Source organism: Salvia miltiorrhiza, chromosome 2 (genome assembly GCF_028751815.1).
Source record: "Salvia miltiorrhiza cultivar Shanhuang (shh) chromosome 2, IMPLAD_Smil_shh, whole genome shotgun sequence".
In the NCBI taxonomy this organism is placed as follows: domain Eukaryota; kingdom Viridiplantae; phylum Streptophyta; class Magnoliopsida; order Lamiales; family Lamiaceae; genus Salvia; species Salvia miltiorrhiza.
In genome coordinates this window covers 44,520,932-44,593,020 of record NC_080388.1, presented here as the reverse complement: position 1 = coordinate 44,593,020, position 72,089 = coordinate 44,520,932, and the positions used below count along the sequence as shown (strand labels likewise).

Genomic DNA, 72,089 nt, shown 5'->3' with positions numbered 1-72,089 from the left:
ACTAAGCACTTGATTTATAAACGCATAGATAGTGTCCAGAATTACTTAGCTTTTTTATCCATATATTGGGGGTGTGGAGTGGAAGCTTGAAGCTTGAATAAGCAATGTAGAGGAGTTCATGAGTGGTAATGGTAGTCTCTACAGATGTAAGAAAAGAGCCCCAATCTCAGGATTAGAAATGATATTCTAGATTTTTGGAAAAAGAAGAATCATGAGATTCAAGGAACAATAAAGTCAGTTTAAAAAAAAAGGGGGGGAGCAATAAAGTCAAATACAAATCAGAAGACCAAATCAGTTATCCAATAACTAGATATAATCATTAACAAAAATAACTCACCAGATCCATAGCCAATTATCAACCAAAGAAAATATCCATTTGCTCCACTCTTCCTATGGGCTTTATCGAATCTGATGACAAAAGGGTTCCTAAGTCAAATGCAACATTGCAAAGCCACAAAAATATAGCATATGTACTTGGTGTATCTATATCTTTCTCGGTATGAAGTCTTTCCATTAAGTGTTTTTCAGTATCGTTAAACAAGCAAAAAATACTAGCATGCTCCCGCAAATGGCTTTAAGATATATGTATAAGTTAATTGAATCTTGGATCAGCAGTGGCAGTACATTGCAAGTACAATTTCATATTGTGAATAAAAGTACGCTAAATGTACCTGTGTGAGAAGGAAACCAACAAACCAGGGAATATAATGTCCCCGAAGCCTATCATGTTATAACCATAATAAGGATCGGAAAGTTTAGGAAATCTCAGAAGCATGGGGATTGATTCTCCACCGCTATTATTGCCTCGAGCAACCTAAAGAAAAAAAAAAGAATAAAGCAGGATGACAAACTGATATAAGTGAAAAAGAATTAAAAATGCAATTACTGTACAAAAGGGATCAACCCTTGTGTACAGTTTTCAGTTTATTTAGTTCTCTGTTTAAGATATTAGATTTAGCTTCTGATTATCAGTAAGTTATTGTAATTTATTCAAAAGGCCAGACAGAGGCAATGAAAAACTCATAAAAGACAACGAAATGCACACATTTTGGACGCGCTATAGATGACTCATAAAGAGTTTAAACATGCATAATTCAATCATAGAATAATGGTGGAATCAATCCTGTGAAACAATCCAAGACATCCCATTGAAATTGGTTCAATCCACGATTGAAGAACTCAACATCATATACATTTCTCTTGCATCATTCCTGATGTCTTTTGCAGCCAAACCAAAACAAAGAATCCAATACACATTATATAAAGAGTATCCGAATTAAGCCAAAGGCATCACACCAATGTACACAATCGACATCGAATAATATTTCACTAAAAATATTGAGTGAAGAAATAATTGATAACAAAACAGGGCCTTTCTAACGCAATAAACACCCACTGACCCTCACAACATCCACCGGGAAAGATCGAGACAATATCTGAAACAATTTCGTAACGCAGCTAAAGAAGCAATTTTGATCACTGGGGTTTCCCAGTTAACTGCGTTGACATATCATGAGCATCAAAATGCGGATTACAGTCTTTGGAATAAAAGTCATTTTTCTCAATAAGAGCTCTCAACTCATCAAAAGTAAACTCCGAACTGTTAGGATCACTGGTAGGCGACTCACCGGAAGAATCGAGAGTCTTGGGCTGGCGCAAGGCACAAGCAACACCATCCACCACCGCCGCCGTTGGCCCTTCTGCCCCAACCCCGTGAACTTACACAAATGCCACTCTGCTTCCGTTTCTGGTGATCAATTCATTGAGTTCAAAACTAGCAACCAGCTCAATCAGAAAACTATGCATAGTAATCCGCTAAAAGTTTGAGCAAAAATTCATCCAAGCGCTATAGTTAGAAAACTATGCTCAAAATAGAAAAATCAATAAGTTCATATGTACCTGTATATATCAAAGCTTAGCTCTCGGTAGAAAAGCTCCGGAAACTCCTCTCGGATAGTCTGAATCGCGTAACCCATATTCATATAATAATCCTGCTTTACAAAAAATAAAGAGAGTGTCGGCAGTGACCCTTAGCCGCCGTCTGACTCGGGATCAAGGAAGTCCAGGCACGGCGGCGAGGAGCTGCTATTGATGCCGGAGGTCGGAGAGGGTTGAGTCTAGATCTGGGGCCCTAAGATTTCAGACGGAGGAATTAGGGATCTAGGGTTTGGAGGAGAGAGTGGCGCCGCCGCTTGAGATACAGGCGGTAGTGGCGGCTGGAACCTTTTCAAATTGAGGCGGTGGTTAGGTGAGATTTTGAGGGAGAGTGGCGGCGGCTTCTCATTACAGTTCGCCGGAGATTGAGAAGTCGGGCGATGGTGTGAGTTTGTGAATGCACGAATTGAGTCAAAAGAAAGAGAGATAAGGCGGGCGAGGCCGGCTCTCCTCGCCGGAACTTCAGCGGCCGCGACGGCGGAGCCCTAGCTGGTCCGCTCAGCTTGAAAGAGAAGGGGGAAAGAATTTTCTGTGTAAATTTTTAGGAGAGCTCGATTGGGAGGGATTTGAGAGAAACATGAGTTTCAAATGATTTAATATAATATAAGTTATAAAAAAATTAAAAATAATTAAAAAAATTATACATAACAGTTTTCAAAGTGCTGATACATAACGGTTTAATAAACCGTTGTAAAATATGCTCATAGATAACGGTCGGCGTAACGGTTTTGCAGTACCGTTATGTATGCAACTAATAGATAACGCACAAACATAACGGATTAACATAAACCGTTATCTAAACCTAAGGATAACACTACATAGATAACGGTTTTTTGTCAAACCGTTATCTATCCCTAAAAGTGCGCTCATACATAACGGTTTTTGAAAAAAACCGTTATCTATTCACTGTTATGTATGTAAAATTTTGTAGTAGTGAATATTCAGGCAATCACAAATAAAAATGGAGTAGATAACTTAAATCAAAACAAACCAAATAAAATAGGATAGAAAACTCAATCCTAGGGTAGTAAATTCATTAACTAAATCTATGCAATTAATCTATTAATCCTATGTACCAATTTAATCCAGTTATGATGAGAGATCACTTAATTAATCAATCACTCTCGCTAGAGCAGCAACGATCGTAGATTAGTAAATTATCTATCTCCGTTAGGTCTCAAGAAAATCTACTAACTCCCAATAGCTCCTAAGAATAGCTCTCTATGATCAACCTATCTCCGCTAGTGTCACGACCGGACTTAATTAAGGATAATTAAACCGGAAACCATGACTAAGGGAGGGAGATAAGAAGCGGAAGTAGAAAAGGGAAATAAATAAATAGAGAAGGATCGTACTTTTCATTAATAACGAAGGAAAACATCTAATATATATAACGAAGGTTTAGTTGCAATGATTCGATTGAACTAGTAAGTTCGGATATTTCCGACTTAGCCAAAATAACATAAGACTTCTTTGAGTACGCAGCGGAAGTAATAAGGTTTCTGATTACATGTATGAAGACATGTACCCAAGAGTTTTTCAAAATATATATATATAATGTCAAGACAAAAGAAGTTCCTGCTCGTTACTTCATCACCATCGGCTACAGCTCAACCTGCACATTTAAAAATACATGCAGGGCTGAGTACAAAAGTACTCAGTGGGCACATATGCCTACTATGAAATATAACATGCTTCGTAAAATTGTAAATTGTCATGCCATCATAAACAGTACAGCAAGGGAGTTTTTCGCTAAAGGCCCAAGCTTACTAAATTCATTTGTGATTCTTAAAGTTCGTCTGCAGACTAAGTTCTCTTGTAATCTATCATATCTGGAACTTTGTGCCGGAGAGGTGGCCACCTCTCACGGTCACTTGACCGGCCAACCCGCTAGATGACTCACGGTCACTGGTGTACACTAGCCCTGGCAGGATAGCTATCAACTGCTCAGGACCCGAATTCGATTACATAACTGGCAAAGCCACATCAGATAGATATCATACCAAACATTGAAACATTTATGGCAAGACAACAGTTGAAATAATTTTCAGTTCAATGATTTTGCAATGAAATAACTGTTCAAACATAACATTAAACTCATTTGATATATATATATGAAAGTAACCCACCTGATAGCAAAGCTTTGCTACAGATTAGTGACTCCTTGACGAGCTCTTATTCTTGCGCTCGACCTTTAATCCGAGAAAATAACGTAAGACTTTAAATCGAGGGAAAATTCTCAATTAAATGAGAATGCGTAATTAAACTATGCATGAATCTCGTATGCATGAACTATTATTCTGAGATAATAATCAGGGAATTTCTATTGTTAATCCAGGCTATCGGATTTAAACAAAAGCTAAGTCTCGTCTCATGAAGCCGGATAATTAACAAAAATTAATCCGTTCTCTTCGGGGTGTTCTAATCCGTCAATTAAATAAATCCCGCTCCTCGTAGTCGATAGAAAATAATTAAATACTACAGCTTATTCGCTTTATAAACTCATAATTAACCGGGCTTAATAATGAGAATTTAAAATGTTATGAGTTCGAATAATTAAAAGGCTCAACATAAGGTAGCCCAATAATTAATTAAACAGAAATGGGCCTGGATATCTAAAATGAAAGGTCCAATTGAAATAATTCATTGGGCTTAGTAAATAATTCTTGGCCCAAATGATTAAATAATGAATAATTGGGCTCAAATAAATAAATCATGTAAGGCCCAACTAAATAAAATTTCAGTCCATAATTTAAAATTAGCCCAAGAATAGAATGAATTATTCTGAGCTTAAATTAAATAAAACTCGACCCAGCTGAAATATAAATGGGATTAGAATAATAGCCCATCGTAAAATAAGCATCAGCCCAATCTTTAAAATAATTCAAGCCCAATAGAAATAATGGGAATGGCCATTTAAATAAATGACTGGCCCAATTCGAATTTAAAAGTGAAGCCCAAACTTTTTCTTAAATAATTCGGCCCAGTTCGAAATTATTATATGGAAGCCCAAAACCATTAAAACAATTCACAGCCCAAAATTTTAAAAGGGAAAAAGCTCAAATTCTTTAAATAATTAAAGCCCATCAGCAAATTAAATAAAAAGGCCCAAGCTTAAAATAACTCGGCCCAAATAAAAAAAAATATAGAGGCCCAATTCTAATTTAAAAGTGAAGCCCAATAATCAAAGCCCATCCCCTCTCTCTCTCTACTCAAACTCTCGGTCCTCTCTATTTCCCTCAAAGAAATTCTCACCTTTCTCTCTCTATTCTCAAAACTCAAGAACCGATCTTCACAAAGCCGATCGGCCTCTTCTTCTCCGGCTAAAACTGGCCGGCTTCCTCTTCCTCGGCTGTTCAGCGGCCGTCAACTCCGGTCGACCTCGGTTATCGAAGCATCTATCCCCTGTCGCTTCCTTCTCTATTCTCCGTAGAGCTTCAAATCGCGTCCTGATTCTCAAGGAATCATCGTTGCTGCTGCTGTTATTCTTTCGCCCGGAATCCGGCGATTCAGTCGGCGCCGGTCGTCGTTTGGGAGCGGCGCCGTCCAACTCCCGTCTTCATATCCCTCTCCGACGTCGAGCCCTAGATCTCAGAAAAGGGGAAATCGCCCAGTTCGAGCGTTTGCTGCTCCGGCCACGACGCCGGCCGTTCTCTCTCGGCCATGGTTCCAGTCGGCCTCAGTGATTCTCCAGCTCCGACGCCCTGAATTTCTGGCTAGTCGCCGCTGCTGTCACGCCCTTGTCTCGAATCCGGCGAGTCAGCCGGCGATGGTCGTACACGCCTCTCCTCTCGTCTCAACCATGAAAGGGAAGCAAAGCCCTAACTCTTTCCCTGAAGTTCAAACTGATTTTCTCCCTTAATAATCGATCGATTCCTGCTGCTCAAAACCGGTCTGCGTCGTTGCTGCTACGTTCCTCCCGGCGGCAGGTGAAGGCCCGCTGATCCGCTGCTGTTGTCGGAGTTTAATGGAGCAGTAAATGTTTGCCGTCGCCATCTTCTTTTCCCGTTCGGCAGTAGGTGGTTCGCTGTCCCTTGGGCAGCCGGCCCTTCCCTCCTTTAAAGCTAAGTAACTCCCTCTCAATCCATTTAATCGATTCTTAATCGGACAAGCAAGGTGAAATCTTCTTGTTTTGCTTACATCTCAAATTATGCTCGTTTACTCAATTCATATGAACTGTCACTTGCTCATGATCGCATAGTTGGTGTGTTAACTAAGTTCAAGATGCTTATAAGATTGTCTATCCTTGTGAAACTACTCATGATCATGCTTGGTATAAATGCTTACTGGAATGGATATTTGAGTTTGTGAATTACCTTGAATGTTTTCGAGCTGATGGGTGGCTGTTGAAGTTCGAATAGCTTGTGAAATGACTGAAATGAATTGGTCTTCTGTTAATGCAGGTGAACTTGATGAAAAAAAATGAATATTGAGGCCAAGCCTTACCTTGAGATCTTAGCAGAATGAATTGGGACTGCTCTTCGATATTTTTCGGTGAAGTGAAGTGAGATTGAGAGCTGTTTGTTGGCTGGGTTTGATACTAATAGTTCATTGGCGCATACATGAGTGTGGTGGGGGAAAGAAAAAAAATAATGATAGTGGTGTATAGAAGTTGGGGAACAAAATTTAATGGAAAGAAAAAGAGAAGAAAAAGAAAGGAAAAAAAATGTAGAGGAGAATTATTGATGTATTTTCTCTGACTCGGTGATTCTGTAACTGTAAAGTGAATCGCGTGCTCATATTTGCTTGTACTGTTTATTTAAATAAATCTCGATTTCGACATGTGATATCTCGCTAAAATCGATAAGTTATAAAATGAATCTAAATTAAATCCGTAGATTTAATTCGTTCGTTGTTTTAATATAAAAATTAAATCCGCAGATTTAATTAACTCACGAGTCGGAAATAATCCACGACTTGAGTAAAAATAAAATTTAATTCCATCTCGCTTAAATAAATAACGTGACTTTGCTAAGTCAGTTATAACTCTGAAATAATATCATTGACTGCTTTAACAATATAAATTCAGGATCATCAGCTGAATTCATATCAGGATAATAACTGGTTTCATCTACTGATGAACAATAATAAACACGCATTACTAGATTTAAAAATATATAAAAGAGCGGGTCACTACATACTACCCCTCTTAACAAAAATTTCGTCCCGAAATTTGCATATTTCTTATAAAACAGTTCGGGGTATTTCTCCTTCATTTTGTCTTCAAGCTCCCACGTGGCTTCCTCTTGTCCGTGGTGTCTCCATAAGACTTTCACTGATGTGATTGCCTTATTCCTGAGTTGTTGTACTTTTCGATCTAGAATGACCTCTGGTCTCTCTTCATAGCTCAAGTCTGGGCAAAGGATCATCTCTTTTTGGTGGATTATGTGCTTTGGATCGAAAACGTATTTTCTGAGTTGTGATACGTGGAAAACATTGTGAACATTTCCAAAATTTGGCGGTAATGCCAACCTATAGGCTATTGGGCCTATTCTCTCCAAAATCTCATAAGATCCTACAAATCGGGGCCTAAGTTTTCCCTTGACACCAAACCTAGTTATCCCCTTGGTAGGAGATACCTTTAGGAAGACCTTGTCTCCTATTTCAAAATGTAACTCAGTTCGACGTGCATCAGCGTAAGATTTCTGTCTATCTTGTGCCTCCTTTATTCGCCCTCTGATCTGGCGGACTATCTCAACCATCTCATTGACTATGTCTGGTCCTAAAACTTTTCTCTCACCCACTTCATCCCAATAAAGTGGTGATCTACATTTTCTTCCATATAATGCCTCATATGGTGCCATATCGATAGTCGCCTGGTAACTGTTATTATAGGCAAATTCAATCAATGGCAGCACTGTTTCCCAACTTCCACCCCTGTCTAACACCACTGTTCTCAACATATCTTCGAGGGTCTGAATTGTCCTTTCAGACTGCCCATCTGTCTGCGGGTGGAAGGCGGTGCTGAAATTTAGCCTCGTGCCTAACTCCTTTTGTAAGCTCATCCAAAATCTAGAAGTAAATTTTGAGTCTCGGTCTGAAGTGATTGACACGGGTACACCGTATAAGCGTACAATCTCTCGAACATACAACTGAGCTAGCTTGTCTGACCCGTGTGTGATCGGTATTGGTATAAAATGAGCACATTTTGTGAGTCGATCCACTATTACCCAAATAGCAGTGTTTTCTCTCTTTGTTTTGGGCAAACTGGTCACAAAATCCATTGCAATGTGCTCCCACTTCCATTTTGGAATTTCCAACGGTTGTAGTTTTCCATATGGCCTTTGGTGTAAGGCCTTCACCTGTTGGCATGTCAGGCATTTCTCCACAAATGACGCTATGTCTCTCTTCATGCCTTCCCACCAAAAGTGTTTCTTTAGGTCCTGATACATCTTAGTGCTCCCTGGGTGGGCAGTATAAGGGGTATCGTGAGCCTCACTCATGATTTTATCCTTAAGCTCATCATCGTGGGGAATGCATATTCTTCCCTCAAAGATGATAGCATTATCTGCTGCTTCTTGATAATTCTTGACTTCTCCTTTCCTTACTGTTTCCCGTAGTTTCTCCATTTTCTCGTCTTTTCTTTGTGCTTCTACAATCATCTTGCTCAAGCTAGGTATTGTTGCAACAACGCTTGCTATCGTCCCTGGTGGTTTAACCACTTCTATGCTCATTTTTCCAAACTCTTTGATGAGCTCATTCTTTTGGGTGACGAGACATCCCAACCTAGATTGAGTTTTACGTCTCAATGCATCAGCTACTACATTGGCCTTACCCGGGTGGCAGTTAATACCGCAGTCATAATCCTTCACTAGTTCGAGCCACCTTCTTTGTCTCATGTTAAGGTCCTTTTGCTCGAAAAAGTACTTCAGGCTTTTGTGGTCTGTGAAAATCTCACACCTAACTCCATATAGGTGGTGTCTCCAAATCTTCAACGCATGCACCACTGCAGCTAACTCCAGATCATGAGTCGGGTAATTCAGTTCATGTGGCCTAAGCTGTCGTGACGCGTATGCTATCACTTTTCCTTCTTGCATTAGTACACAACCGAGTCCATTTTTGGACGCGTCCGTGTAGATCACATATTCCTTGTCAGCTGTTGGGACGGCTAACACTGGTGCCGTAGTAAACTTTTTCTTGAGTTCTTGGAAGCTCTTCTCGCACTCCTCTGTCCAAGAAAATTTTATTCCCTTCCTGAGTAGTTGCGTCATTGGCCTTGCAATTTTGGAAAATCCTTCCATAAACCTCCGATAGTAACCTGCCAATCCTAAGAAACTTCTTATCTCATTAGGGTTAGTAGGCGATTTCCATTCGCGCACTGCTTGCACTTTTTCAGGGTCCACTTTAATCCCTTCTGATGACACAATATGTCCTAAAAACGTGACTTCGCTGAGCCAAAACTCGCACTTGCTGAATTTGGCATAAAGGCGCTCCGTCCTCAACGTTTCTAGAACAATTCTCAGATGTTCCTCATGGTCTTTCTCGTTCTTCGAGTAGATCAGGATGTCATCTATAAACACCAAGACAAATTTATCTAAGTACGGATGAAACACTCGATTCATGAGGTCCATGAATACGGATGGCGCATTAGTTAGCCCGAATGGCACAACTACAAATTCATAGTGGCCATACCTAGTTCGAAATGCCGTCTTAGGTACGTCTTCTGGTCGAATCTTCAGCTGGTGATAACCAGACCGCAAATCAATCTTCGAGAACACGCTTACTCCCTTGAGCTGGTCGAAAAGGTCATCTATCCTTGGTAAAGGATATTTGTTCTTCAGTGTCACTTTGTTCAGTTCCCTATAGTCTATGCACATTCGCAATGTGCCATCCTTTTTCTTCACGAAAAGTACGGGTGCACCCCAAGGTGATACACTTGGCCTAATGAATCCAAGTTCCAAAAGTTCTTGCAGTTGTATCTTAAGTTCTTCCAACTCTTTAGGAGCCATTCGGTATGGTGCCTTCGAAATGGGAGCTGCCTCGGGCTCCAAATCAATGGTAAACTCAATTGGTCTGTCCGGTGGTGGCCCTGGCAGAATCTCTGGAAATACATCTGAAAAATCCCGTACAATTGCTACATCTTCTATGCTCCTTTCAGTTCCCGGTTCTCCGTGCAAGTATACGAGGTAAGCTGGGTATCCCTTCTTCATCATTCTCGTTGCTTGTAGAGCGGAGGTGATCATCTTTCTTCTTCCCATGCTAATTCCGTGGAAATGTGACGGCTCCCTTCCTGGGGTCGAAATGATATCCGTCTTTCATTACATAGGATGGTGGCGTAATTTTCAGCCAGCCAGTCCATTCCTAGAATTATGTCCACGTCTCTCATCGGTATAACATATGAGTTGTGCACCACCATCTTGAGTGATCCTATGTTCAATTCTAAGTTCAAGCACACATGTTTGACTATCGTCATCCCTCCTATAGGTGATGATATACTCAACTCCTGGTCAGCTCTTTCCATTTTAAGTTTTAAGGTGTCGACACATGTACTTGAAATGAAAGTATGCGATGCGCCCGTATCAAACAGAAGTACGACATGGGTATTAAGTAGCATGCCCATACCTGCCAGGTTTCCCTGGTTGTTCTCGGGCTGCTTCTGCCTCATAGCATAGGCTTTAGCACGACGAGGCTTTTCATGTTGTTTCTGTTGTCGCTGCTGTTGTTGGCGGGCCTGTTGCTGATACGGTTGTTGAGGTTGTGGTTGGTACGGTAGCTGTTGGTGCTGCTGTGGCTGCTGATACTGTGGTTGCTGCCTTGGGTATGGTTGGGGCAGAGCTTGAATTGCTCGCAGAGGTGGAGCCTGGATAGGTGGGTTTGGTCTTGAACCCGTTCCATGTTGCTTATTCGGGCACCGGTTTGCATAGTGCCCCTTCTGGTTACAGATATAGCAACTATCACTGCCGGCCTTACAGATTCCCACATGATTTTCGTTACATTTGGGGCAATGTGGGGCTCTCTGTTGGTTATTTCCCATCTGTTTCGGTGCACTCTGGCCTCCATAGCCCTGTGACTGGAAGACCCGTCCCTGCCATGGCCTCTTCTCGCCTTGGTTCGGTTTACTGTTGTCCCATCTCCTTTTCCCTTTAAAATTCTGATTATGATTTTGATCCTGTGGAGGTGCTGGCACAGGTACAATTGCAAGTCTTTCTCCAGGCATGGCTGCCTCAATGTCTAACGCTCGGCTGAGCGACTCAGTGTAAGACAATCCTCCGTGGCTTGCCAAAGCCATCCTAATTTCGTGCCTCAGACCGGCACAAAACTTTTCAGCCATCTTTTCATATGTGTCAACTTGTTCCGGCGCATATCTAGACATATCGCAGAACATCCTGTCGTATTGAGTTACCGACATCTTCCCTTGTTTTAGATTGTAAAATTCAGCTTCCTTCTTCTTGCGGTAGCTCTTGGGTATATACTTGTCATATATACCGGCTTTGAATTGTTCCCAAGTCAGGTTTTCTAACTGCTCTGCTGTCATCGTTTTCATCCGTATTTCCCACCAGAAATCAGCTGACCCAGTCAACTGAAAGGACATACAAGTCAGGCGCTCTTGGTCGGTGCAACGCAGGAAGTTGAAAATGCTCTCAATAGCGCGAACCCAAGTTTCAGCTTCTGCCGGGTCTCCTGTCCCGTTGAAGGTAGGTGGGTTCTGTCGCAAGAATAATTCTTCAATCCGTCGTTCTGGCTGAACAGGTGGTTGAACTATTTCTGGTTCTGGCCCTGTTTCTGGGCCTCTTCCTTCATTTCGGGGAATCCTGCCCCCTCCTCTTGGTCGTCCTTGTTTTGACGGCATTCTATTAGGTCAAAACACAAGTTGTTAATGCAACATCACAAGGCATACTATTGTTCTATCCAACTTCTCTCGGACGCCTTTGCTTTGTTGGCATTCCGATGAGTCGACATATAGTCACCAATGTAATACACAGATGCATATCATCGATTTTGTAAATTGTTTTCTTGATTCTCAAATCTCGCTCATACTCTTCCTCATGAAAGTATATAAATAACATAGCGGAAGTAACTTGCTGCAAAAGACTGATAGGGTCGCTACATAGACATGGGAAATTAGTATCAATGAGGACTATTTCATCAACAATTGAATATAGATCTGGTGATCTATCCAAGCATTATACACGATGAACTAGCTATCTAGCAAGGTCATCATGAAAGAGCTCAGTTCTGAAATGCCCTATGAACCATCATTTTCGTACTAATACTTATAAAAATAACTAAGCCAACATAGGGGCATACAAAAGCATCGAAATGATCATCGTTTTTGAAATACACAAATAACGTCCTACTAAATGCACAAGAGAATGTCTGTATGCATTACGTGCTTGACCCTTGGATTGAAGCATACGTGTTTGACTGATTTAATCTGATGAGTATCTGCTTGTCCTTGGGTCACAGAAAATCTACCAATAGCTAGTATATCGCAATGATTCAAATCACAAATGGCAATTAGGCAAAGTGTTTCAATAATTTGCCAAATAATTGAAAATGAATAACCATAGGGTAGAAATGAATTGACTGAAAGGTCGAAACGAAATGACCTAATAGTCTGAACCCGTTTGGCTTTTCAGATGAAGGTTTAAAATATATAGGTTTAAAGACCCATATATGACGACTACTGAGATTTTGGCCATGTGGACTGGCCAGGTCCGACATAACTACTTCTCTCTCACTCGGAAATACTTTTCCGAACTTGGAAACTCTTATTCCTTGGCTGCAAAAGGTATATTTGGTCTAAAATCACTACTTTCTTCTTAATATCTTGAACATGTCCTTGAGAATATTCTAGAGCTTCTCAAACTTGGAGTCTGCCTCCTAGTTTAATGCAATCCTTAACATCTTCTATAGGTGAAATAAGGTAGGCTCGACCTTACTCAACAATGTTCCTCTATATGATCTTACTGTAGTACTTCTAGTACTTAGTGTTCCTTCACATAGCTCTTGAAATGCAACCATATAATTTGAAGCACTCTTCCGTGTTATTGCAAAAGACCTTCTGAATCATCACGCATTCAATAAGGAAATAGCTTTTGCTCATCTGAGTACCTTTATAGGATATGTGTCCCCATGTGTAATTCTAAGTCATGGAATGACCTTAGTCAATGCTTGCATTCTGGCTACTAAACTGAATGTTTGGTCTAAAATGGTCTAACTGGGGAATGTCTCTGATCGACTAAGGTATGCATACTTAACCTGCTTAGTCTCTCATCATAATCTCAATCTCTTAACTTTAACATCGAACCATTGTCGATATTTCTAGCTCTTGTTAAACTCCAAACCATCTTCAGGAACTCCTCCCGTCTTACGCACTTGTATAGATTTTTCTAGTCAATCATAATGGTTGGTAACTTCTAATTACCCATGGCACCTATCCTCCTTTCGATTTGTAGCAGGTGATCGTAATCAATAGGGATTCTAAATCATGCTCACGTGTAATATAATAGGTAATTGTAATCATAAAGGTTCTGAATATCTGAAACTGTAAGCTGGCAGTTCTAATCGCGATGCTATAACATCATACACAAAGTGTTATAACTGCATATGAATCCGACTCTGAAGTTCAAACATAAATCATGAAGGTTCTCTTCATGCCATAACTGGTGATAATCGAGAGTTAGTAATGAGTCTTAGCTCATTATGCGATAGCTAGCTGATTAGATAAGTCACACTCGTCGCTACGAGCAATGACTCACGTGATCTATCATCAAATAAGGCAATAGTCGATTCGGTGTTCTGTCACGCGTGAACAACCTGAATAAAGAACTATGCCTGCTTCAGTGATTCGTGCGTGGCACTCTGCTTGCACTGCTTTCATTGGATTCTCTTCCTCTTTCTTAGCTCTTCACCATGGCTATAGTGAAATATAACTGAGTTTCTAGCTTCTATTGTTCTGCTCGTAACAGTGATCATGCATTCTTAACGCATCTAAGTTCATTGAGATATCTAATCAATCAATAAAGTATAAAACTTGAATGTAAGCATCAGTACATTCATATAAAACGTGAACTTCTCAATATTTTAAAATCATTACCACATTCTTTCTTGCTGAGCATGACGATGTGATGAAGTGATGAGCTTTGGTTGACTGACTCATATATACTAGTGATCATACTAGAAAAATGGGCTAACTCTAGGGTTCAGAGCAAATGAACTGCTCTGATACCACTCTGTCACGACCGGACTTAATTAAGGATAATTAAACCGGAAACCATGACTAAGGGAGGGAGATAAGAAGCGGAAGTAGAAAAGGGAAATAAATAAATAGAGAAGGATCGTACTTTTCATTAATAACGAAGGAAAACATCTAATATATATAACGAAGGTTTAGTTGCAATGATTCGATTGAACTAGTAAGTTCGGATATTTCCGACTTAGCCAAAATAACATAAGACTTCTTTGAGTACGCAGCGGAAGTAATAAGGTTTCTGATTACATGTATGAAGACATGTACCCAAGAGTTTTTCAAAATATATATATATAATGTCAAGACAAAAGAAGTTCCTGCTCGTTACTTCATCACCATCGGCTACAGCTCAACCTGCACATTTAAAAATACATGCAGGGCTGAGTACAAAAGTACTCAGTGGGCACATATGCCTACTATGAAATATAACATGCTTCGTAAAATTGTAAATTGTCATGCCATCATAAACAGTACAGCAAGGGAGTTTTTCGCTAAAGGCCCAAGCTTACTAAATTCATTTGTGATTCTTAAAGTTCGTCTGCAGACTAAGTTCTCTTGTAATCTATCATATCTGGAACTTTGTGCCGGAGAGGTGGCCACCTCTCACGGTCACTTGACCGGCCAACCCGCTAGATGACTCACGGTCACTGGTGTACACTAGCCCTGGCAGGATAGCTATCAACTGCTCAGGACCCGAATTCGATTACATAACTGGCAAAGCCACATCAGATAGATATCATACCAAACATTGAAACATTTATGGCAAGACAACAGTTGAAATAATTTTCAGTTCAATGATTTTGCAATGAAATAACTGTTCAAACATAACATTAAACTCATTTGATATATATATGAAAGTAACCCACCTGATAGCAAAGCTTTGCTACAGATTAGTGACTCCTTGACGAGCTCTTATTCTTGCGCTCGACCTTTAATCCGAGAAAATAACGTAAGACTTTAAATCGAGGGAAAATTCTCAATTAAATGAGAATGCGTAATTAAACTATGCATGAATCTCGTATGCATGAACTATTATTCTGAGATAATAATCAGGGAATTTCTATTGTTAATCCAGGCTATCGGATTTAAACAAAAGCTAAGTCTCGTCTCATGAAGCCGGATAATTAACAAAAATTAATCCGTTCTCTTCGGGGTGTTCTAATCCGTCAATTAAATAAATCCCGCTCCTCGTAGTCGATAGAAAATAATTAAATACTACAGCTTATTCGCTTTATAAACTCATAATTAACCGGGCTTAATAATGAGAATTTAAAATGTTATGAGTTCGAATAATTAAAAGGCTCAACATAAGGTAGCCCAATAATTAATTAAACAGAAATGGGCCTGGATATCTAAAATGAAAGGTCCAATTGAAATAATTCATTGGGCTTAGTAATTAAATAATTCTTGGCCCAAATGATTAAATAATGAATAATTGGGCTCAAATAAATAAATCATGTAAGGCCCAACTAAATAAAATTTCAGTCCATAATTTAAAATTAGCCCAAGAATAGAATGAATTATTCTGAGCTTAAATTAAATAAAACTCGACCCAGCTGAAATATAAATGGGATTAGAATAATAGCCCATCGTAAAATAAGCATCAGCCCAATCTTTAAAATAATTCAAGCCCAATAGAAATAATGGGAATGGCCATTTAAATAAATGACTGGCCCAATTCGAATTTAAAAGTGAAGCCCAAACTTTTTCTTAAATAATTCGGCCCAGTTCGAAATTATTATATGGAAGCCCAAAACCATTAAAACAATTCACAGCCCAAAATTTTAAAAAGGGAAAAAGCCCAAATTCTTTAAATAATTAAAGCCCATCAGCAAATTAAATAAAAAGGCCCAAGCTTAAAATAACTCGGCCCAAATAAAAAAAAATATAGAGGCCCAATTCTAATTTAAAAGTGAAGCCCAATAATCAAAGCCCATCCCCTCTCTCTCTTTACTCAAACTCTCGGTCCTCTCTATTTCCCTCAAAGAAATTCTCACCTTTCTCTCTCTATTCTCAAAACTCAAGAACCGATCTTCACAAAGCCGATCGGCCTCTTCTTCTCCGGCTAAAACTGGCCGGCTTCCTCTTCCTCGGCTGTTCAGCGGCCGTCAACTCCGGTCGACCTCGGTTATCGAAGCATCTATCCCCTGTCGCTTCCTTCTCTATTCTCCGTAGAGCTTCAAATCGCGTCCTGATTCTCAAGGAATCATCGTTGCTGCTGCTGTTATTCTTTCGCCCGGAATCCGGCGATTCAGTCGGCGCCGGTCGTCGTTTGGGAGCGGCGCCGTCCAACTCCCGTCTTCATATCCCTCTCCGACGTCGAGCCCTAGATCTCAGAAAAGGGGAAATCGCCCAGTTCGAGCGTTTGCTGCTCCGGCCACGACGCCGGCCGTTCTCTCTCGGCCATGGTTCCAGTCGGCCTCAGTGATTCTCCAGCTCCGACGCCCTGAATTTCTGGCTAGTCGCCGCTGCTGTCACGCCCTTGTCTCGAATCCGGCGAGTCAGCCGGCGATGGTCGTACACGCCTCTCCTCTCGTCTCAACCATGAAAGGGAAGCAAAGCCCTAACTCTTTCCCTGAAGTTCAAACTGATTTTCTCCCTTAATAATCGATCGATTCCTGCTGCTCAAAACCGGTCTGCGTCGTTGCTGCTACGTTCCTCCCGGCGGCAGGTGAAGGCCCGCTGATCCGCTGCTGTTGTCGGAGTTTAATGGAGCAGTAAATGTTTGCCGTCGCCATCTTCTTTTCCCGTTCGGCAGTAGGTGGTTCGCTGTCCCTTGGGCAGCCGGCCCTTCCCTCCTTTAAAGCTAAGTAACTCCCTCTCAATCCATTTAATCGATTCTTAATCGGACAAGCAAGGTGAAATCTTCTTGTTTTGCTTACATCTCAAATTATGCTCGTTTACTCAATTCATATGAACTGTCACTTGCTCATGATCGCATAGTTGGTGTGTTAACTAAGTTCAAGATGCTTATAAGATTGTCTATCCTTGTGAAACTACTCATGATCATGCTTGGTATAAATGCTTACTGGAATGGATATTTGAGTTTGTGAATTACCTTGAATGTTTTCGAGCTGATGGGTGGCTGTTGAAGTTCGAATAGCTTGTGAAATGACTGAAATGAATTGGTCTTCTGTTAATGCAGGTGAACTTGATGAAAAAAAATGAATATTGAGGCCAAGCCTTACCTTGAGATCTTAGCAGAATGAATTGGGACTGCTCTTCGATATTTTTCGGTGAAGTGAAGTGAGATTGAGAGCTGTTTGTTGGCTGGGTTTGATACTAATAGTTCATTGGCGCATACATGAGTGTGGTGGGGGAAAGAAAAAAAATAATGATAGTGGTGTATAGAAGTTGGGGAACAAAATTTAATGGAAAGAAAAAGAGAAGAAAAAGAAAGGAAAAAAAATGTAGAGGAGAATTATTGATGTATTTTCTCTGACTCGGTGATTCTGTAACTGTAAAGTGAATCGCGTGCTCATATTTGCTTGTACTGTTTATTTAAATAAATCTCGATTTCGACATGTGATATCTCGCTAAAATCGATAAGTTATAAAATGAATCTAAATTAAATCCGTAGATTTAATTCGTTCGTTGTTTTAATATAAAAATTAAATCCGCAGATTTAATTAACTCACGAGTCGGAAATAATCCACGACTTGAGTAAAAATAAAATTTAATTCCATCTCGCTTAAATAAATAACGTGACTTTGCTAAGTCAGTTATAACTCTGAAATAATATCATTGACTGCTTTAACAATATAAATTCAGGATCATCAGCTGAATTCATATCAGGATAATAACTGGTTTCATCTACTGATGAACAATAATAAACACGCATTACTGGATTTAAAAATATATAAAAGAGCGGGTCACTACAGCTAGGTCTCAAGGTTAAAATCATACTCCCTCCGTCCCGCTATTTAAGTCTCGTTACTTTTCGGCACAGAGATTAAGAAGAAGCAAATTAGGTGAATAAGGAGTGTGGTCCACTGTTTAAGTTTTGTGATTAGGGAATAACTAATTATTTCTATTTTATTTTATCAATATAAAAAAGTCTTAATTTTTTTCTTATTAATTTAATTTTTAATAACCTATAATTAAATTAATTATTCCTTAAAATTCGAAATATACCCAAATCTGCAATTTCCAAAAAAACTAAAAAAAAATCTGCATTTACGAAAAATACTTCAATCAATGTGCATTTCAAAAATACAAAATCTACAATTCAAAATCAATGTGTTCTTCAATCTGCAATTTCAATCAATGTGTTCTTCAAAAGTAATTTTGAATCCAAAATCTACAATTCTGGATTCAAAAATACAGAATTCAAAATTTGCAATTCAAAATCTCCAACTTCAAGCTTTAATAAACATTTCCAGAAATCTGCAACTTCAAGCTTCAAAGGGGCGGTGGCGGAGAAAGAGAGCAGGGAGAAAGAGATCTCGATGGTGGCGGCGATGCGACGACAACGGTGGTGGCGGGACTCACCAAAGGGGCGAAAATTCAAAGTGAAGCAGGGAACCCTAGAAATTGGGGTAAGAGAAAAGCAAGGTAGGAGGGAAAAGAAGAGGCGGCGTAGGTGGAGGCGGCAGGGGGTGGCGCGATGGTGGAGGTGGGAGGGCGGTGGAGGTGGCAAGATGGTGGAGGTGGGAGGGCGGCGGATTGGTGAAGAAAAGAGAGAGGAAAGAGAAAGAGAGAGAGAGAGAGCCGAGAGTCTCTTTGCAGATGGAAGGCACGAGAAGGGCAGAGCCCTGGTCGCCGGAAAACGAGCGGCGAGGCGCTGCGGTCACCGATGAGAGAAGTGACAGGCGGCGAGGCGTTGCGGTGAGGGCGGAGAAAGGCTTCCTCCGACGACGAGCAGGGGAAAGGCAAGTGGAGGAGAAGACGGCTAGGGCGGTGAAGGTGGAGGAGAAGGCTTCCTCCGGCGACGAGCAGACGACGGCGGTGGAACTCAGGCGCAGAGAGAGAGAGACGAGAGAAAGAGAGAGAAAGAGAGATAGAGAATAGAGGGGAAATGAATTAATTAAGGGTTTATTAGTTGAACAATTAGTGATCTCATTTAATGTTAAGCATCCCCTTATTATTTCCTTTTTAGGAAACGGGACATTATCGGTGGGACAACCCAAAAAGGAAAATGAGACTTGAATAGTGGGACGGAGGGAGTATCATACATTCCTGAATCCGCTAAACAGTTATCTCCGCTAGGTCTCAAACCGAATAGCTAAACATGCAAACTATTGATCAGATAATTCACAAGAAATTAAGCACCAGGAATTATGAATCATAAACTGGAAGGCACAAATGTATTAACAAATAAATCACATAAATTCAATCAACTATTTACAAACCCTAGAATCAGCTAAACGAAACTAGCCAGACGTCGCAAAAGAAAACATAAACATAATAAATAAGAAAGCAATTGTAAAAACTAAATTATATAAAACCGAAAGTAGAACGATTGTAGCAGCTTGAATCTTCAATCTTGTGGAAATCCAATCCAAGCAGTAAATACTGGAAAGAAATAAATTCTAAACCTATGAATTTTAAAAATAAAAGTTGGGAACTAAAAAGGAAAACTAGATAGGTCAAAATAAGACCTATATATAGGCACAGGGGATAAATACAGTGTAGGACTCGAAAATACTGATAAAATCCAAAAATTCTGCAAAATCCCGAAAATTCGGAAATTCCCGTCGGGCACTATTCACTGCTGCGCGCGACTTTCTTGTTTCGGCCATATCTTCCTCGTCCGAACTCGGATTTGCGAACCGTTTGCGCCTACGAACTCGTATCGAGACGAACTACAACTTTCATTAAGATCAACAGTCCAAATTCGAACTTCATATTTCTGTAAAATTCATCGAAGTACGAGCAAGTAACATATTTCACAATATAAAACAATTTAAGCACAAAACAAACATCAAACACTCAATTTCCTATAAAATTAACATCATAAGAACATTAAAAACCATGGAAACATGAGTGTTATCAACTCCCCCAAACTTAAGCCATTGTTCGTCCTCGAATAATGAGAAGAACACAATCAAAAACACGAATGGGTAAGAAATCTAGCTCATCGATGCCTCCGAAAAATAAAGAACGATAGAATTCTCAAATCCTCAATAATTAAGCACAAAATTCACCAATAAACACAACCTATAACAAAATCAACCTTGACATTCCAAACAATTGAATCTCACAAGGTATGTGTATCATTCAACTCTCAATTTGATGGAATATATAGGACGTGTATGCTCTCATCGAATTCAATGCAATGCAGATCTCTTACCATAGGCTTGCCAATCGTCTACAATCTCCATCACTAAAAGTGTGCCAGGACTAAGATCAAAAAAGTCTTTTTCTTTGGGTTATAATGTAGGGACAAAGGTAGGGAAATATATAGGCTAAGTGACTCAAAATAATTAAGAACACCAACCTTATAACTTCACAAATCAAGTATGGAATAAATTCCATCTTCCACCCAACTATATCACCATAATCAACACAACTCAAGGGATTTAATCATTACAAAACAGAACTAAACACTATTTTATGCTCTCCATTTATTTCCAACACACAAAGTCGATTTTCTAACAAATTTCTCAATAAACACTCGACTTTATACTTTTTTTTTCTTTTTCTCTTTTTCTCCATCTTTTTTTTTTCAACGATTTTTTTTTCATTTTCTTTTTTTTTCTTTTCTTTTCTTTCCACAACTTTTCTAGAGCTTATAAGAGTAAATAGTAGCACAATATCATCCCTTCTTTTTCACAACCCACTTTGAACAATCACCACATAACGATCCCCATATACTTCATCACCCCCTATCATCCAGCTAAAGAATAAAAGCTAAATAGGCTCAAAGTAGATAACAAAGGATAATTTTTTCGTTAAGGATAGTGTTTGGGATAATAATGTGGCTAACAAAAGATGGCCTAAAATCATCTCATAATCCTGGGCACAACAGCAACCTCGACACAGAAACCATGGCAAGTTCTAGAAGATCACCACATGCATGACAAAACTCACAACAAAGAATAAACTGTGTATAATAAACAGCTATGGCTCAAAATCTCACAGGTTTATTCAACGTCCAAAAGTCAAGGTCAAAATCACTCTAGAATTATGCAAATTAGTTCAAATTATGCTCAAATCATCAAAGAAAATCAAATTCAATTTTTTTTCACAAAAATCATCATTGGCATCTCACCAGAAATCTAATGGAGCAATAAACATCTCAAAAACAAAGAACACACACCACCAACCAAACAAGAAAAAACAATAAACGCAACAAAAAGATAAAAGTGATACACATATCTAATCTCACCCCCCTCCCCCAAACTTATTATAGAACATAAGTTCGAAAATAAGTTTGGAGGGATGATGATATGTGTGTCACTACTCACATAAACACATGCTCCAAGGTGGTGATGGTATGAACAAGGCGCGAGTTCCCGCATCTTCCAAGCTCAACACTGCACTAAACTCCCAAACAAAACAACAAAACAAAAAGAAACAAAACGAAACTAAAAGAAAGAAAAACAAAATAAAAACGGTTGGGTTACCTCCCAACAAGTGCTTAATTTAATGTCTAGAGCTCGACGATACCTCAAAAATTCATGGAGGTCGGAAACAGCACTCTAACCATTGGAAAGCTTTTCTACTCTTGGGTGCTCCCTCCACCAAAACACTTCTCTTGGCTCGAACATCCTCCACACGCATTGCCCCCTTCTCATTCTTGTTCCGAAAAATCCGGAATTTCACTTTCTTCTTCTTGGGAGTATGGGTTTTCAAAGACCCCCCATCATGCTCCAAAAACAAACACATCTCAAAAGTCAGAACTTCTTTTGGTTGTGGAGTCTTTTTCTTGGCTTCATACTTGGGCAGCTCATTTTTCTCAACCTCTTCATCCTCCGAATTTGCTAGAAAACTGTTTGGTGGAGGTTTCTTGAAAATCACAGTTTCCCCATAGGCTCCCAATGTCATCGTCCCCCTTTGCATATCTAGTTTTGCTCCACATGTGGCAAGGAAAGGTCTCCCTAACAGCAAAGGCATCTTTGGATCCTCCGGAATATCCAACACTACAAAGTCGACTGGGAAGAAAAAATCACTCACCTTCACAAGCACATCTTCCGCAACTCCTAGAGGTTTAGAGCAAGACTTATTAATAAGCTGAATTGTCTTGTTAGTTGGCTTCAAATCCCCTAGCTGCAACTTCCTATACACTTTGAGAGGCATGGCATTTATGCTTGCTCCGGTGTCACACATCACTTTCTCAAACAATGACTTTCCAATCTTCACATGAATATTGAAGCTGCCCGGATCTTCTCTCTTTGGAGCCAACTGATACTCCTTCACTGCGAGCACCTCCTCAAATTCATTGAACGCACTCTTCTTTTCCATCACAGCCTTCACAATTTGCACCTTATTTGGCTTGTTTCTCAAGATCTCCACGGAAGGAATATTCACAGTCAACTTCTTAAATGTCTCCAAAAATTTGGAGCTTTGCTCATCTAATCTTGGCCTCGGGAATGGAAGAGGGGGAGAAACAGAAATACCTTCATCCTCACATGAACTATCAACCACCCGTATGGAATGACATTGCTGATTTTGCTGAGGCTGTTGATGTTGGCTCTTCGGATTGAACTGAGTGTTGCTAGGAAATTGGCCTGGCTTGTGCTGCGCAGCTGCTTGGTTGGCCATCTGACCAACTTGAGTCTCCAATATCTGCACTTGCTTGGACAATGCTGAAAAATTATTTCCAATTTGACCCACTTGAGACTCCAAATTGGTCATCCTTGTATTAACAGTTGTCTTCATACTAGACACCTCTGTTAAAACCTGCTGCATCATATCCTCAAGCGATCCCTTCTTCGGCTCATTTATAACTCCTCCACTAGACACAGAAAACCCAGGTGGAGGCTGCACAACATTGTTGGGATTTGAATAGGAAAAATTTGGATGATTCCTATTATTGGGATGATACGGTGGATTTCCGCCCTGATGTCCCTGATAGTTTGGTCTATTGAATTGGTACTGCTGTTGGACATAATTAGCATCTTCAAACTGTGACACATCAGATAAACTCGGCTGCTGAGGAATTTTAGCTAGCAATGCTTTTCTCTCCAACTCATACTGCTTTTGAAGAGCTTCATATTTCTCCTTAAAATCATCTCTCTCCTCATTCACAGCTGCAATTCTTCTCGTAGAATTTCTGTCATTCGGCCATTGATAACTATTGGAGGCCATCTCTTCTATCACACGATAAGCCTCTCTTGTATTTCTATGGAGAAGACATCCACCTGCAGTAGCATCCACCATACTTTTTGTTAGACCAGTCAAACCATTATAAAAGTGAATGATTTGCTGATCCTCCGTGAAACCATGTTGTGGACAGTTCCTGAGCAGCTCACGAAATCTTTCCCAGGCATCATGAATGGTCTCATCTCCTAGCTGGGAAAAGTGAGAAATCTCCGCAATGATTTTCTGAGCTTTAGAAGCAGGAAAGTATTTTGCCAGGAAAGCTCTACACAACTCCTCCCATCCAGTAATAGCACCTCTGTCCAAACTCTTGAACCACTCCTTCGCTCTGTCCCTGAGAGAGAATCCAAACATCTTCATTCTGATGGTATCTGGTGGCACTCCATTCTGCTTAATAGTGTCGCAGATATCTAGAAACTGAGTGATGTGAGCATGCGGGTTTTCAGAAGCTGTTCCACTAAACTGTTCAGCTTGCACCATGTTTATCAATCCCGGCTTCAGCTCGAACGTGGTAGCTTGCACAGTTGGTCCCCATCTGCCTCCTTGAAATTGATCAACCCGAGGCTGATACATGTGATTCAGTGGTGGTTCTGGTGGAGGAGCCCGGTTGCGCCTGCTCTCCTCTCTCTCTTCATCTAGCTGCCTCTGAAGGTTTGTCACTGCTCGCACTAGAGTTTCAAGATCCGTGTTATTCTGTTGCTCTGCTATTGCTTGCTTCTTCTTTTCGCGGTTGTCTCTTTTGTGCTGCTTTTCGAATTCCAAGTTCAAAGGTAGAAGATGTTCTTTTTCTTTGGATCTCGTGATCATACACTCTTGAGACAACAAACAAAAATCAGAAACAAAAATTTAAAAACTAAAAATAAAATTAAACTTACAACGCCTGAAATAATGCTTAAGTCTAATCAGAAATATTAAAGTAAATTCTAAATAGTCCCCGGCAACGGCGCCAAAAAAGTTGATCACTATTATTATAGCAACAAAAACTGCAACTAAACAGTATAATTGTAGCACATAAACAGCAAGCAGAGTATCGTATCCACATGGACTATTATGACGAATCACCTTAAGTAATCCTAACTAAACCCTAGTATTATTCAGGCAATCACAAATAAGAATGGAGTAGATAACTTAAATCAAAACAAACCAAATAAAATAGGATAGAAAACTCAATTAATAAAAGACAACTGATCCTAGGGCAGTAAATTCATTAACTAAATCTATGCAATTAATCTATTAATCCTATGTACCAATTTAATCCAGTTATGATGAGAGATCACTTAATTAATCAATCACTCTCGCTAGAGCAGCAACGATCGTAGATTAGTAAATTATCTATCTCCGTTAGGTCTCAAGAAAATCTACTAACTCCCAATAGCTCCTAAGAATAGCTCTCTATGATCCACCTATCTCCGCTAGGTCTCAAGGTTAAAATCATATCATACATTCCTGAATCCGCTAAACAGTTATCTCCGCTAGGTCTCAAACCGAATAGCTAAACATGCAAACTATTGATCAGATAATTCACAAGAAATTAAGCACCAGGAATTATGAATCATAAACTGGAAGACACAAAGGTATTAACAAATAAATCACATAAATTCAATCAACTATTTACAAACCCTAGAATCAGCTAAACGAAACTAGCCAGACATCGCAAAAGAAAACATAAACATAATAAATAAGAAAGCAATTGTAAAAACTAAATTATATAAAACCGAAAGTAGAACGATTGTAGCAGCTTGAATCTTCAATCTTGTGGAAATTCAATCCAAGCAGTAAATACTGGAAAGAAATAAATTCTAAAGCTATGAATTTTAAAAATAAAAGTTGGGAACTAAAAAGGAAACCTAGATAGGTCAAAAGAAGACCTATATATAGGCACAGGGGATAAATACAGTGTAGGACTCGAAAATACTGATAAAATCCGAAAATTCCGCAAAATCCCGAAAATTCGGAAATTCCCGTCGGGCACTATTCATTGCTGCGCGCGACTTTCTTGTTTCGGCCATATCTTCCTCGTCCAAACTCGGATTTGCGAACCGTTTACGCCTACGAACTCGTATCGAGACGAAATACAACTTTAATTAAGATCAACAGTCCAAATTCGAACTTCATATTTCTGTAAAATTCATCAAAGTACAAGCAAGTAACATATTTCACAATATAAAGCAATTTAAGCACAAAACAAACATCAAACACTCAATTTCCTATAAAATTAACATCATAAGAACATTAAAAACCATGGAAACATGAGTGTTATCACCCACCTGGAAAATCAGATAGCCGCCACAACTAACACCCTCACTAAATTCATGTCTACTGTTGAATCCCGCTTTGCAGAACTTACCCCACCCCCGCCGCCGCCACCTCCCGTACCACCAGCTCCTACACCAATTCCACCATCTATTCTCGCCGCCCACTGGTCTTCCTCCCCACCGGACCATAGATCACCGAATTCACCTTAAGAAAACACGGACCCAGTCAATGTTCGTCCGTATCGGTACCCCCAATTTCAGAAATAAGAAATGGAGAAGTTAGTTTCTGAGATGTTAGCTTAAGGCATCATTCGTCCCAGCCAATCCCCGTTTTCATCTCCGGTGTTGCTGGTTCGGAAGAAAGACGGGACGTTCCGCTTCTGCGTGGATTACAGAGCACTCAATGCTGTCACGGTAAGGGATAATTTCCCTATCCCCACCATTGATGAGCTCCTCGATGACCTCGGCAAGGTGAGAGTGTTTACTAAACTCGATCTACATGCTGGATACCATCAAATCCGTGTCCATCATAAGGACATCGCAAAGACGGCATTTCAAACATCTGACGGCCATTTTGAGTTCTTGGTGATGCCCTTCGGGCTTTGCAATACCCCGTCTACATTTCAAGCCACCATGAATTAGTTGTTCGTGCCGTTTCTTCACAATTTTGTGGTGGTTTTCTTCGACGATATCCTCGTCTACAGTCCCACCGTGGAGGCACACTTCGACCATCTCCACCGTGTCTTTACTTGTATGAGCCACCAGGAGTTCGTGCTCAAAGCGTCAAAATGCGTTTTCGGGCAGCCGTCAGTGGAATATTTGGGCCACATCGTGTCGGAAGGTAGCGTCCTTGCTGACCCAGAGAAGATCGATGCCATGAAGCCATGGCCTACTCCGCGCACGGTGAAGCAACTCCGTGGGTTCTTGGGACTTACGGGCTACTACCGGAGGTTTGTCCGGCACTATGCAGGTATCGCCGCACCACTTACTGACTTGCTAAAAATTGATTCATTTTGCTGGAATTCTAAAGCAGAGGTTACTTTTGAAAAACTTAAATTGGCCTTGACAACCACTCCGGTATTGCGGTTGCCGGACTTCAACATTGAGTTTGTGGTGGAGTCGGATGCCTCCGATGTGGGAATTGGCGCTGTCTTGATGCAGCAAGAGCAGCCTATCGCCTATTTTAGTCGCAAGCTTAGCGCGCGAATGCAAGCGGCGTCTACTTACACTAAAGAACTACATGCCATTGTGGAATCGGTACACAAATGGCGGCAATATTTGTTGGGAAGGTTTTTCATCATACGAACAGACCAAAAGAGTATTCGTGAACTCCTTCAACAGACAATTCAGACACCAGAGCAACAGAAATATGTCCGAAAGTTACTTGGCTTCCATTTCCGCATTGACTATCGTTCGGGGTCCTCGAACTTGGCCGTGGATGCTCTCTCGCGGCGCCATGACAAGCAGATTGAGGGAGCAGAGCTTGAGAGTGTTCTAGTGCAAGTTTATATTGCTGTAAGCATCCCAACGACAGAGCTCTTGAGTCAGCTCCGACAAGAGAACACTAGGTGCCCTGACCTCAAAGAACTCCACCAGAAATTTGCTGAGCATCAGTTGAGTTCGGATTATGATGTGGTTGATGGAATCCTCACCTTCCGGCAGCGCTATTACATCAGCGAATCCTCCTCCCTCAAGCCCCGATTATTGCATGAAGCTCACGCCACCCCTATGGCAGGTCATGGCGGAGTTAAGCGTACTCTCATTCGCCTCGCGACCACATTTTATTGGTCGAATATGCATAAGTCAGTTAAGGAGTTTGTGGCTACTTGTTTAGTGTGCCAACAGATCAAATATTCAACGTAGCCGCCCGCTGGTCTTCTACAGCCCTTACCAGTGCCGGGTCGTGTTTGGGACACCATCACAATGGACTTCATTACCGGATTGCCCTTGAGTTGCGGGTATACTGTAATTTTAGTTGTAATAGATCGGTTAACCAAAAGTGCTCATTTTGGGTGCCTTTCGTCGAATTTCACAGCAACGAATACAACATCCTTATTTGCAGACATGGTGGTGCGTTTGCATGGATTTCCGACTATCATTATCTCTGATCGCGATCCGGTCTTCATCAGCAACTTCTGGCAGCATCTCTTTAAGCTTAGTGGCACCACGCTCCGGTATAGTACTGCCTACCATCCCCAAACGGACGGTTAGACCGAGGTGGTCAATCGGACCCTTGAACAGTATCTGAGAGCTTTCACCCTCGCGCGACTGACGTCATGGGCATCTTACTTAGGATGGGTATAATACTCGCATAATACCTCCTATTGCAGCAGTATCCGCATGTCACCTTTTGAAGCTCTTTATGGTCGTAAACCGCAGATGATTCCTCCTTACTCCCCGGGCGCGACCTCCATTCAAGCTTTGGATGATCTTTTGCAGCAGAGGGATATCTTACTCAATCAGTTGAAGGAGATCCTCCGACAGTCTCAGTTCCGCATGAAGCAACAAGCAGACTGTCACCGACGTGATGTTGAGTTTCAGATAGGCGATATGGTATTGGTTCGGTTGCAACCTTATCGCCAAACTTCGGTTCGAGGCCGCCAACCCCCAAAGATTGCTCAACGCTACTATAGGCCCTTTCGTGTTACTGAGCGACTTGGTCGTGTTGCGTATCGCTTGGCCCTTCCACCGGAGAGCCGCATTCATCCCGTCTTCCACGTCTCTAAGTTGAAGCAGTTCAAGGAAAGTAGCTCTACCCCGCTGTGTACTCTGCCCGAGATAACACTCGACTCAGCACCAATGCCGATTCCACTCGCCATCTGCGGCGAAAGAGAAGTTATTACTTCCGCCGGACCACAGCAACAGGTGCTGGTTCAATGGGCTGGAGAACCACCAGAATGCTCAACTTGGGAATCAAATGAGAGGGTGCAACGTTCATTCCCAAACTTTAACCTTGAGGACAAGGTTATTTTTGAAGGTGGGGAGAATGATACAACTACTGGATCTGTACCGGGGGAGCCCAACATCTCAAACGAAGGAGCAGCCCAATCGGGAGAAGGCCCAATTACTGATCGACGGCCTGTTCGCAACAAGAAGGTCCTTGGGCGCTTTCAAGACTTTGTTATGTAGCAGACGAAGGAGCACCTGGCCTTGGGGACCACCTTTCTGTTAGGAGCATCTTTCCGTTGTGTTTTCTGCATGTTTGTGTAGTGCCATTTTGGGCAAGTAGTCATTAAATAGCTGAATGCAGATGTACGTTGGAATTAATGAATGAACAAGTCTGCTGCTTAATTCCTTCTCTCTCTCTCTTTTCTTGGAGTTTTGGCTCACTCGAAGTAATCTATATTGAATTATCTTATCACGTATAGCCCTACTATTTTCAACCAATTTATGCATTCTCCTTAATTCCCTGGAAATATATATCCAAAAGTTTTATGTCATTTTTCATGAGACGAAGAGAGTACAATATGTTTTTTGAAATGAAGCACATAAGCTCCCCTGTCCTTAGACACTAAAGCGAAAAGACGGTGTAGTTTTGATGAAGTAGGTTGGGAAGGGGTTGAATCGTGCTGAATATATTATTTTAGGTAATGTATTATTTGAATTATAATCGAATTTGAAATGTTATGTTTTGAGTTGTTATAGTTTCAATAGAAAGTTGAGCTTTATTTGTATGGTTCAAGAAACCAAGAGACAGGTAAGTCTCCAATTGTCGTTCACGAATTTGTTACTAAACCCAACCCACACGCCTATATATATATATATATATATATATATATATATATATATATATATGCATTCATCTATACTTATTTTTTGTTGAGGGAAGCATTCATCTATACTTGATTGCTGACCAACTCAAAATTGAACATTTTTTTTTTCATTTGTTGAGTGTATTAACATTTTCCTCAATATACACAAATACATTTCAGGAATAACAATACGTCATTATAAATTAGTAAATATATGTATATGTATATACATTTCAGGAATAACAATGTCGCTATAAATTACTCCCTCTCAGCTATTTTGAGATCTTGTTTTTGGGCACGAGAATTAAGAAAGCAATGTTTTGTGTATAGCTGAAAAAATAAAGAAAATGAATAAAGGGTAAAACTTTTGCCAAATAAGAAACTGTCTCAAGATAAGTGGGACGCTAAAAAAGAAAAGTGTCTCAAGATAAATGGGACGGAGGAAGTACTTATACATGTTTTTGGCGTTAATTTGAGTATAATTGTGACTAGTAGCCACTTAGATACTAAACTAATGGGCAATAGTGAAGGAGTTAATACATGAAACTATTCATTTTCATAAAAAAAATTATTCATTAAGATAAAAAATTTAAGAGATACTGGAGTAATTTTTATGTAAGAATACAATTTTACCCTTCTCTCCTACCATTAGAATTTTTTGCTCAATACAACATTTTTTTTCTTCCTTAGTTTACTGTGAATGTAAGCAAATCAAGCTTCACCTCTTCGTGGTGGCAGCATCCAAGAAAGGAGGCGCCATTGTCGGCGAGAAGAGACAGACGACGACGTGCATTGTACGAGAGATGACGGCGGCGAAGATCTTGGTATATATCTGTGATACCAATCAAGGCCGTTGCAGCGTCACCTAAGAGAGGCACCGACATCACCGACGAAAGATTACTACAACGGTAAGGTTTACTATGCGAATTTTTTGCTTTTTTATTGTTAGTATTTTTGAATTCATGATTAATTCGATGAATTTACATCTAGTTCAATGAACTCACAATTCAAATATAGTTTAGTCGTGAATATATGTTAAAATCCTACAATTCACAAACAAAACTATTTTTAGTTGTGAATTCTAACTTTAAAACTCGAATTCACAACCAAGACTATTCATATTTGTGAATTATAGCTTTCAAAATCGAATTCACAACCAACAATATTATTCCTAATTGTGAATTCTAAAAAAACTTCTCGCGACATTAACAAGTTCTACCTTGTTTCGACAGCCTATCTAATACTGTGATTCAAATATACATTTCTTCTAGAAATGCATATTTTTATCCTCGTCAAGTAAAAAGATGTTGTTTTCCATAAATGAGGAATAATAATATTATATCCCAATTACAAATAATATTTGCTAATTATTCTAAAAAAATATTTTATAAACACATTTAAGCTCTAACTGCTACTCCATTAAATTAAACTAGTTATGTTTAGCAGTGTCGTCATCATTTTTATTTTTTTAGCTTATGCAGTGTCGCCATCTTAAATAGGAAATACAACATCATAATAATCTCCTCAAAATTCTTCTAAACTCCTGCATTTATCTTAGAATACTTAACAACTAAACATATACTCATTATCTTGGTGATAAAATTTTCTACTTTTCCTTTTTTGGATGTCTACAAAAAAGTTTACTACTATTATTCTACTTTTAGACTAGTATTTATTAGTTATAATAATACCTCATTTATAATTATTTTTCATATATATTTTAACCACTTTCAATACTTTAATCCCTACGAAAAGAAATTAGGAATGTAAATATGTAATAAAGTATTGAAAAAATGTGTTGTGTTGAGCATAAGAAAATCGGGTCAACAAAGTAATGTTCCAGTTCCTGCCTAATCAGATTTGCAATGAAAATGTAGCTGATTGTACCTAACTAAAAAAAAAATGAAATTCGTAAATATATACTCTCTCCGTCCATGAAAGAACTTCCTAGGAAGCAGTGACACAAGTTTTAAGAAAAAATATTGTTGAGTGTATTAGAGCATCTGCAACGGTTACACATTAGCAGCTTACTCGTGTAAGTCTGCTATCGTGTAACCGATGCAGCAGAGAGTTACACGAGGGCTACACGTTCTATCGTGTAGCCCATTTCGATGATAGTGTAGGCGCGTGTGATGCACGCGCCGATTAAAAAGAAAATGGAAAATTCGATTAGACCGTTGCTGCCTCGATTTGCGTGAATTTTGACCGTTCAATTGTTTTTTTTTCCTTCTATTTATTCTTCTTCTTCCTCATTTTTTCCCTACACCTTCTTCATCCTCACTTCTTCCTTTCTTCCTCTCTTTACACCCTCCATGGATCCACACAACCCAAATTACTACTCCCCCGATCTATCCGACGAATATCATCCTGATTTATCGGGGTGTAACTTGGGGGATGCTCCTCAGTCCGACGAGGAGATGCCTTCGGCAGCCCATAGTGCCGCCAAACCGAAGAAAGGCAGCCGGAGGAAAGAAGTCGCCCACAAGATCCGGCATGACAGGCAGGCGCCGGTGGCGGAGGAGGAGGGGGTGGAGGATGACGGAGGAAAGACTGTCCGTCATACCTACACCCCTGAGGAGACGGACATCATCGTCCAAATTTGGATGGAGGAGACAAACGACGCCATCTGTGGGACAAATCAAAAGGGGTACGATTACTGGAAGAGGATCGTCGCCCGTGTCAACCCTATCATCGGCGCCAACCTCAAGCACCGCCAGATTCAAGGGCACTGGACCCGAGTGGCCCAAGATTGGGAACAAGGCGGCGAAGGCGGCGACGAGGGCGGCGAAAGCGAAGGGGAAGACGGCAAGCTCCGAGCAATCATCGGAGTACAAAGAGGCATTGGAGCGGTCCGCCCACAACTTGAAAAAAATCACCGCCGAGTATGCCAAAAAGAACGAGCTCAAGGAGAGGGAGCTCGATATGCAACTCCTCAGTCTGGATACGACGCATATGAGCGATGCACAAAGGATGGCCCACGAGCACATGGTCCAAGAAATGCTCAAGCGTCGTGGACTTATCTAGACTAGGATTTTAATTTATGTAATTTAAATTATGTTTTTAATTTTTTTAATGTAATTTTTAGGTTTTTTATTTTAATGAAATTTTAATTAGGGTTAATTGCATCAAAATACCTGACCTTTTTCCAAAATTTGGTTTTTTGACAATCTTTTTAATTGTAGCAAAATTTTTAACGAGCTTTCAATTTATTGCAATGTCCGTCCGGGGAAAATTTCCGGCCAAATTAAATATGAGTTGGCAGTCGGAATGCCAACGTGGCATCGGAAATGCCAAATCACACCCCCTCCCACGTCACCCCTACGTCGCTCTCTCTCTCTCTCTCTCTTCCCCGTTCTCCTCCCACGTCACCCTCCCCATCTTTCCCCTGCGCAGACCCATCCTCCTCCTCCACCCCGGCGCCGCCGCATCTTTTCCAGCCGGCGAACCCTTCCCCCTCCCCCATCGCCACTTCCTCCAGCCGGCGAACAAGCGAGAAAGATCTCGAGAAGGGCATCAAAGCAGAGCACTTATGAACACAAAAACATAAACACATTTCAAATTTATTTGAAACTCAGATCTGCAAATTGCTGCAAATTGATTCCCCAACAAATCCTCCATCCTCTACAAATCCTCGCTGCTACAAATCTTCGAAGAGAGAGAATGACGTGGGTTTCAACCACCGCCGAGCCTATCGCCGTTGCCGCTACAAATCTTCGAAGAGAGAGAAGGCGGATTGGCGGGCGCCGCTGCTGGATCTCTGGATCTCGGCGCGGTACCGCTTGCGAAGCTTCTCCATCTTGTGGCGGCACTGGACGGAGGTCTTGGGCGGGAGGGCGGGGCACCGCGACGCCACGTCGTCGGCGACCTCCTGCCAGTGGTTGCTGCGGAGGTTGCCGCGGCGAAGGGAGTACCACTTGTCCTTGTAGGCGTCGATGAGGGCGACAGTCTCCTAGGGGCTCCAGCATGGCGGGGGGGAGGCTAGCGTGGCGGTGGGGATGTCGTCGGGGGAGGATGGGGAGATGATCGTAGCCATGGTGGGGGATGAGATCCGGGGGAATTAAGGGGGAACTGGGAAGGGGGATGGAGAAGAGAGAGAGAGAAGGTGACGTGGGAGGAGGAGGGGGAAGAGAGAGAGAGAGAGGGCGATGTGGGGGGTGACGTGGGAGGGGGAGGGGGTGTGATTTGGCATTTCCGATGCCACGTTGGCATTCCGACTGCCAACTCATATTTAATTTGGCCGGAAATTTTCCCCGGACGGACATTGCAATAAATTGAAAGCTTATTAAAAATTTTGCTACAATTAAAAAGATTGTCAAAAAACCAAATTTTGGAAAAAGGTCAGGTATTTTGATGCAATTAACCCTTTTAATTATTAGTAAAATGTGTTATTTAAATTTGAGCAATTAAATTTAAGTAAAAAACATAAAAATCAAAACTAAAACTATCATGCAAGCTATCATGTAACCCCACTGCAGCATCTTTACACCATGTGGTCCCCCCTCATAAAGTAGGCTATCATGTAACCCCAATGCGGATGCTCTTAAGAGTGGATAAAAGGTAGTTGAGTGTATTGGGAGTGGTGAAAATGTGTTATAATTAATATTGGGAGTTGTGAAGAGTGAAAAGTAAGAGGATTATAAATGGTAGGGTATAGTCCAAAAATAGGTAGGAAATTCTTTTGTGGACGTCCCAAAAAAGAAAGATAAGAAATTCTTTCGTGGATGGAGGGAGTATAATTTATGTTGCAAGTGGAAAGGTGCAAAATCAAAGGGTTCGAATTTATTTATTTAAAGTTTATACATGTTACAATTGGATCTAGGGATATGACGTGTTCTGCTTAAAACTATCTTTGCATATTTTTTCCTTCGTTTGCCAAAATAATTAGTCCGCATAATATACATTTTTTTTTTGAGAGCCAATCTATACATATTTAAAAGTGTTAATAGGCAAAAGTGCCGTATTCCTTATTTATATTTTGAAAAATGCCCACCCTTATCATGCAAAGCTATCCATGCCCTAAATTACTAAATAACCCTTAAGTGTGTCAACATCAAATGTAATGATTTCGGCAGTCTTACACAATCTTACACATTTTTGAGTTTCAATGCATTTTTTTACAATAATGACCGAAATGATTACATTGAGTGCATGCAATGATTTTATAAGTCACTATATATATATATATATATATATATATATATATATATATAGTGTTCATATATTTAAATTGTAAATATATCGACCGGACACTAATTAACACTTAAACAATATATTAAATTAAATTCAGCAAAATAGTAAAAATTAATATAAATATATGATGTAAAGGGAATAAAATGTAAAAATACAACATATAACATGTTAATACACTCGAAAAGCATATGTCCGCCCGGGGAAGTTTCCGAGGAAATGTGCACGGCCGTGTATTACATAATATATAATTACACACGGCCGGACACATTTTCAAGGACACTTGTCCGGGCGGACACATGATTTTCAAGCATATTAACATGAGTTATGTAGCAAGATATATGTATAGAACTAAAATGTAAGTAATAATTACTAATTAATACTTTAAAACATGATAGAATGTGCTCTAATTCACATGTATTTCCTTTAAACGTAGCTTTAAATCATAGTATGCTATAATATGCTAATAATTCACATAAGCATATAGGATCAAACAAAACATTGAAAATAAACAATAACCAACTTAAATTACATTTCAAACGTAAAATGACATACCTTTAAACGTTCGGATGAGAGAATTCACAAATAATAGCTTCACCACTTGGAAAATATTAGAATTTCTAATGAGTTTGAGTGTTTTTTCACTTTGAGTGTTCGGATGAGAGAATTTCTATTGGATGAGAGAATTCACTCATATATAAACAAAGATTCCTTCATTTCACGTGAATTTCAATGAAATTAGAGTGTTTGACATGAATACTTTACTGACAAGGCTATTTCACATCATATTTGTCGTTTATCATCAATTTTAAAAAAAAAATTATGTCCCTTAATTGAAGGCTAATTAATCGATGGAATATAAATACTAAAAATTAACACAATCGATATTAGCACTCAAAACACACAATGGAACCAAAAAACATCTATCCGACCGGAACAAATCTGTGTCCGCCCGGTGAAACATTGTGTCCGGTCGGACACTTGTTTTTGCTGGTCGGGCACATGTTTTTTTTGTTCCAATGTGTGTTTTGAGTGCTAATATCGATTGTGTTAATTTTTAGTATTTTTTTTCCATTGATTAATTAGCGTACGATTTAGTTCTAAAACCTTCGATTTTAATTTAAAAATAAATAAATATTATTTTTTGTTTCAGTCTTTCACTTTTTCCAACACTTATTTGACCGATTTCAATCTTTAAATTGATGATTCTTACACCTTTAACAACTTTTGGCAGGAATGTGTAAGAACTTTTGCGGAAAACAATGCACATCCATCACAAAGAGAGGACATTTTCGGCAGTTCACATATTTAAAGCATGGAGTACTTTACATAATAAGAAAGGACATTTTTCAAATTTTGCATAAGAGAAAGGGCATTTTAAATTTCGTCCCTTCTCTCATGTAATGGCATTACTATCCCCATTCTATTTTCTTGTGTGTAGTGCGTACATGGTCCATAGACTGATAGAAGCAGGCTACTAATTCAATTATTATTTCGCAAAAGTTATTCTGATTTTGTTTATTTTTCTTACATTTGATTTTTTTTTTTTTTTTTTTAATAATCAAAGCAAAGAGGGCAAAGTTGGAGCCAAAGCGTTGACGAGAGGCAGCTTGGTCTACACTGCAGAATCCAAGTCTTCCTCTTTGAACAACTCTTTCTCTCTCCTCACCGTTAATGGCGGCTCCCCCATTTCCCCTCTCTTAGTCAAAATCAAAAGATCCATCTCCTGCACTTCCCCTCTCTCTCTCAATTTCACAATCGCTTTATTTCTTTCTCATGGATCGAACCCTTCAAGCAATTCTGGCGGCCATCGCCAGCTTCTTCGTGGTCAGCGTAATCCTCGCCTCAATCCTCATCATCTGCAAGAGCGAATCGAAGCAGAGCAGCCGGCGCTCATCGATCCCGCAGAGCCGGGCCCGCAATCTGGTAGCGCCGAAGCCGAACGCGGGGCCCGGGCCGGTGGCGATCTGCGACAGCGCGACCTTCGACCCGAGCCTCCCGCACGTGTCGATGCAGGAGCTGGTGGCGGCGACGCAGGGGTTCTCGAGCGAGCTGATAATCGGCGACGGCAGCTTCGGGCTGGTGTACAAGGCGCGGCTGAACTCGGGTGCCGTGGTGGCCGTGAAGAAGCTGTCCCCGGACGCGTTCCAGGGGCTCCGCGAGTTCCGAGCCGAGATGGAAACCCTAGGCAAGATCCAGCACCCCAACATAGTCCGGATGCTGGGGTTCTGCGCCACGGGTCAGGATCGGCTGCTCATCTACGAGTTCATCGAGAAGGGCAGCCTCGACCAATGGCTGTACGACACGTCCGACCGAGAGCAGGAGCCCCTCTCCTGGCTCACGCGCCTCAACATCGTCAGAGGCGTCGCCGACGGCCTCGCCTTTATGCACCACAAACTCGAGACGCCCATCATCCACCGCGACATCAAGGCCAGCAACATCCTACTGGACGCCGACTTCCAGGTCCACATCGCCGACTTCGGCCTCGCCCGCCGGATCGAGGCCTCCCACTCGCACGTCTCCACGCAGGTGGCCGGGACCATGGGCTACATGCCCCCCGAGTACCTCGATGGCGCCACCACGGCCACCATGGCCGGCGACGTCTACAGCTTCGGGGTGCTCATGCTCGAGGTCGTCACCGGGCGCCGCCCCAGCTTCCCCTTCCCCGGGGAGGACGGCCGGGAGGTCAGGCTCGTCGAGTGGGTCAAAAGGATGGCGGGGATGGGCCGCTATCTGGAAATGGTGGATGCCTGCATTGCTAAGGAGGATCTTCACCCAACCAAGGTGGAACAGATTTTCCAAATTGGGGTCAACTGTGCTGATGAGAAGAGCAGAAATAGGCCTACTATGAATCAACTACTTGATCACTTCAATCTCATTTTGTAAATACCTTCTTCTCCATTGGTGTTCATTTTTTTTGCAAATGCAGGATTCTTTGGCACCATATTTTTTTTTTGAATTTGCACTATTCAAACATCAAATATATATATTGTTGAGTTTTTTTGGTATGCAATTTAACCAACTCTTTGTTGATTAGCAGTTAATATTCACTGTCTTAAAATTCACACGTCTGATTTTGTCTTTTCCTTTCTCTTGTTTTGTTGTTTGGGAAGTTAATTAGTGTCTCTGCCAGCTGCTTTGATTCATCATCATCTAATAACAGCTTCTTCTTTTTGTTCCATCTCCAGCTAAGCTTCATAACAATGCCAATATTCTATGCTCAATTCACGACATTCATCATAATTTTTATATATCCATTAGATTCATACGCATTATTCTAGCCAAAAGTATATAATGATAATACCTTATAGTCAAGTAGATCAAAATATAAAAATGATAATTAGCTTTACTATTATACCCTTATACACTTGCACAATTTACACAAATTTTGTGTTTAATCAAAATTTGTGTAACAATGTATTTACACCGTTACACAAATTTACCATTTCGTGTAAATTAAAGTACAAGTGTTATTTACACTTGTTACATGACTTTTAGTTACACACTAAATTCTTATAAATCATGTAAGTGTGACAAGCCCCAACTTTGTGTTCTTTTTTGTGTCGTGTCTAGGTCTAGATATATAGAGTTTTCTGTGTATGTATATGGGAGGACACAGTGTAAAAGCAGAGCATGAAGGAGGTGGTTTTAGGCACAAAAGAACATCGTTGCAGCTTAGGTGATTGCCATTGACCAAGTTTCAGCCTAACTACCCGCTCAAAGTCAGGAGCAGGAAGACAAATGGTGACGTCAAAATGAAAGTGGGGAAACAAAGAAAGAAAGAGACGAGAAGTGACAAATGTCGTGACCAAGAGGGTGACGTGGCAGAAGCGGTTGAAATCAGGAGGAGGATAAGGCAGGATACCAATCTCCCCTAAAGATTCAGAATAAAATCAAATCTCTCCCGATAAACATGAGCTCGTTAGTAAGCCAATCTAGAGAATTGAGTCCTCGTACACGAAGGAATTCCAAGCGCATTGTACGTGAACAGTTTGATCCAAGAAAAACTTCAAGGTCCAACCGCGTATTAACCTTCGACCCTTGCCCAAATCTTCTCCTATAAATATTACTCCAGTTGATAGTTTTCTGCTGAACGTCGCCTTTTGTACTTTATTTTTAGTTTAAGTCGCACCTAAACTCAATTTTTATTTTTTATCGCTAAGTCCCGTTTTGGGCAAGACAGTATTTGATTGTTGCATGTTTCCCTTCGGAGGTGTTGGTACCGTCCGAATTATCTTTTAATGGTAAGTTTGTTCCCTTTATTTTTATGTCTTATTTAACTATTGATTTTGTTATTTACTTTATGTCCGACTAAGTTTATAAACCTGTGCAAGATGAAGCTGATATGAACTCATAATCGTGAGGTTGTTTTGTGCTTAATTAACTGCATGTGTGTTCCCGAAGTGTCAAACTTAATTCTGAAGCGTTTAATTTTACTTGATTAGTTAACAGACCATTAATTAATGGAGTAGAATTAGATCACCGATAAATCGAGACTATAGGGTTTGATGGATCACTTTGCGCCTTGAGAGTAATGCGGACACGAGAAGTTGAAGTAGACTACGGTCTACCTTTGTTAATATCATGTATATCTAAAACTTAAAGGTTTTTTATTTAACCGCATATATTGAGGTATCCTCGTTCATGGTTAGTCAAGATGGTTGTCTGGCATAGTGTGTCCCTTGCATTTTAACTCAAAGTAAGAATGGATTTTATTATATAATATAAGTGCACGTGACAAGTGAGAATAAGGGGTAGACATACATAGTAGTGAATATCTTGACTAATGAGCGATAGAGTAAATATATGTGGATTCGACGTCCTGCCCAAGTTGTCTTTTATTATTGATTTGCATTTGTTAGTGTTTTCAGTTTCTCTCACTTTTCAGTCAAGTTGAGTTTAGTCCCTAGTGCCCAAGATTTGGACTCCGGTGACCTGGACATACACGTCCACCCTTTTTTTCCCTTTTGAGTTTGTGACACGAGACGCAACTACACCAACATCCTGTTAGATCGACTACTAGTTTATCGTTGCACTACTCTTGTTTGGGGAAGGGCCGCTATCTGGAAATGGTGGATGCCTGCATTGCTAAGGAGGATCTTCACCCAACCAAGATGGAACAGATTTTTCAGATAGGGTCAAATGTGCTGATGAAATGTGCAAAAATAGGCCTACTATGAATCAAGTACTTGACCACTTGAATCTCATTTTGGGTGTTATTGGATCATGTAAATAGCTGCTTCTTGATGGTGTTCATTTTAAGATTTATTGCAAATGTAGGATACTTTGGCACCATATATAATGTTTTATTTTTATTGAATTTGCACTAAAACATGAAATGTATATTGTTAAGTTCTTTTGGCATGCGACTTAGCCAACTCTTTGTTGATTAGCAACTAATATTCAGTGTCTGAATTCGCATGTTGTCTGATTTTATATTTTCATTCCTCTTGGGATGTTAGTGTCCCTGTCATCTGCATTGATTCATTATCATCTAATAACAACTTCTTTTTTTTGTTCCATCTCCAGCTAAGCCTCATAACAATGCCAATATTCTATGCTCGGTTCTTGACACTCTTCATAATTTTTATATATCCATTTTAGTCATACACCTTATTTTAGCCAAAAGTATATAATGATAGTACATTATTCATGTAGATGAAAATATAAATAATAATTTTTTTTATGATTATGCCTTTTTACACTTGTCTTACACAATTTCCACAAATTTTATGTCTAACCAAAATTCGTGTAACAATATATACATTGTTACACAAATTTACTATGTCATGTAAATTAATGTATAAGTGTTATTTACACTATTATACGACTTTTAGTTACACACTAAATTCAGGTAAATCGTGTAAATGTGATGAGCCCTAGCTTTGTACTCTTTTTTGTGTTGTGTCTAGGTCTAGATAGTCTTTTTTGTGTATTTGTGTTTGGGAGGATATATTGTTGAAGCAGAGAGCACGAAGTAGGTGGTTTCTGGGCTTGGAATGTGCTGAACCCTGGTCAAGATGGCCGTACGTTTGCAGGGTGGATAAGCGCAAATGAAGATACAAGCATATGTCAACCGCTAAAGCAAGATGTTGCGTCCAGAACATAAAGTACCCGCACATGACACAAACTTCATTGATACATAGCAAGATTGAACTGAACTCTAGGAGAAAGTGTTGTAGCTTAAGTGATTGTCATTGGCCAAATGTCAAGCTAACTATTGCTTAGAGTTAGGAGTCCATCTAGGGCAAGAAGACAAATAGCGAAGTCAGGATAAAAGTGAGGAACAGAGAAAGAAGGAGAGGAGAAGTGACCAGCGTTGTGACCAAGAGGGTAATGTGGTAGAAGCGGCTAAAATCGGGATGAGGATACCTCCCCTAAAAATTTGAAAAATATAGAATCAAATATCTCCTAATAAGCATAAGCTGCGGACAAGCCAATCTAGAAAAGAAGTCCTAGTAAACAAAGGAAATCCCGACACATTGTACGTGGACAATTTGATCTGAGGACTCCAAGGTTCAATCGCGTATTAACCTTCGGCAATCGCCCAAATCTTCTCATATAAATATCAAATGATAGTTTTTGGCTTATTGTACTTTTTATTAGCTTACGTCGCACCTAACTTAATTTACTTTCAGTTTTTATATCGCTAAGTCCCGTTTTGGGCAAGACAGAATTTGATTGTTGCATTTTTCCTTTTGGAGATGTTGGTACCGTCCGAATTATCTTTTAATAGTAAGTTCGTTTTCTTTATTTTCATGTATTATTTAACTATTGATTTCGTTATTACTTTATGTCCGACTAAGTTTATAGACCTGGGTTTGGCAAGATGAAACGTATATAAACTCATAAATTGCGAGGTTGTTTTATGCTTAATTAACTGGATGTGTGTTCTCGAAGTGTCAAACATGATTCTGAAGTGTTTAATTTAACTTGATTAGTTAACATACCATTAATTAATTGAGTAGAATTAGATTGTCAATAAATCGAGGTTATAGGGTGTGATTGATCGCTTTGAGCCTTGAGAATGTCGCGAGCATGAGAGGTTGAAGTATACTACGGTCTACCATTTCCCAAAATCAGGTCTATTTAGGACTCGATATTTAGGTCTATTTTTTTATTTGATTGCATGGTTAATCAAGATGATTATTTGGCATAGGGTGTCCCTTGCCTTTTAACTCAAAGTAAGGATAGATTTTATCATATAATGAAAGTGCACGCGACAAGTGAGAATGTGGGTATAAGCTATTGATGGTTTATATCTAGTAGACATACATAGTAGTGAATATCTTGACGAATGAACGATAAAGTAAGTATATGTGGATCCGACGTTCTGCCCAAGTTGTCTTTTATTATTGATTTGCATTTGTTAGTATTTTCAGTTTCTCTCTGTTTTAAAGTTGAGTTTAGTCCCTTGTGATCAAGATTTGGACTCGGGTGACCAAGACGTACACATCCACCCCTTTTTCCCATTGAGTTTGTGACACAATACACAACTACACCAACTCCCTGTTGGATCGACTACTAGCTTATCACTGAACTATGCTACTCTTGGGCAAGAAGAATCATAAATTTATTTGAATCGAATCGAAATAATAACTTCGTTAAAGTGTGTAAAGATATAATAATAAAAAATAATTATTATTTTTATATTTTTATCCTACAATTTTCTTTTTGGTACACAAGAAAGGCTAAAATTGGATATCTTTTATATCATATTATTATTACTATTATAAAAGAGGCTATTCACTTATTTGTACAAAATTGTTTTGTCTGATATATTCCTAATACAAAGTGGTGATTGTACAAATCACACTTATCATATAAAATGAGTCTTTTTTGAATTCACCGTGAAAAATGATGGATTCAAAATAATGAAATTTTTGCAACTTCTGGGATTCAAATTTTATACCTCAAATTGATCCATCAAAGTTGTGAATCCAATGTAGATTTCACCATCTAAGATTGAAAATGATTCATATTTTATACAATTAATATGTGGACTCATTTGATGTAGTGACCCGCTCTTTTATATATTTTAAATCCAGTAATGAGTGTGTATTTTTGTTCATCAGTGAATGAAAACGGATATTATTCTGATATGAATTCAGCTTATGATCCTGAATTTATATTGTTAAAGCAGTCAATGATATTATTTCAGAGTTATAACTGACTTAGCAAAGTCACGTTATTTATTTAAGCGAGATGGAATATGATTTTATTTTTTTACTCAGGTCGTGAATTATTTCCGACTCAAGAAGTTAATTAAATCTGCGGATTTAATTTAAATATCAAGACAACGAACAAATTAAATCTACGGATTTAATTTAGATTCATTTTATAACTTATCGATTTTAGGGATATATCACATGTCGAAATCGAGATTTATGTAAATACAATATCAAGCAGAATCGAAGCCAGTATTTTATTACAGTTACAGAATCACGGAGACAGAGAAAATACATCAATAATTCTCCTCTACATTGTTTTTTTTTTATTTCTTTTTCTTCTCTTTTTCTTTCCACTACATCTTGTCAACACTACTTTTTGTCAAGCATTACAATTTGTCGACCCACTACAACAACTTCTCCAACACACTCAAGTGCCTAGCAACAGCTTCTCCTTTAACCTCACACTGCAGTCTCAATTCACCACTCTCCTCATTTTTACACTTAGAAGCTTTTGGAGAAGCAGGGACCTTCATCCGATACTCTGCCACTTCAAGGTAAACTTTGGCTACATTTCTTCCACCTTATTCCTTAGCATCACCTGCGCTTATTGAAGAGCAAAACTGTTAAATTATTTCAGAGCTATTCCAGTTCATCTAGTACCTCAACAACAGCCAACCAAACATTAAGGTATTCATCACCTCACTTACTTCAAGCTTATGTTACATGCTCAAAACCAACAACACATTTCAGTTAATTTCCATAAGAATGCAAAATACAGAGTAGAGTAACACAACCACATTATATCACCATATATCAATATTTCATCCTATGTTCAGATTAGAAAGAACATGAGTTCATATTCATGAGTTCATATTGCCACTACCATAAGAACCTCACCACACAGCACAGTCTATCGAATTTCACATTAGAGGTATAAGAACTTAGCTTTTAGAAATGAGGGGGGGCTACTGCCCTGTTTGTTTGGGCCGAAGGACGTCGAGTGGGCGGCAACTCGCGGGGACAGCAGCGTCGGCGGCGTCGAGCGGTGAAAGGCAGACGACTCCCGACCTCGGCGATGGCTCTCGCCGATTCTGGATTTCAGCAGCGGCGGAGTACCCTTCGCCCGAATCCAGCAGCAGCGTGGCGTGGCTCAAACCTTCGACCCGGAGATAGCAGCAACGGCGGACCCTCCCCTGCTCGCCGGTACTCCAACGACTTGATGCCGATTTCGCCGGAGCTTAAGGTGCCAGCGGCGGCGGTGAATCTTCGAGGAAGAAGAAGTGGTGCTGCGATGTGTTTTCGATTTTGGAGATAGGGGGAGTTATGTTGGGGAATTGATGAATTGAGATGACAGGATGAGAGAGCGCCGGCTGAATCGCCGATTCCGGGCGAAGGAGTAGCAGCGACAGCGGCGATGACTTCTTGAGTTAGGGCTCGTTTCAGGGCTCGCCTTTTTGCCATGGACGAATTCAGCGGAAGAACAGTGGAGAAGATGATTTAGAGAGAGGATAAGAGCGCGGGCTCAGGCGCAGCGCCGACTAGAACGACCGGAATTGGAGGCGGCGTACTCCTCGGCTGGGGGCTGATCGAGAGAGAGAGAGAGGGGTATTGGGTGGCGTCTGATTTGAGAAATTAGAGAGAGAGATCGACTCCTTGAGAGAGAAAAGGGATGGACCGAGAGTTGTTGGGAGAGAAAGAGAGTTGGGCTCTCAAATTTTAAATGATTGGGCCTTGTTTTTTTTTCAGTTGGGCCGAAAATTTTTAGTTTTGGGCCTCTTCATTTATTTTACTTGGGCTTTTAATTATTTTGGGCACCTATTTTGGGCCGAATTAAATCATCTGGGCCGTGTTATTTCTTTATTTTGGGCCGAGTCTTGGGCCGATTTTTAATAAGAAATGGGCTACCTTATTATTTAATTGTGCTGCAGTTCAAAGAAAAATGGATACTTATTAATTAGACTATTTATTTAGTTTAATTAATTATTTTTCTCAAAAGATTATTTATATAATAATAATAATATTGTATTATTATTATGTGCATATTTTAAGTAAAATTTCTTATTATATGCTAAACATGACATGAAATTGTATTTTTAATTGCAATAAAAGTATTTAATTGGTTTTAATTATAAATCCAATTATTAAAGAAAGACGAGTAAGAATATTGTTGGTGTTCTTAACTCAAGAGAAATGTTTTCAATTATTTATTAAATTTTGAAAAGCCCGATAATTTTTACGAGATCACACCTCGATTAAAGCCGAGTTAGTTCTTTATTTTCGATCGAGTACAAATGCGAGATCTATTTTACAATTAGAATATTCCGATGGGAAAGGAAGAATCACAGTTCTATTCGACCGCGTTGGACGGAAGTTAGTTAAATCTATTAACGAGGATAAATAGTAGGATGCCCCGAATATCGTTCGAAAATGTTAGTTCATGCATACAAGATTCATGCATAGTTAAATTACGCTTTCTCATTAATTGAGAATTTTCCTTGAGGCAATGTCTTATTTTATATTCTCGTGATTAAGGTCAAGCGCAAGAGTAAGAACTACACAAGGAGTTAGAGTACCTTAGCAAAACTTTGCTATCAGGTGGGTTACTTTCATATATATCAAATGAGTTTAATGTTATGTTTGAACAGTTATTTCATTGCAAAATCTTTGAACTGAAAATTATTTCAACTGTTGTCTTGCCATAAATATTTCAATGTTTGGTATGATATCTATCTGATGTGGCTTTGCCAGTTATTATGAAATCGAATTCGGGTCCTGAGCAGTTGATAGCTATCCTGCCAGGGCTAGTGTACACCAGTGACCGTGAGTCATCTAGCGGGTTGGCCGGTCAAGTGTCCGTGAGAGGTGGCCACCTCTCCGGCACACAGTTCCAGATATGATAGATTACAAGAGAACTTAGTCTGCAGACGAACTTTAAGAATCACAAATGAATTTAGTAAGCTTGGGCCTTTTTAGCGAAAAACTCCCTTGCTGTACTGTGTATGATGGCATGACAATTTACAACTTTACGAAGCATGTTATATTTCATAGTAGGCATATGTGCCCACTGAGTACTTTTGTACTCAGCCCTGCATATATTTCTAAATGTGCAGGTTGAGCAGCTGCCGATGGTGATGAAGTGACGAGCGGGACTCTTTTGTCTTATTATGTATTAATGAACTCTAGGGTTACATGTCTTCATACATGTAATCAGAACCTTATTCCGCTGCGTACTCAGAAGTTTTATGTTATTTTGGCTAAGTCAGAGATATCTGAACTTACTAGTTATTTGAGTCTATACGACTAAACCTTTGTTATATTATAAATGTCCCTTTTGTTAATTGATGAAATGCGATCCTTCTTTGTTTAATTATCCCCTTTCTACCCCGCTTCTAATATCCCTCCATTAGTCACGGTTTCCCGGCTTAATTATCCTTAATTAGGTTCGGTCGTGACAGAGTGGTATCAGAGCAGTTCATTTGCTCTGAACCCTAGAGTTAGCCCATTTTTCTAGTATGATCACTAGTATATATGAGTCAGTCAGCCAAAGCTCATCACTTCATCACATCGTCATGCTCAGCAAGAAAGAAGGTGGTAATGATTTTAAAACATTGAGAAGTTCACGTTTTATATGAATGTACTGATGCTTACATTCAAGTTTTATGCTTTATTGATTGATTAGATATCTCAATGAACTTAGATGCGTTAAGAATGCATGATCACTGTTACGAGCAGAACAATAGAAGCTAGAAACTCAGTTATATTTCACTATAGCCATGGTGAAGAGCTAAGAAAGAGGAAGATAATCCAATGAAAGCAGTGCAAGCAGAGTGCCACGCACGAATCACTGAAGCAGGCATAGTTCTTCATTCAGGTTGTTCACGCGTGACAGAACACCGAATCGACTATTGCCTTATTTGATGATAGATCACGTGAGTCATTGCTCGTAGCGACGAGTGTGACTTATGTAATCAGTTAGCTATCGCATAATGAGCTAAGACTCATTACTAACTCTCGATTATCACCAGTTATGGCATGAAGAGAACCTTCATGATTTATGTTCGAACTTCATAGTCAGACTCACATGCAGTTATAACACTTTGTGTATGATGTTATAGCATCGCGATTAAAACTATCAGCTTATAGTTTCAGATATTCGAAACCATTCTACTTACAGTACCTATCGCAATAGATGAGGACATGACTGAGAATCCCTATTGATTACGATCACCTACTACGAATTGGAAAGACGAGATGTGATATGGGTACTAGCAGTTACCAACCCTTATGATTGATCATAAACGTTTACGCAAGTGTGTAAGACGAGAGAAGTTCTCGAAGATGGTTTAGAGTTTAATAATAGCTAGAAGCGCCGACAGTGGATCAATGTTGAAACAAATGAATTAAGATTCTAATGCGACCCTAAGGATATACTCAAGATAAGTATATATACCTTAACCTATCGAGGACATCACCTCAGTTAGAACGTCTTGGATTATGCATTTAGTCTGGTAGCCGCAATGGGAGCATTGACTAAGGTCATTCCATGACTTAGCATTACACATGGAGACACATACCCTATAAAGGTGCTCAGATGAGCAAAAGCTATTTCCTTATTGAATGCGTGATGATTCAGAAGGTCTTTTGCAATAACAAGGAAGAGTGCTTCAAATTATATGGTTGCATTTCAAGCGCTATGTGAAGGAACACTAAGTACTAGAAGTACTACATTAAGATCATATAGAGGAACATTGTTGAGTAAGGTCGAGCCTACCTTATTTCACCTATAGAAGATGTTTAAGGATTGCATTAAACTAGGAGGCAGACTCTAAGTTTGAGAAGCTCTAGAATATTGTCAAGGACATGTTCAAGATGTTAAGAAGAAAGTGGTGATTTTAGACTAAATATACCTTTTGCAGCCAAGGAACAAGAGTTGCCAAGTTCGGAAAAGTATTTCCGAATGACTGAGAAGTAGTTGTGTCGGACCTGGCCAGTCCACATGGCCAAAATCTCAGTAGTCGTCATATATGGGTCTTTAAACCTATATATTTTAAACCTTCATCTGAAAAGCCAAACGGGTTCAGACTATTAGGTCATTTCGTTTCGACCTTTCAGTCAATTCATTTCTACCCTATGGTTATTCATTTTCAATTGTTTGGCAAATTATTGAAATACTTTGCCTAATTGCCATTTGTTATTTGAATCATTGCGATCTACTAGTTGTTGGTAGATTTTCTGTGACCCAAGGACAAACAGATACTTATCTGATTAAATCAGTCAAACACATATGCTTCAACCCAAGGGTCAAGCACGTAATGCATACAGACAATCTCTTGTGCATTTAGTAGGACCTTATTTGTGTATTTCGAAAACGATGATCATTTCGATGCTTTTGTATGCCCCTATGTTGGCTTAGTTATTTTGACTAGTATTAGTACGGAAACGCTGGTTAATAGGGCATTTTGGAACTGAGATCTTTCATGATGAATTTGCAAGATAGCCAGTTCATCATGTATAATGCTTGAATAGATCACCATATTTAGATTCAAATGTTGATGAAATAGTCCTCATTTATACTAATTTCCCATGTCTATGTAGCGACCCTATCAGTCTTTCGCGGCAAGTCGAACCGCTATGTTTTATTTATATGTTCGCTTAAGTTTTAGCAGGAGCAGAACTCGATGAGTTAAGGAGTAACTATAGAAACGATAGTATGTCCTTATTGCATTTTAATGCGCTGATAACTTGTGTTTTTACTCATTAGAATGCCACCAAGACGAGGGCGTCCGAGAGGAGGGGGAAGGATTCCCCGTAATGATGAGAGAGGCCCAGAAGCAGGGCCAGAACCTGAATTAGTTCAACCACCTGTTCAGCCAGAACGGCGGATTGAGGAATTATTCTTGCGACAGAACCCACCTACCTTCAACGGGACAGGAGACCCGGCAGAAGCTGAGACTTGGGTTCGCGCTATTGAACGCATTTTCAACTTCCTGCGTTGCACCGACCAAGAACGCCTGACTTGTATGTCCTTTCAGTTGACTGGGTCAGCTGATTTCTGGTGGGAAGCAAGGATGAAAACGATGACAGCAGAGCAGTTAGAAAACCTGACTTGGGAACAATTCAAAGCCGGTATATATGACAAGTATATACCCAAGAGCTACCGCAAGAAAAAGGAGGCTGAATTTTACAATCTGAAACAAGGAAAGATGTCGGTAACTCAATACGACAGGATGTTCTGCGATATGTCTAGATATGCGCCGGAACAAGTTGACACAGATGAGAAGATGGCTGAAAAGTTTTGTGCCGGTCTGAGGCACGAGATTAGGATGGCTTTGGCAAGCCACGGAGGATTGTCTTACACTGAGTCGCTCAGCCGAGCGTTAGACATTGAGGCAGCCATGCCAGGAGAAAGACTTGCAATTATACCTGCGCCAGCACCTCCACATGATCAAAATCATAATCAGAATTTCAAAGGAAAGAGGAGATGGGACAACAGTAACCCGAACCAAGGCGAGAAGAGGCCATGGCAGGGACGGGTCTTCCAGTCACAAGGTTATGGAAGCCAGGGCGCACCGAAACAGATGGGAAATAACCAACAAAGAGCCCCACATTGTCCCAAATGTAACAAAAGTCATATGGGAATTTGTAAGGCCGGCAGTGATAGTTGCTATATCTGCAACCAGAAGGGGCACTATGCAAATCGGTGCCCGAATAAGCAACATGGAACGAGTTTAAGGCCAAACCCACCTATCCAGGCTCCGCATCTGCGAGCAATCCAAGCTTTGCCCCAACAATACCCAAGGCAGCAACCACAGTATCAGCAGCCACAGCAACACCAACAGCTACAGTACCAACCACAACCTCAACAACCGTATCAGCAACAGGCCCGCCAACAACAGCAGCGACATCAGAAACAACATGAAAAGTCTCGTCATGCTAGAGCCTAGGCTATAAGGCAGAAACAGCCCGAGAACAACCAGGGAAACCTGGCAGGTATGGGCATGCTACTCAATACTCCTGTTGTACTTCTATTTGATACGGGCGCATCGCATACTTTCATTTCAAGTACATGTGTTGACACATTAAAATTTAAAATGGAAAGAGCTGACCAGAAGTTGAGTATATCATCACCTATAGGAGGGATGACGACAGTAGATCATGTGTGCTTGAACCTAGAACTGAACATAGGGTCACTCAAGATTGTAGTGAACAACTCCTATGTTATACCGATGGGAGATGTGGACATAATCCTAGGAATGGACTGGCTAGTCGAGAACTATGCCACCATCCTATGTAATGAAAGACGAATATCATTCCGATCCCCAGGAAGGGAGCCGTCACATTTCCACGGAATTAGCATGGGGAGAAGAAAGATGATCATCTCCGCTCTGCAAGTAACAAAAATGATGAATAAGGGATACCCAGCTTACCTCGTATACTTGCACGGAGAACTGGGTACTGAAAAGAGTATAGAAGATGTAGCAATTGTACGGGACTTTTCAGATGTATTTCCAGAGATTCTGCCAGGGCCACCACCGGACAGACCAATTGAGTTTACCATTGATTTGGAGCCCGGGGCAGCTCCCATTTCGAAGGCACCATACCGAATGGCTCCTAAAGAGTTGGAAGAACTCAAGATACAACTGCAAGAACTTTTAGAACTTGGATTCATTAGGCCAAGTGTATCACCTTGGGGTGCACCCGTACTTTTTGTGAAGAAAAAGGATGGCACATTGCGAATGTGTATAGACTATAGAGAACTGAACAAAGTGACACTGAAGAACAAATATCCTTTACCAAGGATAGATGACCTCTTCGACCAGCTCAAGGGAGCAAGCGTGTTCTCGAAGATTGATTTGCGATCTGGTTATCACCAGCTGAAGATTCGACCAGAAGACGTACCTAAGACGGCATTTCGAACTAGGTATGGCCACTACAAATTTGTAGTTGTGCCATTCGGGCTAACTAATGCGCCAGCTGTGTTCATGGACCTCATGAATCGAGTGTTTCATCCGTACTTAGACAAATTTGTCTTGGTGTTTATAGATGACATCCTGATCTACTCGAAGAACGAGAAAGACCATGAGGAACATCTGAGAATTGTCCTAGAAACGTTGAGGACGGAGCGCCTTTATGCCAAATTCAGCAAGTGTGAGTTTTGGCTCAGCGAAGTCACGTTTTTAGGACATATTGTATCATCAGAAGGGATTAAAGTGGACCCTGAAAAAGTGCAAGCGGTGCGTGAATGGAGATCGCCTACTAACCCTAATGAGATAAGAAGTTTCTTAGGATTGGCAGGTTACTATAGGAGGTTTATGGAAGGATTTTCCAAAATTGCAAGGCCAATGACGCAACTACTCAGGAAGGGAATAAAATTTTCTTGGACAGAGGAGTGCGAGAAGAGCTTCCAAGAACTTAAGGAAAAGTTAACTACGGCACCAGTGTTAGCCGTCCCAACAGCTGATAAGGAATACATGATCTACACAGACGCGTCCAAAAATGGACTTGGTTGCGTGCTGATGCAAGAAGGAAGAGTGATAGCATATGCGTCACGACAGCTTAGGCCACATGAACTGAATTACCCGACTCATGATCTGGAGTTAGCTGCAGTGGTGCATGCGCTGAAGATTTGGAGGCACCACCTATATGGAGTTAGGTGTGAAATATTCACAGATCATAAAAGCCTGAAATACTTTTTCGAGCAAAAGGACCTCAACATGAGACAGAGGAGATGGCTCGAACTAGTGAAAGACTATGACTGCGGTATTAACTACCACCCAGGCAAGGCCAACGTAGTGGCTGATGCATTGAGTCGTAAGACCCAATCTAAATTGGGAGCTCTCATCACTCGAGAGACGATGCTCATAAGGGAATTTAGTAAAATGAGCATAGAAGTGGTTAAACCACCAGGGACGATAGCAAGCGTTGTGGCAACAGTACCTAACTTGAGGAAGATGATCGTAGAAGCACAAAGAAAAGACGGGAAGATGGAAAAACTACGGGAAGCAGTAAGAAAAGGAGGCGTCAAGAATTATCAAGAAGCATCAGATAATGTTATCCTCTTTGAAGGAAGAATATGCATCCCCCACGATGATGAGCTTAAGGATAAAATCATGAGTGAGGCTCACGATACCCCTTATACTGCCCACCCAGGCAGTACTAAGATGTATCAGGACCTAAAGAAACACTTTTGGTGGGAAGGAATGAAGAGAGACATAACGTCATTTGTGGAGAAATGCCTAGCATGCTAACAGGTGAAGGCCTTACATCAAAGGCCATATGGAAAACTACAACCGTTGGAAATCCCAGAATGGAAGTGGGAGCACATAGCAATGGATTTTGTGACCAGTTTGCCCAAAACAAAGAAAGGAAACACTGCCATTTGGGTAATAGTGGATCGACTCACAAAATGTGCTCATTTTATACCAATACCGATCACACATGGATCAGACAAGCTAGCTCAGTTGTATGTTCGAGAGATTGTACGCTTACACGGTGTACCAGTGTCGATCACTTCAGACCGAGACTCAAAATTTACTTCTAGATTTTGGATGAGCTTACAGAAGGAGTTAGGCACGAGGTTAAATTTCAGCACCGCCTTCCACCCGCAGACAGATGGGCAGTCTGAAAGGACAATTCAGACCCTCGAAGATATGTTGAGAACGGTGGTGTTAGATAGAGGTGGAAGTTGGGAAGTAGTACTGCCGTTGATTGAATTTGCCTATAATAACAGTTACCAGGCGACTATCGATATGGCACCATATGAGGCATTGTATGGAAGAAAATGTAGATCACCACTTTATTGGGATGAAGTGGGTGAGAGAAAAGTTTTAGGACCAGACATGGTAAATGAGATGGTTGAGATAGTTCGCCAAATCAGAGGGCGAATAAAGGAGGCGCAAGATAGACAGAAATCTTACGCTGATGCACGCCGAACCGAATTACAGTTTGAAATAGGAGACAAGGTCTTCCTAAAGGTATCTCCTACCAAGGGGATAACTAGGTTTGGTGTCAAGGGAAAACTTAGGCCCCGATTCGTAGGACCTTATGAGATTTTGGAAAGAATAGGCCCAGTAGCCTATAGGTTGGCATTACCGCCAAGTTTTGGAAACGTTCACAATGTTTTCCACGTATCACAACTCAGAAAATACGTTTTCGATCCAAAGCACATAATCCACCAAGAAGAGATGATCCTTTGCCCAGACTTGAGTTATGAAGAGAGACCAGAGGCCATTCTAGATCGAAAAGTACAACAACTCAGGAATAAGGCAATCACATCAGTGAAAGTCTTATGGAGACACCACGGACAAGAGGAAGCCACGTGGGAGCTTGAAGACAAAATGAAGGATAAATACCCCGAACTGTTTTAGAAGAAATATGCAAATTTCGGGACGAAATTTTTGTTAAGAGGGGTAGTATGTAGTGACCCGCTCTTTTATATATTTTAAATCCAGTAATGAGTGTGTATTTTTGTTCATCAGTGAATGAAAACGGATATTATTCTGATATGAATTCAGCTTATGATCCTGAATTTATATTGTTAAAGCAGTCAATGGTATTATTTCAGAGTTATAACTGACTTAGCAAAGTCACGTTATTTATTTAAGCGAGATGGAATATGATTTTATTTTTTTACTCAGGTCGTGAATTATTTCCGACTCAAGAAGTTAATTAAATCTGCGGATTTAATTTAAATATCAAGACAACGAACAAATTAAATCTACGGATTTAATTTAGATTCATTTTATAACTTATCGATTTTAGGGATATATCACATGTCGAAATCGAGATTTATGTAAATACAATATCAAGCAGAATCGAAGCCAGTATTTTATTACAGTTACAGAATCACGGAGACAGAGAAAATACATCAATAATTCTCCTCTACATTGTTTTTTTTTTATTTCTTTTTCTTCTCTTTTTCTTTCCACTACATCTTGTCAAACACTACTTTTTGTCAAGCATTACAATTTGTCGACCCACTACAACAACTTCTCCAACACACTCAAGTGCCTAGCAACAGCTTCTCCTTTAACCTCACACTGCAGTCTCAATTCACCACTCTCCTCATTTTTACACTTAGAAGCTTTGGAGAAGCAGGGACCTTCATCCGATACTCTGCCACTTCAAGGTAAACTTTGGCTACATTTCTTCCACCTTATTCCTTAGCATCACCTGCGCTTATTGAAGAGCAAAACTGTTAAATTATTTCAGAGCTATTCCAGTTCATCTAGTACCTCAACAACAGCCAACCAAACATTAAGGTATTCATCACCTCACTTACTTCAAGCTTATGTTACATGCTCAAAACCAACAACACATTTCAGTTAATTTCCATAAGAATGCAAAATACAGAGTAGAGTAACACAACCACATTATATCACCATATATCAATATTTCATCCTATGTTCAGATTAGAAAGAACATGAGTTCATATTCATGAGTTCATATTGCCACTACCATAAGAACCTCACCACACAGCACAGTCTATCGAATTTCACATTAGAGGTATAAGAACTTAGCTTTTAGAAATGAGGGGGGGCTACTGCCCTGTTTGTTTGGGCCGAAGGACGTCGAGTGGGCGGCAACTCGCGGGGACAGCAGCGTCGGCGGCGTCGAGCGGTGAAAGGCAGACGACTCCCGACCTCGGCGATGGCTCTCGCCGATTCTGGATTTCAGCAGCGGCGGAGTACCCTTCGCCCGAATCCAGCAGCAGCGTGGCGTGGCTCAAACCTTCGACCCGGAGATAGCAGCAACGGCGGACCCTCCCCTGCTCGCCGGTACTCCAACGACTTGATGCCGATTTCGCCGGAGCTTAAGGTGCCAGCGGCGGCGGTGAATCTTCGAGGAAGAAGAAGTGGTGCTGCGATGTGTTTTCGATTTTGGAGATAGGGGGAGTTATGTTGGGGAATTGATGAATTGAGATGACAGGATGAGAGAGCGCCGGCTGAATCGCCGATTCCGGGCGAAGGAGTAGCAGCGACAGCGGCGATGACTTCTTGAGTTAGGGCTCGTTTCAGGGCTCGCCTTTTTGCCATGGACGAATTCAGCGGAAGAACAGTGGAGAAGATGATTTAGAGAGAGGAGAAGAGCGCGGGCTCAGGCGCAGCGCCGACTAGAACGACCGGAATTGGAGGCGGCGTACTCCTCGGCTGGGGGCTGATCGAGAGAGAGAGAGAGGGGTATTGGGTGGCGTCTGATTTGAGAAATTAGAGAGAGAGATCGACTCCTTGAGAGAGAAAAGGGATGGACCGAGAGTTGTTGGGAGAGAAAGAGAGTTGGGCTCTCAAATTTTAAATGATTGGGCCTTGTTTTTTTTTCAGTTGGGCCGAAAATTTTTAGTTTTGGGCCTCTTCATTTATTTTACTTGGGCTTTTAATTATTTTGGGCACCTATTTTGGGCCGAATTAAATCATCTGGGCCGTGTTATTTCTTTATTTTGGGCCGAGTCTTGGGCCGATTTTTAATAAGAAATGGGCTACCTTATTATTTAATTGTGTTGCAGTTCAAAGAAAAATGGATACTTATTAATTAGACTATTTATTTAGTTTAATTAATTATTTTTCTCAAAAGATGATTTATATAATAATAATAATATTGTATTATTATTATGTGCATATTTTAAGTAAAATTTCTTATTATATGCTAAACATGACATGAAATTGTATTTTTAATTGCAATAAAAGTATTTAATTGGTTTTAATTATAAATCCAATTATTAAAGAAAGACGAGTAAGAATATTGTTGGTGTTCTTAACTCAAGAGAAATGTTTTCAATTATTTATTAAATTTTGAAAAGCCCGATAATTTTTACGAGATCACACCTCGATTAAAGCCGAGTTAGTTCTTTATTTTCGATCGAGTACAAATGCGAGATCTATTTTACAATTAGAATATTCCGATGGGAAAGGAAGAATCACAGTTCTATTCGACCGCGTTGGACGGAAGTTAGTTAAATCTATTAACGAGGATAAATAGTAGGATGCCCCGAATATCGTTCGAAAATGTTAGTTCATGCATACAAGATTCATGCATAGTTAAATTACGCTTTCTCATTAATTGAGAATTTTCCTTGAGGCAATGTCTTATTTTATATTCTCGTGATTAAGGTCAAGCGCAAGAGTAAGAACTACACAAGGAGTTAGAGTACCTTAGCAAAACTTTGCTATCAGGTGGGTTACTTTCATATATATCAAATGAGTTTAATGTTATGTTTGAACAGTTATTTCATTGCAAAATCTTTGAACTGAAAATTATTTCAACTGTTGTCTTGCCATAAATATTTCAATGTTTGGTATGATATCTATCTGATGTGGCTTTGCCAGTTATTATGAAATCGAATTCGGGTCCTGAGCAGTTGATAGCTATCCTGCCAGGGCTAGTGTACACCAGTGACCGTGAGTCATCTAGCGGGTTGGCCGGTCAAGTGTCCGTGAGAGGTGGCCACCTCTCCGGCACACAGTTCCAGATATGATAGATTACAAGAGAACTTAGTCTGCAGACGAACTTTAAGAATCACAAATGAATTTAGTAAGCTTGGGCCTTTTTAGCGAAAAACTCCCTTGCTGTACTGTGTATGATGGCATGACAATTTACAACTTTACGAAGCATGTTATATTTCATAGTAGGCATATGTGCCCACTGAGTACTTTTGTACTCAGCCCTGCATATATTTCTAAATGTGCAGGTTGAGCAGCTGCCGATGGTGATGAAGTGACGAGCGGGACTCTTTTGTCTTATTATGTATTAATGAACTCTAGGGTTACATGTCTTCATACATGTAATCAGAACCTTATTCCGCTGCGTACTCAGAAGTTTTATGTTATTTTGGCTAAGTCAGAGATATCTGAACTTACTAGTTATTTGAGTCTATACGACTAAACCTTTGTTATATTATAAATGTCCCTTTTGTTAATTGATGAAATGCGATCCTTCTTTGTTTAATTATCCCCTTTCTACCCCGCTTCTAATATCCCTCCATTAGTCACGGTTTCCCGGCTTAATTATCCTTAATTAGGTTCGGTCGTGACATTTGAACCACTCTCCCCAAATATATATCTATTTAAAAGATAATATAATTTAATATTGAATTATTATAAACATGGTTAATTATTTATTGAACTTTGCACGCCAATTTTAAAGTTTGGTGCGGTAATAACTAAGCTATTGATTTATTAACAAATTCCAAAATTTTTTACTATTGGCGTGATTAGTCGAATAATTAACGTGGTATAATCAGATGGAGAATAAAATGACGTCGTTTGTACTTACCAAGTAACACAATTTTCTATTTAAAATGCAGCGACGATTGGAGAGAAAGATCAGAGAAAGAATTGGAATTCAATGCAGCGACAGACAGGAGAGAAAGCGAGAATGGCTGAAGTTGCTTGGTTCTTGAATGACTTCTTCTTCGTCATCTAATTCTTCGAATCCACCTAATCTTCCAAGGTTGTATATGCAATTTAAGCAGAAAATGACGTTGTTTTGATTACAAAAATATCGTTTTATTCTCTTTCCGATATTGCCACGTCAATTATTTGACTAGTCATATCAACGATAAGTTTAGTCGGACTTGATCGTTAGTAAAATCAAATTAAATCAATAGTCCAGTAATTATCATGTCAAATTTTAAAATTAATATATAAAATTGGAATTTGATGAAGTTCAATACTTTATAGGATGTTGACCAAAATAAATCTAACCCTTCTCCTAACGTGTAAAATACTCAAGTATAAACCTCTTATCTTAATTAAACTCTCCGTAGATTAATTACCCTGTATATTATTCTTGAATTATATGTTTATAAAGTTAAAAGTCGTGCTTGAGTTATTGATAGCATATGGTTTTAAAATGTTGCTGATTGGTGAGAGCATGTGAATTTCCCCATTTTTCGCATTTTGATACGTGCATACTTTGATTTGTCACAAGAGACCAAATTCCAAACTGGAACAGAGATTTTCGGAAACTTGAGCTGCTGATATAAACCTAAAGTCATTTATAATCTAAATCGATTTGAAATTGATGATATTGCTAAATAGGTTTAGTAGTTAGTAGGTTTAGCTAAGCCATAAATTACAAGAGTTTACTAAAATAGTGAAATTTGAGTAGGCTCTTTCAAGTCCCCGTAGATGCAGGGGCCTTCCTCCTCAACTCTGCTTTTCCTGCCTTTTTTATTTATGTCTATATTTTCCTTCTCTTACAACATGAAGCCATCGTGGATTTGTTAATAAATTTTAGGGTTAATTGTAGTCTATAATCCGAATTCTATAGTTATTTGTAAAAAGGATTAATTGCTTATAAATACACAAAAAATATACTCAAATTTTGGTTTTTAACCAAATCTATGTTTTTGTTCAAAAAATACATACACTTTTATTTTTTTGGAATTTGACCTGACTCCAAAAGTTCGTTGGCCAATAACTTGATTGTTTGATTTCTGATGGACAATCTGAAGGTACCGTTGGGAAGCTATTGACATTATCTTTCTAATGATACTTATATTGTTGTGTTTTGGTCACCGGAAGTGGTCGAAAAAAAGAAAAAATATAGAGTTTCGTAACCTCAACTTTCATGCTATTTTATTACCACTTCTGGTTATCAAAACCCAACAACATAAGTATCATTAAAAAGATAACGTTAAGAGCTTTCTAACGATACCTTTGAATTGCCCATCAAAATTCAAACAATCAATTTATTAGCTGGCGAACTTTCGGCTTAGGTCAAATTCCAAAACTATAAAAAATTATGTATTTTTTGACAAAAAAAATAGATTTGGTCGAAAACCAAAATTTGGGTATAGTTCGTGTATTTATAGGCAATTAACCCTTTGTAAAAATGGTTCGAACTTTTAAATATTAAAAAAATAGGCTAAATTTTGAAATTATTTGTAAAAATGACATGAATTTTTAAAAATAGGAAAAAATGCCATGAAATTTGGAGTCTCGTCCTCACATAATTTTCATATAGACTTCGGGGTTTCTGTGTCGTCATAATTCAAGTCATTTTTTATATTTATGAAAGTTTGAATCATTTTCGATTTTTTAAAGTTCAGGGCATTTTAGATTTTTGTAAATCCGAATTTTAAAAATAACTTCAAAATTCAAACAATTTTGCCATATTTTTTAAAGTTCAGACCATTTTTATACAAATGACTTTAAAATTCAAGTCATTTCTACGAATGACTCCAAAGTTTAGGTCATTTTTTCGTGTTTTCGATTGTTCAGGTCACTTTCACAAACGACTTCAAAGTTTAAACTATTCTTTAATTCTTTTGTATATTTTAAAGTTCTGACTATTTTTACAAATAGCTTCCAAGTTCGAGCATAAAATACAATTAATCCTAAACTTTATCCGTGTACGATAATACTATGCGTACCACAACAGTCATACCTCCAATGCATTGATGAAATTCAAATTTTGACATATCTTGAGTCATTTATTCACACACTCTACAACTAGTAACTAAAAGTTATCGGGAAATAATTTATAGCTACACGAGGAGGCCCCTTCCTTCACATAGTAGTACCTCATCAGTTTTGAGCGCCGTACTATTCAAGCCTATTTTTTTTAATTACAATAATAGACAAAAATCTCACTAATAAAATTGTGCAAAGGAGTAAGTTTATCTAATGTTTTGTAAACAAATTTTGGACGAAGGAGAAATTAATTGGTACTAACTTCTAACTTAGTTTAGACGACACGATATTGAAAATGGAAATTAATTCACCCCACAATTCTCATCCGAAAACTAGAATAAACTTATCTGTTTGTAAAGAATCCCAATTGAAAAAGGAGCAACTAGGTAAGATTCTCATTCTTTCCTCCACTAAGTTACCATCTTTGGCTTAACATTATCACCTTATCTAATTCAATAAATTTATGCTCATACTACATCCAATGAAAATAAACCAATAGAAAAGGTATTGAAGTAATATGAAAGGATACACAATATATATATATATATATGAGAACTGTATTTTTTTCACGAGAACATGAAAACAATGTATCCGTTGTTAAAATTAATGTATAAGTAATTTTTTTCTGCTCCCTTCAAGATTCGAATCTAGGTGATGCATTCGTCCTACAAGATGATGCATTCACCGTAAAATCTTAATGATCGAATGACTGAAAATTGTTCTTTATTCTCATTTGAACATCTCTCTCCACACACACACACACACACACACACACATATATATATATATATATAGGGCTGCCCGAAAATAAAAACACCTCTTATAGTATAAAATATGAACCATTTTTAGCCCTTAGATCATCAAGATTTACGGTTGATTCATCACCTCGTTGGATGAATTCATGGTCTTGAGTTCGAATCCCAAGGGTAGCGAAAATTTTATTTTTCGCAATTCAGACATTTAAACAGAAAATTCATACGTATTCTACATAAAATTCATACATTTTAGCTGGTTCCTATTTTATATATTAAGAAGTGTTTATATATATATATATATATATATATATATATATATATATATATATATACACTGATGAACAAGGCAGTATATATTGATGAACAAGGCAGTATATACTGATGAACAATGCAGTATATACTAATGAATAACGAAATTTAAAATATTTCGCTCCCTTCAAGAATCGAACCCTGAGAAAAAAATTCGCCCTTTAGGTACAATATCAGCCATAGGATTGATAAAATAAACGCACGAGATCGTGCCTAAGATTTCACTAAATATAGGGGGTCTCATTGGAGCGCTCCCACATATATATATAGGGGAGGGCTATTCAAAAAACTACCCTTAGACTATAAAATAGGAATAAATCATGACCATAGATCTAGAGTAATTTAAGGGTTCAGATTTGATCTTTTCAATTTCACGAAATTCGCAATAATTGTCTTTATAATTCATACGCGTATTAATTGAAGGATAAAATAGGTATTGGAAGTCTGACCTTCCGTTTTTAACAATACAAACCATAAATTGCGCCCCATTAATTTAGGAAATTAAGATTTGTTATGATTGACACCAGAGTGCTTGAACTATATCGTTGATTTAGTGTATCAAAACAAATTTTCAACATAATCAATTAACGCAAACCGGATGGATTTTAATAGTGTACACATGACGAATTATACGTATGAATTAATAGTGTATACATGACGAACTATACGTGTCAGTTATATAATTTACATGATTCATGCCAAAGACAATAATTCATGCTAGTTCAAGAATTAAAAAAAAAATAATGAATAAGTCTGAATTAAAAGTGTACCCATGACGAACTATACGTGAATCATGTGAATTAGAACATAGATTAAAAGGTATGGCAGAACATAGACAATAATTCATACTGGTTCAGGAATAAAATAAATAATGAATAAGTCTGAATTAAAAGTATACTCATGACGAACTATACGTGAATCATGTGAATTAAAACATAGATTAAAAATAACAAATAGATTTACGAATTATAACCAACGTTCGTGTGAACTATATAGTACATAGTCATTATGAATTTCTACAACCATAAAGTAAATTAAATGAATTCTCGTACACCATAAAATAAAAAATAAGAAAAAAAAATCAAATAATTAACATGAATCCCTAAAATCAAGGAATAATTAATTACATTCAAAGTCAAATTACCATCCTATCCTACTATAAAATGGCATGTATGATAGGGCTTATATTTAGGATTAATCTAGGCCATCAAATTTAATAATCCAAGGCATTATATTGGTTCCTATTATATAGCCTAAGAACTGTTTTTATTTTAGCCTCTCCCTATATATATATATATATATATATATATATATATATATATAGGGGTGGGCTAGGGTGAAAACACATCTTTTTGTAAAAACTAAAAACGGCTAAAATGTATGAATTCTATGTAGAACACGTATGAATTAGCTGTGTAACTGTATGAATTGCAAAATTCATACGTGTTCTACATAGAATTCAGTCGAACTCAGGACCTTTCGCAATTCATACAGTTACACAACCAATTCATACGTGTTCTACATAGAATTCAGCCGTTTTTAGTTTTTACAAAAAGATGTGTTTTTATTATAGCCCACCTATATCTATATCTATATATATATATATATATATATATATATATATATATATATATAGGGGCGCGCTCCAGTGAGACCCCCTATTTTTCGTGTAACATGAGTACAATGAATAAGACATATAATACTAATGAACAAAACGTATATCTAATGAACAAGATGTATATATTGATGAAAAATAAAATTTAAAAAATTCGTAATGAATAAGACCTATATACTGATGAACAAGGCCGTATATATTGATGAACAATGCAGTATATACTGATGAATAACAAAATTTAAAATATTCTGCTCCCTCCAGGATTCGAACCCTGCGAAAAAAAAATCACCCTCCAGATACAATATCAGCCATAGGATTGATAAAATAAACACCACAGATCGTGCCCTAGATCTCACTAAAGTTAGGGGGTCTCATTGGAGCGGCCCCTTATATATATATATATATATATATATATATATATATATAGGGTGTGGTTATAATGAGAACCACACTTATCGTGAGAACATAAGAACCATTAAAATCAATGCATCTGCTATATAAATTAATGCATTCGCTATTAAATTTAATGCATCCGAAAATAATAAAAATTTTGCTCCCTTCAGGATTCGAACCCAGGATCTGCATTCATCCACCGTAGATCTTGATGATCGAATGGCTTAAAATGGTTCTCCGTTCTAATTTTATTTAGTGGTTCTTATTTGAACCTCTCCCTATATATATATATATATATATATATATATATATATATATAAGGGAGGGCTAAACTAAGTACACTTCTTAAAATATAAAATAAGAATTATTCTCAGCCCTTAGATCATCAAGATCTACTGTTGATTCATCATCATGTTGGATGAATTCATGGTACTGAGTTCGAATCCCAAAGGTAGCAAAATTTATTTTTCGCAATTCATACCTTTATACAGCGAATTCATACGTGTTCTACATAAAACTTATATATTTTTCCTAGTTCTTATTTCTTATTTTAAGAGGTGCTCTCACGGTAGCCCTTCCTTATATATTTATATATATATATATATGTGTATGTGTGTGTGTGTGTGTGTGTGTGTGTGTTTGTGTGTGGTTAGATTACGGTGAGAATGATTATTTTCATTAGAAATGATAATAACAAATAAGTCAATATAAATCAAACAATAAGTTGCTTGTAATACACGAATAGCGTAGTCAGTTAATATATATAGTAAAATTTTCATCCTCTCCAGAATTCGAACACAAGTTTGAACGACTATTCATGTATATCAAGCAGCACATTCGTAGATTTATATTGGCTTATCTATAGATTTATACTGGTTTATTCGTTATTTTTATTTTACACGACAAATTTGAATAAATTATAGTAATATATATCAGCCATCAAATTTGAACATCTAAATTCATTCTCATTTGTCACCATATTTCGCCTTTTCACTAGATCCCTTAGTCTATATATATAGCGAAGGATTAGGGTATAAACACTTCTTAACATATGATATACGAACTAGCTAAAATGCATGAATTCTATATAGAACAATATGAATTTGTTGTTTAACTGTATGAATTGCGAAAAATAATTTTTATGCTACCTATAAGATTCGAACTCGAAACCATGAATTCATCCAATAATATGATGAATCAATTGTAGATCTTGATGATCTAAGGGCTGAAAATGATTCCTATTTTATATTTTAAGAGGTGTTTTTATTTTAGCCCATCACTATATATATAGTGAGAAGTTGATTTTCGTAAGAAATGATATTAATGAACATATCAATAAATTCTTTGAACATACTAATATAATTGATGAATATACAAATCTATTTAATTTGTTAAAAAATATGCCACCGCCAGGGATCAAACCCCAGACCAAACGCGCGTTCATAAAAATTAATTGACATGTTCATTAAAATGTACTAACTTGTTCACACTTATTAATTTAGATTGCTTCTCACTTCTCAACACATTTGTGCTTCTAACAGAATCTTTTTCTATATATCTATATATATATATATATATATATATATATATGCTGCACATGAGACAATAGGATAACTTCTCACGGTTCAAATGTGTGTTTAATACGATCAAAACTTTTGGTGGGCTCAAGTTTGGTAGTGATATATAGTTGGCTTCATTTATTGCATATTTAGAGGGCTATAAAATATTGTGATAATTTGCATGTACTCAAACATGGCTTCCACAATTTGTATGATTTTGCTAGTGTGCAGTTGTGTCATTTTGAGGTGTGCAAGATGTGAGGGAGGCCTTTCGTGGACTTACTATGATGTTTCATGTCCCAACTTGGAACCTATTGTCAGACAACAGCTTAACAAAGTGTTGAAGAATGACATCACCCAAGCTGCCGGATTGCTTCGTCTCCATTTCCATGATTGCTTTGTCCAAGTATATATAATCCTTTCTTGCATTAATTAGTTCTTGTAAATCATGTTAATTGATTCAAGCTGCAGGGGTGCGACGGGTCGGTGCTGCTAGATGGGTCGACGAGCGGGCCCGGGGAGCAGTCGGCGCCGCCCAACCTGAGCCTGAGGGCGGAGGCCTTCAAGATTATCAACGATCTCAGGCGGAGGGTTCATGACAAGTGCGGTAGGGTTGTGTCTTGTGCGGATATTGTGGCCCTTGCTGCGCGTGATGCTGTTTTCCTCGTAAGTTTTACACTCTCTTGTATTTTTGTGTAATACGATACCATCAACAACAGTCACGTATCAATCAAACATATATGGAAAGTAAACAATCAGAATCAAGAATCAAGATCTATGCTATGTTGGGGGCGGGTCCAATTTATTTAGTTACTTGTTATTTAATGCACGTTTAAGTTGGGGTTTTGTCCTAATTAGCTTTTGTAGTTGGTTGCTACTTGTCTCTCATTTAACACACCTTTTTGACCTGCAACATTAATTCACAAAGATTTCTCCATTCAAACAAAATGAAACAACTCTCCCGTTTGTAATGAAAATGTAGCGGGATATGGTTAGTATGTAACTATTCCCTTACTTCTCCACGACAAGTGTGGTATGATAGGAGGGCACAATTTTTCTTTTAAAAATATAAAAAGATGTATATAGAGTGAAGAAAAATGGTCCAATCAAGTAAATAAATGATTTATAAGATAAGTTTTTTGTAAGTATTATGTGTGAATTAAGTAAAATGGCAATACCACACTTATTGTGAAAGGATGAAAATGATAAAAATACCACACTTATCATTGACAGATGAAGTATGTACCTTTTCTCCTCATAATCTCATACCAAAATATATATGAGTTATTCGAAGTAATCCTCCGCTGCTCTGCTAGTCAGGACTGGTTGAAAAATATGAATTATTCGAAATAATTAGTATTGTGATGAAAGGTATAATAATCGAAATGAAGAAAAGTACTCCCTCCGTCCCAACGAAATTGAGTCATATTCCTTTTTGGGCCATCCCAACGAAGTTGAGTCGTCTCCTTTTTTGGAATAAATTAAAACTACTTTTTCATTTACTCTTTCTCTTTAATTTTACTTTTTTATTTCACTTTTTTTACTAAACACTAGCTCCTTAAATCCCTTGCCCAAAAGAAACGCCTCACATTCGTTGGGACGGAGGGAGTAATGTTTTTGAAACATTACCTTTCTTTATATCAGTAATTACTTTTTCTTATAACAATAATTACTTTTAAGGTCCGCCCATAAAAGTAACCCATTTCCTGCCCTAGCCCCAATCTGACCCGTCATTTCCATACATTTGGTCTCATAGGAAACCAACTCTACCATATTTTCTCATTTAATTATTATCAATTCATACTAATATAAAAAGTGTCTTAGGCACAAAATATATATTATCTAATATATCTGATCCCTATTACATACTCCATCTGTCCCAAATGAAATGTCTTATTTTCTTTTTTGGGTTGTCCCAATTCAAATGTCTCGTTTCCTTTTATGGAAAAAATTATCCATAAAAAGTAGAATTTTTGGGACCCACATCACCTTTTCAACTCTACACCATACCACTTAATAATATAAGTAACATTTTCCTAAATAACCGTGCCGAAAAGAAACAAGACATTTCATTTGGGATGGAGGGAGTATTTTATTTCAAAGACAATTTTATAAATGATATATTATACTAAGAATATATTAATTCATTATATTTTATGCTAAATCTATTTGATATATATTTATAGTTATTTGATGAAGCTTATAAATAAATTTCTCTATCCAATAAAATAAGTTAAGAAGAATATATATATATATATATATATATATATATATATATTAGTAATTTTTTAGATATACATTAAATTCTATCTGATTTCATCTGTTATATTTCTACACGTTTAATATAATACACTCTCTATGTCCCATAAAAGTATGTTTACTTTCTCATTTTGTCTGTCACACAAGAGTATGCATAACCCAATTTTGAACATGACCACATCATTATTTCTCCACTCCACTCACAAAAATGGACTCATTTCTCCACTCACAACACATTTACACAATATTTATTAAAACTTGTACCGAACAAACTAAGGACACTCTTGGGACGGAGTCAGTATTAATTAATAATTTTAAAAAATCTGCATGAATATAATTGACATAAAAATTCTTTCTAATTTCATCCTATCGCTACATAAAAAAAATATTTATGGTTTAGCTTCATGTTTCTACTAAGGAGGTGTTTTCTTTGCATGATTGAGTATTTTTATCCTTATGAGTATGATTTCTATAATCTCATATTTTCAACGAGATAAGAATCAAGTAAAACTAGCTTAAATGATATAAATAATTAAGGACATTGGGATATCCCAAAGTTTCAATCCATCAAAGTAAACAAGGGATTAACCTTACTAGTTTTATCTATCAAGATGAATCCTTCAAAGTAAAATCTCAAAAATACTATGACAATATATTAATTCATCAAGTATACATTAAAAATCTATATAACTTTATCTTCCATTGCTATATTAATTAGAAATGTACTTTCAGTTTTATACTAACCATCAAAAAAACAATTATTCAATTTTTTATATTAATTATTGTATATTATGAAATTTATTACAATTATTAAAACATAATAATTTATTAATATGAAGTTGTGTGCAAAGAAATAGAAATAGTATATTTCTATGTAGAAGGGATATTTTTAAAATCTGGAAATGTACGTATTTCAGTCCGGCGGCCCTGACTACAGCATTCCTCTAGGCCGGCGCGACTCCCTCAACTTCGCCACCATCAACGAAACCCTAGCCAACCTCCCACCACCGTCGAGCAACACCTCAGCCCTCCTCACATCCCTGGGCACCAAGAACTTCACCGCCACGGACGTGGTGGCGCTGTCGGGCGGCCACACCATCGGCGTGGCCCACTGCACCTCCTTCACCGAGCCGCCTCTATCCCAGTCAGGACCCCTCCATGGACAAAACATTCGGCAACAACCTGAAAGCCACGTGCCCGGCCGCCAACTCCAGCAACACCACCGTCCTTGACCTCCGGTCGCCCAACACATTCGACAACAAGTATTACGTGGACCTCATGAACCGCCAGGGCCTCTTCACCTCTGACCAAGACCTCTACACCGATCCCAGAACCCGCCCCACTGTCACCGCCTTCGCCATCAACCAGACTCTGTTCTTCGAAGACTTTGTCGCCGCCATGATCAAGATGTCGCAGCTGGGCGTGCTGACAGGGAGTCAGGGCGAAATTCGCGCCAACTGTTCAGTTAGGAATTCAGACAATGTGTTGGTCTCTTCGGTTGGAGAAGGAAAGGAGGCGCGCTATGATTTTTAAGGGCTTTGTGTAAATTCCACACATGTATGTTATGATGAATAATACCCTTGTTGTAATAACTAACTCAATCCTATTTGGTCGCTCTCAACGACACAAAATTATCTAATGAAAAACCAAGTAAATATTCATGATCTAGAATGATCTTTAGCCTGTTAGATAAGTTGTAATGCAAAACCAAAACCCAACATTTTCATGTTTTGCTTCTGCTCTTTATTGTTTATGCACGAGAAATAGGCAATTCAAAATGAAATCGAATGGAATTAAATCAAATTGGGAAGATAGCAGACATATTCCAAAATATACATATGGATGAGGTGAGTTTAATTATGTATGTGAAAAATGTGTGTCATTGATACAAATGATTCAAAACCACAGAAAAGAAGAGAAGGCGTTACAAAGAGAATAGAGAAGATGAAAAATCAATCAAGATCAAGAATTCCGAAATTGGAGAAGAGGATTTTGAGTTGGTCCACAAAGTCTGAGCCCGTCGCATACTCTGTTAGCATTCCCACAGCAAAACCAAACATTGCCCATCTGCTCATTTCAAAGACTTATTTAGCATATACAACTGCATGCACTTAAAAACCCACTCATTTCTTATAAGAATACACAAATTTACCCTTTAATAAAAACTACCTATTCGTGTCATGAGATCAAGGGTAATATATGCTAGTATTTAATATGTCTTTGCTATATCAAATGGGGTATAACCCATCTTGCCTCTTATCTATGCTCAACTTGTTCCTCAAACAAATGCAAGATTTGGTAAAAAAATGTGTATATTAAGTGTTGACAAGTAAAAATCTTTTCTACTCATATTAAACAAAACTACAACAATAGCTGAGTGTGTGACAAATAGGTTATTTACAGGCCCTTCAATTAAATTGCAAATTTGTCAACATAAAAGTTCAGTATCTTCTTACAAAACTACCAACATAAATTCTCCCAAACTTCACTTCAATTTTCACAAACAACATTAAAAAAAAAAAAAAAAAAAAGAAATTACCTGCCATTGGAGATTTCGTTCTTGGCAATGAAGCCAAAAAAGGGACCTTGATCGGTTTTCTCAAGCTTCTTCTGCTTGAAGTATTCCTGCAACTCCTTAGCCTTCTGCCTCTGGAATTCCAAGGTTATCACATTCTTGTCTTGCACCGCCACAGTCGCCGCCGTGGGAGCGGCCGGCGGTGACGGCGGCGACGGCTTCACCGGCGTGGGAGCGGTGGGTCTTCTTAAAGGGCCGTCAGCTTGAGAGCTCCTTACGGTAAATCTCAAGGCAGCTGGTGAAGAAGAAGAAGATGATGATGATGGGGTGCGGAGTTTGATACATGGAAATGAAGGTGATGAAGCAACTGACATTTTTTCTTTGTGATTGTTTAGATTGTGATGAGGGTTTTGTGTGGACTGGAGGGGGAGAAGGAAGAAGATGGTGACTCAATGCTGCTTTGAAAGAGGGGAATGTGTGGATAAGATGTGGCCAAGTTTGTGAACATTCTCATGCTTGGTCAAATTTGTGGGGAAACACAAAGGATTTTATACGTACAATTAAATGAATTACTCTTATTCAAAAAAACATAAATAAAATGCATTATCCAAACCTGTTACTCAAGGTGCTTATTCAGTCTAAAAATTACAATAATTAAGAAGGATAAATTATTCTTGGACTCGAATTGTACATTTAAAGAATTGAAGTTTGAGTCTGTATGACTAATTTCACCTGTAAAATATTGGTGTGATTTGAAATTCAATGCTTTTTTGTCTAAAGAAACTAAGTATATATACCAATAAGCATCCCAATGGAATACCAGATTTCTTGTTTCAATGTTACATATATTACATTATTTTATTTTATTAATAATGTCATACAAAGGATTGCATGAAGAAGAGATGACAGTAAAAAAAATTATACAATAATTATTGAAAAAATATAATTTAAAAACAAACATGGATATACTTATAAATGAAGAGAAAGTAAGAATTTCAGTGAGAATTTTACATAGCTATAGGGAATCAGGGATGTCAACCAAATCTAGCTTAGTTTCGACCAGTCCAATTAAGCTTACAGTTTATTCAACACAAACCAATCAGATTTTGGTCCTAATCCTGAATCTTATGTATTCGAGCTAGCATGCCGGATTGCCAGATTTACGTAAATATTTTCATGTCTTGTGTAGATTGCATTGGTATACTCCTCTTTTTTTGAGGGGCTATACTCCTCTTTTATTTTAAAATAATTAAATACAAAAAATAATAATAAATAAATAAAAGATAAATGTCCTCCTCTCTTTGATCCGATTTTGAATTTATTATTGGTTTTGTATTAATATTCTTCATTTTCAAAGCTCCAATTTCTGGGTTTTGAATAGACAAAACATGATATTTATCGCATTTTTTCATAATTTCCACGAGAGTTGATAAGCTCTTAAAAATTACATCTTATAAGCTCTTTAAAATAAGCTTAGTCAAATACGAACAATTTTGAGGAGTGTAAGACAAGAGAGAAAACAGTGAAAGAGCGAAAATGAGAATTGTATGTATTGCTGAATATTGTGAGTACAAATGAATAAAAAGTTGATAATGCCTACGTAAGCTATGAGAATACATTGTATTTATAGACAATCCTAGGTTAATGGATAATCCATCTTTTATTAGTTCATGTGTAGAGCATTGAGCGATTATTGAATTTGTACCTTGAAGATCTTCATGTGTGAGTTTTTGGTTGAAGGAAGATGGAGAAATATTTTGCCCTATATATAGCTTCTAATAGAATTGGAGCTATAAGAATAAATTTATAATTTTATTAAGACACAGTGATACCTACTTCCATTCCATTCATCTATTTGGTAGTATTTTCTTAAAAATCACCATTACCAATACCACTAGATTAGGCAAAAGTCATTCCTTCCTCAACTCATTGGAATAATCATTCCGTTCCTCCATCCATTCCATTCCACTCGCCCCTTATTCAATTTCATCATACAAAAAAACAAAAACTTTAATTGCTACTTAAAAGAGTAAAAAAGGAGCTATAAAATCACCCTTTCATATTGCTTAATCACAAATTTGAGCCTGTTTTACAAGGTCATGAAACAGAGCAGCAATCATCAAGAAAGAGTTTATCCTTCCTTCAAAGAAAAATTTGTCACTGCCCTTCATTCCACTCAACCAATATAACAACTAAAATTATTGATTTCACTAAGAATAGCACCAAAATCACCATTCACAGCCAAACAAAGATTGGAAAATGAAGAAAAGGTTTTTCCAAAAGAAAAAATAGTGATAAGGAAATGTATATGCCACTCCATCCTCCATATAGCATCAATCAAAGCAAAATTTACACAGCTTTTCAAATGAAATTCTACTTCATATCGACAACTACGAAATACAAATAATAACTCATCACCGATGTCCTCAACAGACGAGATAGAGGAGAACGAGACGACTATATTCCTCATCCATGCTCTTGGCTCACCTGAAGATGACAGGAGGCCTCTCTACATCAAAATAACAATCTAGGAACACCAAAACATAGTATTGCACATGAGTATCAAGAAGGGGAACTAAAAAAGCCCATTGTGCCAGAATCGGGATGCAAGCAAGAATATGAGCAGAACAGACCAGAGAATAGCCATAGGCATCTTGCATTACCTCAAAGTTTCCTTTTTCCAGTCATCTGATGACAGAGCTAAGGGATGATCAAACCACTGCTTTGATTGCTCGGACTTAAGGTAACACATGAAAAGCTTGCCATAGTACAAATCGAGCCCATAAGCACCTAAGATGACAGACTACATTATTCTGCATGAGCAACTCTTTGTAGTCCCATGATCAAATTCATTGTCCGATCCATCTTCACTGAGAACACATGAAACCCTTAATTAGAAAGAGGAAAGTGAAAATACACATGCAGAGAAGAACACATGAAAATTGACAGAATTGACAGTTGGATAAAGAAAGGACTTGGCATATGAGTACTAAAGTTGGCTACAAGGTCAACACTCTAAAGCATGTCATAGTATAATGTTACACAAGGACAATCCAAGACGTAGATTACAGACCCAACCAAACAACCTATATACCTTATATTGACCAAACTTCCAGGAAAGCGAAGAATGCTGTTTGGAATACGCTTTCTCTTCATTGAAAGCTCCCATGGTCATGTGCAAGTAGGTATTTTAAAATTTAGTAGTCATTTATAATGTCTGGCAACGTAGTTCTCTGAGATCTTTGTTTAATTTGTTTTTAAAAGGAAGCCTACTAAAACCCACTTCATCATTTGTTGGACTACATGTTCTGTATCAAAACATATACTTTTGTCATAAAGTGCACACATGATATGAACTTTGACTTATTAAAAAAGATGAGCTTAAAAGCAATACCTTACATGAAAGCAGATACCAGATCAACCTAAGCGTACAACCTTGCTTTCTAGAACTACACCTAAACAAATCATAAATAAACTGAGTTTGCATAAAGGATACCAAATAAAATTACAGATGA

General features: G+C 38.6%; 5 protein-coding genes and 1 non-coding gene across 39 annotated transcripts in view; 4 read left to right on the top strand and 2 right to left on the bottom strand.

Moving 5' to 3' along the window:
* Positions 1-23,510: 23,510 nt before the first annotated feature.
* Positions 23,511-23,617, top strand: LOC131013804 (small nucleolar RNA R71). The gene has a single exon (XR_009097883.1). It is a non-coding gene; the product is annotated as a small nucleolar RNA R71 (small nucleolar RNA).
* A 2,024-nt stretch (positions 23,618-25,641) lies between these two features.
* Positions 25,642-28,776, top strand: LOC131009575 (uncharacterized). The gene is made up of 5 exons (XM_057936991.1): positions 25,642-25,814; positions 25,968-26,232; positions 26,290-27,382; positions 27,710-27,821; positions 27,978-28,776. Exons 1-5 carry the CDS (start codon positions 25,642-25,644, stop codon positions 28,774-28,776), a joined length of 2,442 nt encoding a protein of 813 aa, XP_057792974.1.
* A 7,293-nt stretch (positions 28,777-36,069) lies between these two features.
* On the top strand, positions 36,070-37,630 carry LOC131011192 (putative serine/threonine-protein kinase). Its single transcript, XM_057938988.1, has one exon. The coding sequence runs from the start codon at positions 36,363-36,365 to the stop codon at positions 37,470-37,472; it is 1,110 nt and encodes a 369-aa protein (XP_057794971.1). The 5' UTR covers positions 36,070-36,362; the 3' UTR covers positions 37,473-37,630.
* A 26,237-nt stretch (positions 37,631-63,867) lies between these two features.
* LOC131010037 (peroxidase 12-like) lies at positions 63,868-67,730 on the top strand. Its single transcript, XM_057937431.1, is given in 4 exon segments — positions 63,868-64,206; positions 64,272-64,466; positions 66,977-67,186; positions 67,188-67,730. Coding segments are annotated over 4 exon segments (1,035 nt in total). The 5' UTR covers positions 63,868-63,981; the 3' UTR covers positions 67,593-67,730.
* A 150-nt stretch (positions 67,731-67,880) lies between these two features.
* LOC131010038 (light-harvesting complex-like protein OHP2, chloroplastic) lies at positions 67,881-69,109 on the bottom strand. Its single transcript, XM_057937433.1, has 2 exons — positions 68,599-69,109; positions 67,881-68,126 (listed from the first exon to the last, which is right to left on the bottom strand). The coding sequence occupies exons 1-2, from the start codon at positions 68,946-68,948 to the stop codon at positions 68,012-68,014; spliced, it is 465 nt and encodes a 154-aa protein (XP_057793416.1). The 5' UTR covers positions 68,949-69,109; the 3' UTR covers positions 67,881-68,011.
* A 1,736-nt stretch (positions 69,110-70,845) lies between these two features.
* The window catches only part of LOC131011142 (uncharacterized), a 3,247-nt gene continuing 2,003 nt past the window's right edge, over positions 70,846-72,089 (bottom strand). For 4 of the 34 annotated variants that reach the window (XM_057938926.1, XM_057938923.1, XM_057938925.1 and 1 more), the window contains exons 3-4: positions 71,974-72,029; positions 70,846-71,444 (exon numbers count right to left, since the gene is read on the bottom strand). In XM_057938926.1, the coding sequence (XP_057794909.1) occupies positions 71,383-71,444; positions 71,974-72,029 (118 nt within the window). In that variant the 3' untranslated portion in view covers positions 70,846-71,382. Of the gene's footprint in view, positions 72,030-72,089 lie in introns of all 34 variants that reach the window. The other 30 variants (XR_009096756.1, XR_009096754.1, XR_009096757.1 and 27 more) reach the window with 17 other exon arrangements.

Excerpts from the sequence above, each read along its gene's own strand:
- LOC131009575 (XM_057936991.1), top strand. The coding sequence starts at position 25,642 with ATGAGTGTTATCACCCACCTGGAAAATCAGATAGCCGCCACAACTAAC. Across the intron at positions 26,233-26,289 it reads ACGGCCATTTTGAGTTCTTG|TTGTTCGTGCCGTTTCTTCA; the intron begins GTGATGCCCTTC and ends ACCATGAATTAG. Across the intron at positions 27,822-27,977 it reads CTTAGTGGCACCACGCTCCG|CAGTATCCGCATGTCACCTT; the intron begins GTATAGTACTGC and ends CTCCTATTGCAG.
- LOC131011192 (XM_057938988.1), top strand. The coding sequence starts at position 36,363 with ATGGATCGAACCCTTCAAGCAATTCTGGCGGCCATCGCCAGCTTCTTC.
- LOC131010038 (XM_057937433.1), bottom strand. The coding sequence starts at position 68,948 with ATGTCAGTTGCTTCATCACCTTCATTTCCATGTATCAAACTCCGCACC. Across the intron at positions 68,127-68,598 it reads AACGAAATCTCCAATGGCAG|ATGGGCAATGTTTGGTTTTG; the intron begins GTAATTTCTTTT and ends TGAAATGAGCAG.